Source organism: Erythrolamprus reginae, chromosome Z (genome assembly GCF_031021105.1).
Source record: "Erythrolamprus reginae isolate rEryReg1 chromosome Z, rEryReg1.hap1, whole genome shotgun sequence".
Taxonomy (NCBI): Eukaryota; Metazoa; Chordata; class Lepidosauria; order Squamata; family Dipsadidae; genus Erythrolamprus; species Erythrolamprus reginae.
The window spans coordinates 118548548-118611655 of record NC_091963.1 but is presented as its reverse complement, the minus strand read 5'-3'; the positions used below and the strand labels follow the sequence as shown (position 1 = coordinate 118611655).

The 63108-nt window shown below is 41.5% G+C and overlaps 1 protein-coding gene across 1 annotated transcript; it reads left to right on the top strand.

Moving 5' to 3' along the window:
- The first annotated feature begins 8496 nt into the window (after positions 1–8496).
- Positions 8497–56526, top strand: LOC139154851 (potassium voltage-gated channel subfamily A member 7-like). The gene is made up of 2 exons (XM_070729869.1): positions 8497–9072; positions 55636–56526. Exons 1-2 carry the CDS (start codon positions 8497–8499, stop codon positions 56524–56526), a joined length of 1467 nt encoding a protein of 488 aa, XP_070585970.1.
- Positions 56527–63108: the final 6582 nt, after the last annotated feature.

Genomic DNA, 63108 nt, shown 5'->3' with positions numbered 1-63108 from the left:
AAGGGCATGTTTGTGCATGGCGCCCAAGATTTTTCTTGCCGATTGCTGAGTTTTGAATTTTTTGGCTGAAGGAGAATGGGTATAGCACTACTGCATTGATTGCCGTTTGCTCTCTGGAGTATGGGATTAAGCCCAAGTTTCACTTCCTGTCACTATGCAGTTGAAAAAACCCTCTCCTTCAACCTCAAAATGGTCAAAATATTCTCGGGCGGCACTGACTCTGTCGTATTAGTGCGCTACAGTAAGCAATCTCGGGCACCCATTGCAGCAGCATTCATACCCTTAGCATTCAGGTAGCACTTGGAGGGAAACAGAATGAGGACATTCATCTCTAACCTTCACCACAATGCCAGTCGATGATCTACTGACCACTGGCACTGCTCGTTCTCTTCCGTTGGCTTCCCACTACACAGTAGTTATACCAACTTTCCCCCTGAACATTCCCTGTGAGAACTATGTGCCTTGTAACCTTACTTTCCGGATAACCATTGTATTTCGTTTTTTAATCACCTTCCTTATTTGTTAAGATTCTGGAAATCCTGTTCTTTCACATTAAGGGGGAAAACCTCAGATAAAAGCATTTCCTTGGAAGATTAGTGATGGTGTCAAGCAATAAATAAATAAATTACACAAAGCAGGATCATAAAGCCAAGTTAGTCCTCGAAAGGCCTCTGCGAGATTGCAAACATCCAAGCTTTCATTCCATAGACATAGACTAAAGGTGTATTGAGCCAATTTATTTTTAATTAATTCCATTTTTTTTCAATTGTTTTCAGTTTGAAACACAAGATACACACATACACCACTCTCACATAAACATCTATACATGTGTTATTATGTACAAACTGAAAACACTCTAAAGTAAAGCCTTATGTTCAAATGGAACAGCATTACCTAAAATACACTCACACAAAACACAGACACATAGGCTCACACAGAGTGCTGTTCTATTTGCATGAAAGTCATCTCACTATACGAGGGTCACCAGAAAGTAATACACCACATTTTTTTTTCTCAGCCTACAGTAATGGTACAAATGCGAAACTTTAAATATACATTATTTGAATTATCAGGAGTACGTGTGTAAATTTTGCGTTTCTTCAAACAAATAGCGTAGTTGCAGCAGTGTTTCAAAATGGCGTATGTAAGTGATATACGTTTGTTGTGGTTAGCTCTGGCCCAGCTCCTGCCCCAAGGATTGTGGATGTGGGGGAGACATCCATATGCTGCAGGCCTGTTTTGCCCCCGGTGGAATCTGCTGATGAAGGCTCCTCTGACCAAGAAGACATGAGTGACAGGGAGAAGGAGAGTGGGGCGGACAGCTCAGAAGGAGATCAATTATCTAGCTCCTCCTTGGATTCAGAACAAGAGTTAATGATATAGCCACGCATGCGGAGAGCGATGCATAGGCAACAACAACTGAGAGATTATTATCAAAGAAAATGAGGCCACCTGTGGTTGGGTGGGGCTGTGGTAATTAGTGAGGCTGCTATAAATAGCAGTCTGTGGGTTTGGCCATTGTGGAGGATTATCTGATTGTTGTGTTTCGTGACTGCTTTACTGACTTTGACCTTTTGTGTGTTGATTTTTCCCCGCTTTGAAACTAAACCAGAGCAAAGTGTGTTTCACTTTGTGAAAGAAGAAGGACTGTGAATTGCCTCACAGCTGCAAGCTAAGTATCACAGAACTGATAAGGGACTTGTACAAATTACCAGTTTGTTTGGAGATGAGTGCTCTTTGCTATACCAAAAGAGGGCTTAGTTTAAGTGAATTTTCATTATAAAGAACATTTTTTTTGAATTTTCAAACGTGTGTGTGTCTGAAATTTGTTCCTGTGAATTTTTGGGAGGATTCTACCAGAGAGCCCGACAGAACATACGTTACAAGCAGCGTGTCACATCACTAAACAGGGTTGGACAGTGTTACCCCATCCACCCTACAGCCCTGACCTAACTCCCTCAGACTTCCATTTGTTTGGGCCATTAAAGCAAGCCATTCACAAAAGACATTTTGAAGATGATGAACAGGTGATTCACACAGTGCAGAAATGGCTTCGTGACCAGACCAAGGAGTGATACCTACAGGGCATACACACCCTTGTGTCTCGCTGGAGGAAAACCATAGAACAGGACGGAGATTATGTGGAAAAATAGGGAGTGTAGAAGAAACATTCTTTCTTCTGTGAAAGTTTCATTGTGTTCAATAAATAATTGTTGAAGAAAAAAAAGTGGTGCATTACTTTCTGGGCAACCCTCATACATTTTCTGGCTACAGTAGGGGTCCCCAAACTTTTTACACAGGGGGCCAGTTCACTGTCCCTCTGACTGTTGGAGGGCCGGACTATAAAAAAAGCCTGCGGTTTTCTTAATGCCGCCCTGGGGGAGGAAGAGGAGGCGAAGTGGAGCAAGTCCCCAACTCCTTGCTGAGTTTTCTCTTTCTCTCTCTTCCTTCCTCTCCTTTTCTCTCTCTCTCTCTTTCTTTCTTTCTCACTCACTCTTTCTACCTCTCTCCCTCTCTTATCTCTCCCTTTCTTTCTTTCTTTCTCTCTCTCTCTCTCTCTTTCTTTCTCTGTCCCTCTCTCTCTCTCTTTCTTTCTCTCTTTCTCTCTCTCACTCCCTTTCTATCTCTCCCTCTTTCTTTCTCTTTCTCTCTCTCTCTTTCTTTCTCACTCTTTTTATCTCCCTCTTTCTTTCCTTCTCGCTCTCTTTCTCTCTGTCCCTCTCTCTCTTGCTTTTTCTCTCTCACACACTTTTTTCTCTTTTGTTTTTTCTCTCTTGCTTGCTTTCTCTCTCTTGCTATCTCTCTTTCTTTCTCTCTTGCTATCTCTCTTTCTCTCTGTCCCTCTCTTTCTTTCTTTGTCTCTCACTTTATCTCTCTTGTTTTCTTTCTCTCTCTCTCTCTTGTTCTCTCTCTCTTGCTATCTCTTTCTCTCTCCCCCCTCTCTTGCTCTCTTTCTTTTTCTCACTTTCTTTCTCCCTCTCTCTTTCTATCTCGCTGTCTGTTGCTCCCTCTCTCTTCTCTCTGGCCTGCAGTACAGCACTCTACCTGCTGTGCCACCCCGGCTCTGCTTACGGAATACTCTTCTCTGAATTTTTGCATATCGTTGCCAGTCTACTCTAAGTTGTTAGAAATTTGTTTTTGCTAATGTATCTTAAGAATCTGAGTAGAAAAATACACCAATGTCTGTTGCTTGTTTCATTTATTTCATAAACTCATCCAACAAATTATTATTCTTTTACCATATCCATCATTGGACATTGACGATCATGTTAGTAATCCTATTTTTGTCAATAGCCGCATGAAAAAGTACTGCTGAGTTTTGTCCAAACCTGTTCCTTATGTTTTTAAGCCATGATGTTCTTCTTCTGCCTGGATCTCGTTTGCCTTCAATCTTTCCCTGGAGGATTGAGTGAAGGATGCTGTATTTTTGAATCACACGTCCAAAATATTCTAACTTTCGCCTTTTACTGGCTTTGCTTTCCCAGGCGGCTAATCACCGCCTCATTTGTCGTTTTGTTAACCCAGCTTACATGTAAATCCACATTTCTAATGTTTCTAGTTTCTTCAACTGGTTTTCTGCCACAGACCAACTTTCTATTCCGTAAAGCAGGATAGAAAAGATGTAACATCTGATAAGCATGAATTTTAATCTTAGGCTTATGTTGTGACTGCAGAAGACATTTTGCAAAATGTCAAAATGAAGAATGCTGTTCAAGCTTTCTCTATCCTTGTCTTTACTTCACTGATCATATCCCAGCTTTCATGTAAATTGAAACCAAGGTACTGTATGTGATACTTTCAACCTTTTCTAGTGGTATTCCTTCCAAATACTTCTGTGCATGCGCAGGAAGCAAAATCTTGTGAGGGGACACACACACGAGATTTCAGTGATTCTTTGCTTCCGCATATGCGCAGAAGCAAAATACTGTACTACTGAAATTTCTTTTGCATGCATGTCCTCTCATGAGATTTCGCTTCTTGCGCATGTGCAGAAACAAAATCTTGCTGTGATGCATGCACCCACCCACCAGTTACCTGGAGCTGCGCGCACATTGCCAGTTTTACTACCGATGCGCAGTGTGGCCCATATGGGCTAGCCACCCAATACTGCTTCCGAATTAATAGGTTGTTTGCTGAAAACCATGATCTTGGTTTTTGAAGTTTTAAGCTTCAAGCAGTGATGGGCTACCAAACCTTTTACTACCACACTGTGGCCGTGGCTTATGCAATTTGTCTCAACATCTTTCAGTGCAAATTGGATGCTCTGGGGTGGAGCTCCATTTTCACTACCCTACTGCATTTCCCCCTGTTTGGGCAGTAGCCCACCCCTGATTATCTACTATATAAAGTGTATGTACACACATACACGCACAGCTCTTCTAAAATTATGCACATTCGACCTCATTTACTGCAATAGGAAAAACATACCCAGAGTCCAGAGGGGGGGGGGAAATCAAATTTTTGCTACCGATTCTGTGTACCTGACCGTACCCATAGGAGCCCATCACTATCTTCAAGCCACATTTTTCAGATATTTCTGAGATACGATTGATGAGGAGCTGAAGGTCTTCATGCTTACTGGCAAGCAGAACTGTATCAGCATATCTTAAATTGTTGATCTGAACACCGTTTACTTTGAGTTCAACATCAATGTTTTCCAGTGCTTCATTGAAAATTGATTCAGAGTAGATATTAAACAAGAGCAGAGGACAGAATACAGCCCTGTCTGACCCATCTTTGTATTTCTGCATCACCTGAGTATTTTTGGCCAAGTCTCATATTTGCTACCTGATTTTATTTAATTATTTATTAATTTATTTATTTATTTATTTATTTTTTACTTACATACTTACATTTTTATGCCATCCTCCCAAAGGATGGCATCCTACCACATTGTAAGCGTGGCTTATGCAGGGTGCCCCACATTTTCTTTCAACATCTTTCAGTGCAAATTGGATGTTCTAGGGTGGAGCTCCATTTTCACCACCCCACTGCATTCCCCCCCATCCGGGTAGTAGCCCACCCCTACCCAAAAGACTCCAATAGACAGATGAAACTCAAAAAAATAGAATATCATGCAAGAGTTCATTTATTTCAGTAATAAAACTTAAAAGGTGAAATGTAATATATGAGAAGACTCATTACATGCAAGGCAAGATAGTTCAAGCCATGACTTGTCATAATTGTGATGATTCTGGGGTACAGCTCATGAAAACCCCAAATCCACAATCTTATAAAATTCAAATATTACATGCAATCAATAAAACAAGGATCATATACTGTATAGAACAATATTGGACCTCTGAAAAACATAAGCATGCATATGTATTCAGTACTTAGTTTGGGCCTCTTTTGCAACAATTGCTATCTTAATGCAGCATGGAATGCAAGCTATCAGCCTGTAGCAGTTTTGAGGTGTTATGGAAGACCAGGATGTTTCATAGCAGCCTTCAGCTCTTCTGCATTGTTCAATCTCATGTCTCTTATCTTTATCTTGGCAATGCCCACTAGATTCTCTATGGCGTTCAGGTCAGGTGAGTTTGCTGGCCAATCAAGCACACAATCCCACAGTCATTGAACCAGGTTTTGGTGCTTTTGACCATGTGGGGCAGGTACAAAGTCCTGCAGGAAAATGAAGTCAGCATCCCTCTAAAGCTTGTTTGCGGAAGTTAGCATGAAATGCTCCAAAATCTCCCAGTAGATGGCTGCATTGACCCTGGAGTTAATAAAGCACAGTGGACCAACACCAACAGATGACATGGCTCCCCAAATCAATACAGATTGTGGAAATTTCTGCATCTCATTTGGAAACCAAGGAGTATGGAGGAAGAATGGAGAGGCACACACTGCAAGATGCTTGAAGTCCAGTGTGAAGTTTCCACAGATCGTCTGTGAAGTTTCCAGTTTCCACAGATCAATCTAGAGCTCTGTTATCAGCTGCAAAGTCTTTCAGGATACTTTGCTAGCTGCAGAAGAAATGGGCCAAGGTATGTGAGGCTGGGTTGCAACTATCTGAATGTAAGTAGTGGGGCAGCTCCACTTCCGTTTCATTTCTGAACTTCCGGTTGGCCTGTTGGGACATTTTTCAGCATCCACAGCCTGGGGAGAGCAAAAACAGCTGAAAAGAAGCCTAGAAATCAGCTGGCCAGCACACACATATATCCTAGAACCAGGAGTGGGCTACTGCCCGGACAGGGGGAATGCAGTGGGGTAGCAAAAATGGAACTCCATCCCAGAGCACCCAATTTGCACTGAAAGATGTTGAAAGAAAATGCAGGGCGTCCTGCATATGCCACGCCCACAGTGTGGTAGTAAAAATTTTGGTAACCCTTCACTGCCTAGGACTGACATAGTGCAACGCTTCGCGTGCTGTCAAATATGGCTCCGCGTGCCACCTGTGTCATCCGTACCCTAGGCTCACCATCACTGGTCTAGAACAAAGATAAAAGGCATGAGACTAGAAAAAGGAGTTAAATCTTTTTTAAAAATGCAAAATATTTTAAATGGAGAAAAAGATGTTCATGTAGATCAAATCAAGAAGATTGATCTGATTCATAATCTGGTTCCATAAAAACTCATTTCAGTTCAGAGCATAAGGCCTTGCTTTACATCTTTTGGAAGGTGGGAGATTTTCCTTTTAATGTTATAGAATATACTAGAATGAAGAATACTTGAAGTATATATCATGTAAAATTATATTGGATAACGTGAACAAATGTGAACAGACTCTGTGCATGTTTTTATAGTCAAACAAATTTGAGAGAAAAAGGGAGATGTTAGACGTTTGGGGCCAACTTTGCAATAAACTAAATAAAAATCCAAAGAGAGGGTGAAACCTGTACTGTATGCAATTATAAAGCTAGCAACAGGAAGACAATGATCAAAGGAACCAAATAGAACATCCTGAAAGAAAAGCAAGATAAATGTGTTTTTGATCAGATCTTAAAGCAGGTCAAAGAGGAAACCAGTTAAATATCTAAAAAACAATTCTGTGCGCAGTTGTTACATGTCCTGCTGGGGAAATCCTTTATCTAAAGCTTGTTCAAGAACAGCCCTCTATTTCAGGAAATTATTTCTTGAAGAGATACTGTACTCTGTCAAAATCCAATTTAAAACTAGAGAACCATAAAAAAGGAAAGTAAACACCTTGATATTACTCACATTCAAGTCAATACTCGAACAGCAGGCTGAACAATAGGTGACTATCAGTACTGTGAAAATATTTTTGCTTATTTTGTATTTATTTTTCCTACATTTTCTCTGATCTATGTAAACAGCATACTGTACTGTGCTACCTTAGTTATACAATCTGTGCATAAGGCATACTTAAGATTGGGGGGAGAGTGAGAATACAAGAGAGTCAAGTTTTTCTAAGATGTTTAGCATTTAAAGAAGGGAAACACAAAGAAACAAATGACAATAAAAACAGATAAGGAACAAACATAAGTTTAAATAATACATGGAATCTCATTAAGCAATACCACGGGCGGTAGGAACACTTTGTATGTTTGTGTTGTCTCTGATTTCTCAAGACTTGAAATCACAACTCAAAAAGGACTTGATGGTTTCTGGAAAGGATAGAGCCTAAATTTCTTTTAGTTTGTCATATTCTCAACTTCTAATTTATGATTCAGAGTACCATTTATATCCAGATTCAATCTTTGCTTACTCTTGTATATTACCTAGGAGACCCTAGCCTCCTTTGAAAGACTGGAATGTCCAGGCTCAAGCACTACTCTTTATAGGGGAGCACAAAATTTCTCACTGGCAGTCTTCTGTATTCTCCTGAAGGTGTCCTGCCCACCTTTTTCTCTGCCCTGGGCATTCTTCCTGCCCCTATGTCACTCTCAGTTATTTTTAGCTCTTCCCTCTTCTGATCAGAGTGCTGTTGGGATTGCTTTTAGGCATGGAGTTGGAGGCGGTGCTGGGATTTTGGCAAGGGGGCCAAGAGTCTGTAACGTCCTGGGGCAATCCGATATCCCTAGGTCTAGGGAAAGTGTTTACAGGCAGAAACCTTGACGCTGGCACTGGAAGACAGGGGTGTTCTCAGAAAGGGGACATAGAGAAGGACAGTTGGGGAGGGGGCAATCTAAGTCGTGGCTATAACCCCTTTGGAAATACCAAAGCAATTTTGAGAGTAGTGTCGAGATGATAGAATGATTATCTGGGGCTGAAGACAATCGGCTTTAGGAGAAAGGCAGGAAAAGAAAGGAGATGGCATGAACTAAAGAAAGGATATAGCAAGAGAAGGAGGAGGAGAAGAGAAGTAAATTAGAAACTATAGAGCTGTTATGTTTAAAGCAGGGAAAATTGAAGGCGAATTAGGAGAAAAGATGCCAGCTGAGATACGAATAGTGTGAATAGACTAATATTGGAAAGGATACAGGATAGAATATCTGAACTGGGAGTTCTCTGGAGAACGCCTCAGCATTTGGGTGAACTTCGAATCATGACCTCCTACATCATCTCAGGCTCTCTGTAGCTGCCAGCTCTACCATGGAGAAGCTATTGCCACTGACTGCAGGAGAAAGTGAGCCCATTGTCCAGTGTGGGGGACATTCCCACAAGGACTGTTGTGAGCGAGTGGTGATAAATGTTTCTGGCCTACGATTTGAGACCCAAGTAAAGACCTTGAGGCAGTTCCCCGATACTTTACTGGGTGATCCTCTGCGGCGTTTGCAATATTACGACCCATTGCGCAATGAATACTTCTTTGATCGCAACCGGCCTTCCTTTGACTCTATTCTGTATTATTACCAATCTGGAGGACGGCTTCGCAGGCCCATCAATGTCCCTCTTGATGTTTTTTTGGAGGAACTCAAATTCTATCAGCTGGGTGAAGAAGCTCTCTCTAAATTTCGTGATGATGAAGGATTCATCAAGGAAGAAGAGCAGCCCATGCCTGAGAGAGAATTCCTCAAACAAGTGTGGCTGCTGTTTGAACATCCAGAGAGCTCTCAAGCTGCCCGCATCATCGCAATCATTTCAGTTATGGTCATTCTTATCTCCATTGTGATTTTTTGCCTGGAGACTTTACCTGAGTTTCGGGATGAGACCGACATGTCTTTGCCTGTAAGTAATGAAGGCCATATTGATTATTTATTTCTATAACTGATTACATTATTTTCTCTGATCTCCTCTCCCTGAATGATGATTATTGATATTTCAGAATATACTTTTCTTCAAAAAACCCTTCCCAAATTGGTATGCAGATGTCCTAGACAAGAGCAGCTGTTTTGTCTAATGATAATGAGAGTTGCATTTTAAAAAAAATTATTGAAAGAGAGTTGTAATTCAATAAATGTAGAATTCAAACTTTTAGGGCAATTTCTCTAATGCTAAATTGAAATTGTTTTAGGAATTTCAGATATAATATGCTCTTATTGCTTCAGATAAATTTCTATTTCTATCATACAAACGGCAGTATTAACAGTATTTTGTCATTCAAAAGTTAGAGTTTATCATTCTGATACCCTTACTCTTTTGAGAACTTCATACTCTAAATCCGATATTTGCAAAAATCAGACATGAATTTTAAACCATCACTTCTCTAATTCTTTTTAAAAAATAAGTACCTTAACAATACAACCATTTCTTTACTATATTGGCCTTCATCTGAAAACTAAATGCCATCTTGATTCTAATTTCTTTAATATCAATTGCTGCGGAGGCGAAACAACAAAGCTGTGTTTAATGGGTCACTTTTATTAACCTTTAACTAATGTAGACCTGCAGAGGTGAAAATCTAAATGGGGTGGAATTCCCTGTAAATAATATTTCTAAGCAACTATGGGCGAAGCTCCTTGCTGGGCGATCTCGCCGTGTATCGCGATCACCCTGAAGAAGGTGGTTGATGCCATGTGATCATGCTCCACCGCAAATGGGGACTGGGGGGGGGGGTTGCCCACCAACCTACAATTCTCTAACTACAGTGGACCATACGTTTCATCGCAGGAGCGTCATAGTTGTGAACATAATCACCAATGAATGAGTTGAAATAGTAATGCTTCTGTTCTCCACAAGACAACATGTGTCTATTATTATATCATAGGCCATAAAGATTGTGGGGATCTCCAACTCTTATGGCTTTGAATAGTGTTACTCAAAAATCTATGTCCATTTTACCAACTACTGCTCCACATGGCTTTCAGAATCTCCTTATGTTCTACAGTATTATGTGATGGGGGTGGGAGTAAAGTTAGGCTGAAAATTGTTGAAGTAATAATAACAGTAACTCTTAACGAAACAATATTCCCTCAAAAATCAGCATTTTTCTTTCAATGCTAATTATTCTGTGTTTTGATTCTTTCCCCACCTGTGGCCATGTTGTAATGGTTAGCCTCTGTAGTTTTCAGCCCTCTCAAACATGTTCCCCAAACAAAAAGTTGAAATCCTTTGTCCTAAGGGCATGGGGTGAGGTATCATCAGTATGCAGATGATACCCAGCTTTACATCTCCACCCCTTGTCCAGTCGGCGAAGCAGTGGAAGTGATGTGCCGGTGCTTGGAGGCTGTTGGGGTCTGGATGGGTGTCAACAGACTCAAACTCAACCCGGATAAGACAGAGTGGCTGTGGGTTTTGCCTCCCAAGGACAATTCCATCTGTCCATCCATCACCCTGGGGGGGGGAGTCACTAACCCCCTCAGAGAGGGTCCGCAACTTGGGCGTCCTCCTCGATCCACAGCTCACATTAGAGAAACATCTTTCAGCTGTGGCAAGGGGGGCGTTTGCCCAGGTTCGTCTGGTGCACCAGTTGCGGCCCTATTTGGACCGGGAGTCACTGCTCACAGTCACTCATGCCCTCATCACCTCGAGGCTCGACTACTGTAACGCTCTCTACATGGGGCTACCTTTGAAAAGTGTTCGGAAACTTCAGATCGTGCAGAATGCAGCTGCGAGAGCTATCATGGGCTTTCCTAAATTTGCCCATGTCACACCAACACTCCGCAGTCTGCATTGGTTGCCGATCAGTTTCCGGTCACAATTCAAAGTGTTGGTTATGACCTATAAAGCCCTTCATGGCACCGGACCAGAATATCTCCGGGACCGCCTTCTGCCGCACGAATCCCAGCGACCAGTTAGGTCCCACAGAGTTGGCCTTCTCCGGGTCCCGTCAACTAAACAATGTCGTTTGGCGGGACCCAGGGGAAGAGCCTTCTCTGTGGCGGCCCCGACCCTTTGGAATCAACTCCCCCCAGATATCAGAGTTGCCCCCACCCTCCTAGCCTTTCGTAAGCTCCTTAAAACCCACCTCTGTCTTCAGGCATGGGGGAATTGACATGTTCCTTCCCCCTAGGCTTATAAAATTTGTGTATGGTATGCTAGTGTGTATGATTGGTTTTTAACTTGTGGTGTTCTTAAAATTAATTTAATATTGGATTTGTCTTTTATTGCTGTTGCTGTGAGCCGCCCCGAGTCTGCGGAGAGGGGCGGCATACAAATCTGATTAAACTAAACTAAACTAAACTAATGGACTGACTGATTGTGTTGTTAGTTGACTCAGCAAGAAATATAATCCTAAAAATCTGTATGCTATACTATGCTTGCAGAAACTTGGAATTCAAAAAGGAACCAAAAAAAAAGCAAGATAGACAGATTTGTTTGACATCGAGTATCAACTTCTAAACCAGTTTTTATTTATGTAATATTCTCCAGATGTGTTTAGATTGCAAATCCCAGATTTTAAAAGTTGGGGAAATAACGATTCAGCACCTCTAGATAGTCGATAATGGGAGAGATGAAATAGTAACATAAAAATTGATGCAGGTTCATTCTTTGCTACAGTGTCAACATATATAGCATCCTTTACATATTCTTTGCTCATCTATCTTTCAAATTCAGATTGAGTGCTCTCAGCTAAAAATATGTTTTGGTTTGTTTTGGTTTGGACCCATCATCTGCCTTCTGCAGCCAATGTCATTTCATTTCTCTCTATTATTTTGGAATGCTTCAGTCCCACTAAACACAATTGTACCATTGAATATTGTAGAAGATGGTAAAATTTAGGAAACTGTAGAATAGTCCTTCCAGCCAAAGAGCCCTTAAATGAGATTAGATGAAAAATGCGCATGTCATTTCCTGTGAACATGTTAGTGAACAGGGCAGGGATTTAATCCAATGACAACTGAAAAAAAAATCACAGTTGAGAGACGAGGCTTGAAGGATGTAACAGATAGGAGATATTGGAGCCAATGAGTAGTTGAGCTCTGATCTTGCCTACGTCTTTCTATCTGCCACAAAAAAATGTTCCCAGAGACTTTACATATCATGGAGTCTCCAATAGGTAAATTTATTAATCCAAAATAATCTGATTAATAAATAAATAAATAAATATCATCAATGTACAAAATAGTGCAGTTTAGCTGTATGTGTTTCTTTAAAATGTGTTGAGCTACAACTTCCATCATTTCCTATCCACACTAGGAATATTAGACTTTCAGGACAAGGTAAGATAGAAAAAATATTAAGGTAAAATACTGGGTTGTTGAGGTAGGCAGGGGTGAAATTTGACTGATTCAAGCGAACTGGTAGGGACAATTTGAATCGGTTTGCCAAACCAATAATAACCACTCCTGGTTGGCCCGGCCATGCCCAGTTGCTGCTCAACCTTCTGGCCACTCAATCCTTCCAGCTGCTCACTCAACCCTGATAACCACTCTCTCCACCCACTCCCGCCACCCTATATATAGTTTCCTATATATTTATTTATTTATTTGATTTTTATGCCGCCCTTCTCCTTGGACTCAGGGCGGCTTACAACATGTTAGCAATAGCACTTTTTAACAGAGTCAGCCTATTGCCCCCACAATCCGGGTCCTCATTTTACCCACCTCGGAAGGATGGAAGGCTGAGTCAACCTTGAGCCGGTGATGAGATTTGAACCGCTGACCTTCAGATCTACAAGTCAGCTACAGTGGCCTGCAGTACAGCACTCTACCTGCTGCGCCACCCCGGCTCCCTTTGTCATGTGGCCCAGCTAATCATCTTGCCAGTCGCTCCCCTGCTCAGCTCAGCTCACCAAAGATAAGCAATACATGCCACCCACTCATCTTTCACCTTGAGTCAGGGACCAGGGGCTAGGGATGTGCCATTTCCCTGGGCCCCAAAGCTGCTGCCTCCTTACTATCCACCTTGGCCGGGTTGGTGAATGTACAATTCCCTGGCTCCGGCCTTGCCCCAGAGCCACCGCTTGCTCATCCTCTGCCTACCTCACCTACCTTCATGCCTTGGTGAGTGGGGGGACATAGCGAGGATTGATTGCCTTTTGCGCCAAGAAGCCTCTAGCCACCGGCGATCATTTTTGGCTGCCTTCTGAGCAACTCCGTTGTGATGCAGCCCCGGCTGATGCCGTTCGGGTCAGGTCCAGCCACAAACTGCATTGGCAGGCAATAGATGCATGTACACAGCCGGTACAAATAGGGCAGTAATGGCAGCGATCATCATGGGACAGTCCTGTGACCGTCACCACCATCGCCATCCTGTTCATACCGATCACACAGGCACCATTGCCTGTCCGTGCAGCTTGTGGCCAAACCTTAGAGAACAGCAGCAGCCAGAGGGACTGCTTCACAGTGAAACTGTTCAGAAGACAGCTGAAAACGACCACCACTGGCCTGTCATTAAGGTACAGTACTTTGATTCAGGGGAAGGGGTGGGGGGTAACCGTAAAGAGACAGGCAGCCACAGAAGCTGCCTTCTAAGCAGTTGTGCTATGAAGGGTGGGAGAAAACTTCAGCTTCTCTCTGACGCTGCAACGTGGCTGCTTTTCTCCTCTTTCTTGGGCTCATACACACAGAGCAAACATGAAGGAGGTGCAAAGTAACCAGGTTGAATGGTAGAACACTTGGCCAAACTTTTCTGTTGGTTCTGTAGGTGTGGCTTGGTGGGGTGGGACCATGAGTGATGTCAAGTTGGCCACACCCATTTAGTTACATGATTCTCTCACTAAGCCACTCCCACAGAACTGGTAGGGAAAAGTTTTGAATTTCCCTCCTGCTTATAGGGAAGTACAGGCATAGGAATGAAATAAAATAAATATATAATTCTTCCTCTTTGTACAATATTTTCTCCAATGGTTAATTTACATTGTCCTTTAATTCCCAACCAGCTCTGAAGTTAAATTTCCCTCAAGTGGGAAGGAAAATTTTTCAGAGAAAAATTCAACATATGGAGAAAAAGTCTAAGCTTTCCTTTCACTGAATAATCTCTGGAAATATTCCAGCTTTGTTAGTGAAATTTGTAATTCTACCCTCTGGGTTATAAAAGGAGAGCACTCAAGAGGGTTGGTTTCTAGATACTTCACTTATTAAGCTGCTTCATTTCGGAGTCTCATACTTTTAGAAATAAGAAACTGGGACACTTAAGAGAGGAAAAGTAGTTCACCCAGGAAAAGTTGTAGCAAAAATTCAGTTGCAAAGTAGAATATTAAGCATTCCCTCCTTCTGTTGAACTCAGAATCAGTTTGTTATTGCATCTAGAGAGGGACTGGGGGATATAAGTTTCTTCTTAACTATGGAGCTCATTCGGTGATCTTTGACCACTCAATATCTCTTAGCTCAACTTCTCACATAATTGTTGTAAGGATAAAAGTTATTCCCCATCTTTGTATATAGGTTGCCTTGAACTTTTTGTGAAAGGCATATAACGAATAGCTTCTTTTTCTTTTTAAAGCAATATAAATTACAAGAAATTATACATGTTTTCAGCCGGATAGTTCCAAACGTAACAAAAGTAGTGTGGGAATATTTTGTTCTTAGAGAGGTACAGGTTGAAGCATTGTTATCTGCACTCTGATGCATTTTGTATGGTCAAGATAGATATGGTTTGGAGGACACTACAATCAAATGGGCCTACAACAGGCTAGCTATTTGCATTCAGAAATTTGGAATTCATAGCTTTGCATTAAGTTGAAGAGCTGTAATCAGTACAAATCTATGCTGTTGCTTCTCAATAAATTCCTGTCAAGTCACAATCAAAATTTCTATAGTTATTGGCCATTCTTCTTCTATTGCCTTCCAGTTGTTGCTGGTGATTTTTATGGTTATTTTCCTAATGCTGCCTCTGGCAGTAATGGTGAACCTTTTTTGGTTCATGTGCTAAAAGAGTGTATATGTGCGTGCTAGTGTGTCCGCACGGACATGTGCCCACACCCGTTCCCTCCCTCCACACATGCAAAGCACACAATCCACCCATGCAGGTGAACGGTGAAAAAAATGGCAAATGGGCATGCCGGAAGTTCAGAAAAACAAACATATGGTTTGCCTATTCTGCTGTTTTTTGCACTCTGGAACTCTCCGATATGGCTTCACATGCTACCCGTGGCACATATGCTATAGATTCACCATCCCTGGCCTATGGACATCTCCAAGGAAAAGCTTGGCCTCTTCTTTGGCTTATCTATGTGAATTGGAACTTTTGGGAGTTGTAATCTTCATCAGAAGAGAAGGCAATCAGAAATTTTAATCAGTGTACAGTGTAAACACATATCACCACTGTGTCTATCCTTTTGCACACAGTAATTGCTCCCTCCATTTGAAAGAAAAGAGAATTTCTATTCTTTTTAGGAACAAATGGAACAAATATATTTTCTTTCTTAATTCCCTGTTCGTTTCATTCACAGCAGGTTGTGCACTAGCCAATTTTGGCTGATCTTGAAAAGGTTAAGTGGAGTCATATCTGGTTATTACTTTAAAATCTATGGCTATAAATAATACTGGGAAATTGGGGAAAAATCCTTAAAATAACAATTCCATACTGCTATTAAAAAATGCATGAGATCTGTCCAGGAGTTGATAGCAACCGAGAGGGGCGGCATACAAATCCAATAAATAAATAAGTAAGTAAGTAAGTAAGTAAGTAAGTAAGTAAGTAAGTAAGTAAGTAAGTAAGTAAGTAAGTAAGTAAACAAACAAACAAACAAACAAACTTGAGCCAGATCTAGGACAGCTCGCCATAGCCAATTTGCCATGGGAATACTCACCATGGGGCAATTCAATGCTGTATTAATAGTTTCATTCAGTTATTTTTATTATTGGTGACCACTTTTCACCAAAATTATTGTAACTCTTGTATTTCTGGATTTTATTTTATTATGGTTGGTCCCAGTTCCACTAAAATTAATTTAACTTTTGCATTTGTTGAATTGCCCTACATTGAGTTATCTTGTGGCAAGTTGGCCCTACATTGAGTTATCTCGTGGCAAGTTGGCCCATTTTGACTTGAGCCTATATTTTTTCCATCCCTCACTATATCTTATGGAGTCGATAGACATCTTTTTTATTCCTTAAAACACATTTTACAACACTCCTTCATTTTGGAAAATGAAGCGGATGAATGCAACTTGTTTGTTTGTTAAATTTATTTGTCACCCGTGTCATCATGGAGCTACTCCGGGGGAGCTTAAAACACTAAGATGGAAAAAAAGTTATAAAATAACAATTATAATGCAATAAGAGAATAAAAATAAACTTGGAATGTAATAATATGGAATTTTAAAAATTAGCAAAGGCGGGACAGGAAGTTCAGGGGGCAGGGGAAGCGGCTGATTAGCAGCCGCTTCCTGTGATGTACTCCCCCACTCAGTCCCCTTCTGCCAGGTCTTTAGAGCAGTGTTTCCCAACCTTGGCAACTTGAAGATATCTGGACTTCAACTCCCAGAATTCCCCAGCCAGCGAATGCTGGCTGGGGAATTCTGGGAGTTGAAGTCCAAATATCTTCATGTTGCCAAGGTTGGGAAACACTGCTTTAGAGCCTTGCAGGAGGATAGGAGAGTGGGGAAAAACCTGAAGGATAGGAGGATGGGGAAGCAGGATATTCCAGAGGGCTGGTGCTATACCAGAAAAGACTCTTCCCCTGGATCCCATCAGTCAAAGAATTCTGATGAGATCCCAGCAAAGTTCCTTGACTGACGGGATGCTAAGCAGGACTCCTCTGCTGGCACAAGTGGGGTGAATCGGTTCATAAAGTGGCCTGGATCTATGCCATGAAGAGATTTAAAGGTCATAACCAATACCTTGAATTGCGCCCAGAAGCAAATCTGTAGTCAAAGTAGCTTGCAAAGCCATGATATATCACGGGTCATTCTATGGGCCCCAAAGACTGCTCAAGCTTCTGCACCTTGTACCAGTTGAAGCTTCCAAATGCATTTCAAGGATAGCTCCATGTAAAGTGCACTGTGATAATTTGGAAGACAGATGACTAGGGCTTGAGTGAGTGAGCACAGGGAGCCCTGATCTTTGAAATATTGCAGTTGGTACGATAACCTCTTAAGTTTTGAACTGGGTATTTCAACTCCATCTAGAACTAAAGATGTCAGAGACCTGGATCTTGAAGCTCCAGGAGTAGAAAGCGGAAAAATTACTGAGCCCTGGGGTATGATGTAAGGGAGTGGCCTGGGGCTGGAGCTCTCACCAATATTGATTGGGAACAGCTTTTGAGAAAGGAGCTAAACCAGAACAGAACTCTGCTGCTCAGTCTTAAGCTCCATTGCAGACCCCAAAGGATGGCATGACTGATGGTATCGAAGGCTGCTGAGAGGTCAAGAAGAGCCCAGTTAGCTGCACTATTGCATTTTCCTAGAACTTCCCTTTGTACCAGTGTATTTATTCCATGGGAGATTTACAAAGAAAAAAGGCGCAACCACTGTCTCAGCTGGGGTGAAGAAGGAGGAGGCACTCAGCTGTGGAAATATGGACCTGTGCCCATGATCTTCACTACCAATGCCACCCGTCCAAAATTCTGAAAACCACAAAGCTAAGCAATAGGAATACGAAGAAGAATAAGACCTGCGATTATTTTATTTCTTTCATTTTAACTTAGTTTGTCCTAATTTATTGTAAATATTTTTAAAGTTATAGTATTTTTCTTGGATAAGAAGGGTAAACGTTTGGAGAATAAAGTAGGACTCCTTCAATTTAAATGAAAGTGGATTCCACTTGCATGACGTCACACTAAAAAAATGAAATGTTCCACAATTGTAATCACTCTAGATTTAATTCATCGTTGTTGTTGTTGTTGTTTTTATTCTTCATATTGCACTATTCTATTAATCAGTTTCTCAAATGCAGAGTTATCCCCTTCCACTTCCTACTGCCCTGTGTAGGGTAATTTCTGTGTCTCCATATTTAGGAGTATATTTGATGATGATGCAAAAAAGCCATATCTCAAAAAATACAGCTCAACTCCATGAAGAGGAACGTGAACAATAAAATGAAGTTGAATATGAATTCAAATTTTCATTCCAAAGAATGTTGAACAAAATTTGTCTAGTAAGAAATAACAACCTGGCATCTGATGACTTGATTTGGGATTTACAGGACTCGAGATAGATGTGCTAGTGCATCTTTTTGAGGCTTGTGCCCTCTAAATATCATGAGAGTACTGACAAGGAATGATGAAAATTTTAACCTATGAGGAAAAGCTGGTGCAAGGAATTTCCTGGTCAGCACTATCCTGTTTATCCCCACATACTTCCTGAATAGCTTGTACTCAAACTTTGCAGATCTTTACTCATCCAAAATAGCTTATACAGATTCTGTCCAACAAGATTTCTTTGGCGTCGGCTTTCCTGCTGGCAACTGGTGCTAATTATCTGCTAGCTTGGCTGGAGCAAGCAGATGAACAGGATTAATATCTTCCATAACACACGGTTCACCAACTAGAGATCCCGATGGCAGTAGAAAAAGAAGGTAACTGATATAATGTTCCTAATTTAAGGCTAGAAGGATCTTTTGAAAACAACAGGGGAATCCCTGGGGCACATTACAATAGAGACCCTCCCATCCCTTTCCATCCTGTGCTCTCTGTCACGCATAACATTTCCCCTCTGTCTTCATCATTCCAGTCTCAGTGCAGCCATCCAGATATACAGTATGTGCCCATGAAGGTAGAGTTGTTCTGTTACTGCACTCCAACTCATTTTTGTGAAGCCAACTCATTTTTCTCCTATAAAGCATGATCTATTTATAAATTTCATTGTAAAACCTAGTTTTGAGGTTATAACTTCTTTCCCTTTAATCCAAAAATGATACCATATTACATCTATGCATTATTGTATAATAATCAGAAATAAATCTAATTTCAACAAGTGCCAATCTCATCTTAATTTGCCATTTAGGGAAAAAACCTACTCATTCACATAGTAAATCCCAAGGAAAACTGAGTTTGCAGTTGAATTGATATGTACAGAATTATATTTAAAGCAAATTTCCTTTACATCCTTCCTATTGGAAATTTTAACTCCAATAGAGTTAAAATAACAGAGTTAGAAGGGATCTTGGACGTTTTCTAGTCCAATCCCCTGCTCAAGCAAAAGACCCTATACCGGGGTGGGTTGCTCCCAGTTCTGCCCAGTGCTAAGAACCAGTAACAGTGGCAGCAAGAGGCTTTGCCCACCCGCCAGGGATGCTTCTATGCATATGCAGAAACCTCTGTACATGTGCAGTAGCACTGCATGCATATGAACCAGTAGTAAAGGGTTTTAGAACCCACTACTAGCCTGTACCATTTCAGACAAATGGCTATCCAGTCTCCTTTTAAAAGCTTTCAGTGATGAAGAACCCATAACCTCTGAAGGTGTGGCGTTCTACTGTTTCATTGTTCTAACTATCAGAAAGTTTATCCTTCTGGTGCTTTAGAAAATAGGTTAACACCCCTTCCTCTTCTTTGTGGCAGCTTCTTAAATATTGAAACACTAGTCACCCCAGTCCTTCTTTTAACTAGAGTACACATACCAATTCCTGCAAACATTCTTAATTTTTAACTCCAATAGAGTTAAAATAACAGAGTTAGAAGGGATCTTGGACATTTTAGCCTCTAGGCCTCTGATCATCTTTGTTGCTCTTCTCTGCACTTTTTCCAACATCTTTTCTATATTGTGGCAACCAAAATTGGATGCAGTATCCTAAGTGTGGTCTTACCAAGGTCTTATAAATCAGTACTGTCATGTTAACTTCATGTTATCTTGATTTTATCCCTCTGTTAATGCAGCCTAGAATTGCATTGACTTTTTTGTCAGCTGCAGCACACTGCTGGTTCACATTTAAGTGATTTATCCACTAGGACTCCAAGATTCCTCTTGCAGTTATCGCTATTAAGCCAAGTTTCACCTAATTTGTACTTGTACATTTGACTTTTTTGTCTATGTGTAAACCTTACTTTTCTCTAGAGTGAATTTCATTTTCTTAGATAGGGTCTGTTAATGTATGAGCAGAGTAGTCCTTATTTAACAAGGTTTGTGCATACACAGCAATGTTTAGATTGAGATTATTTGTGAATAATTATTCAGCCACACACAGATATACAGTACTAATTTGAATTAAAGTTTACTTTAGGAAATAGCATATTCAGATAGTCTAAAGTCATACACATAATAAGTCAGAATAACAATCCAGATATTACCAAGTACACAGTCTTCTTTACCAGTTGTCTTTGTCATAATCAGTAATCAAAGATATCAAGCCTAAACACATTCTAGCTATAATATATGACTACAATACAGAGAGATTGCAGAAACATTGCAGAGCATCCTAACAGTGAGTAAGCATTAGCAGTGAGTAGCCAGACAAAGCAAAAAAAAAAAAAGTGACTCAGAGAAATAAGCTATGAAATGTAGCTCCCACTTGTGGCAGTCTGCAACAATTCAGTTAAACAGACATAGCTCAGTTATAATATATATTGTTGGTTTATATATTACCAATCCAACTGCTTTGGACAGAGTCCTAACAGGGCCCAGTGTTCAAATCTGTCACGATACGTCTGGGTCTTGAACCTATCTTCTGGGATATCAGCTATTCCTAACAACTTGGTATTATTTGCAAATTTGATGAATTCCACTTCTATCTCTTTATCTAAACCATTTATGAAGATATCGTATTGAAGAGCACTGTTCTTAAAACAGAGCATTGGGGTACTCTACTGCTTCCTTCCCTCATGTAGATATAGTTCCATTAAGGGATGCACACTGAGTGTGGTTTGTCAGCCATCTACAAATCCATATGGTGCTGATGCTGTCTAGCCCCCATTTTTCTAGCTTAACAAGAAATACACTGGGGCCTATGTCATGTACTAACGTAAGGAGCAATGAGTTGCATAGCCACCGCTGATTAGCTAATCTAGTGGCAAGAGAAATAAACTAGAGGCCAGCAGGCTACAGGGAAGCCCTTTCCTGCAGCCTTCCAGCAGTTTGTATTGCTTTCAGCTTAGGAGAAATAAAAGCATTTCCACGAATACCTTTATGGCCTCGAATTCAAACTTGTGATGGACCATAAATCAGTATTGGGTCTATTCACAGGCAGCCAACAAATGTCACAATATATGTCACCCAGGTTGACCCGCTGGTCCATCTTGCTCTCTGGATGCAGCTACAAGTTGACCCACTGACCAGGAAAGAACATCAGACATGCAGACGCATTCAGACTCTGTCCAGCACCCAACCTCATAGAAGACCCTGCTCCTGTGGACGGAATCTTGCTGGTTGACATTGAATAGACCAGCCCCATCACATCTCAAGGCATCACAGAACACACAGCAAAAGACAAATTGTTGTCCAAAGTCATGAACTGGGTGTTCAGGGAATGGCCACCAGAGGAAGAACGGGATGAATTTAAATCCTTTAAAAATAAACAAACCAAACTATCTGTGCTGAAGGGGTGTTTGCTGTGGGGGGGAATGAATTGTCATGCCCCACATTATGCAGAAAAAAATAATGGGGGTTCTACACATACGACACCCAGGGACAGGGCGCATGAAACCACTAGCGAGGAGCTATATGTGGTGACCTAAACTGGACCAGGACATTACTGAGTGGGTGGCAACTTGCCTGCCATGGCAAGAAACCAGACCAGCTACACCGTGTAGAATGAGAGATACCCAAAGCCCCATGGTCAAGAATCCACATAGACTTTGCAGTACCTATGTTGGAGCAAACATTTCTAATTGTGGTAAATGCCTATTCCAAATGGCTGAAGATAGTCAACATGCCCTCCACAACAATGGAAGCCACCATGCAAGCCTGAGGAAGATGTTCACAACCCATGGCTTGCCAGATGTCCTTGTGTCAGACAACAGGCCACAATTGACAGCCAAGCACATGGAGTCATTCCTAACTGACCTGGGAATGAAGCATGTAGTTGTTTCACCATTCAGTCAGGCAAGCAATGCCAGGCAGAGAGAATTGTGAGAATGACAAAAGAGATTTTTACTAGAATGGGCCCAGGGAACTGGCAGGAACGGATTGACCAGTTCCTGTTGGCCCAACACATTACTCCATGCAGAGCCATCAACCAGAGCCCCACCAAAATGCACTAATGCTTGCAAATGTTTTAGTATCTATGGTAAAAAGTCATGGTGAGCATCACTTATATAGGATATAAAATATTATTCTGATTAGGAAAACAATGTATATAATGACGGAGATAAGAGAAGCAAGGAAATCTAGATAATTAGGCAAATTTATAATCAAAATGGAAAGGAACTAAAAATAAGGAGCAGAAAGGAAGGCAGGGATTTGCTAAGAAATATAAATCAGATTATAATGAGTCTGTTTCAGATTGAGTGGCATATAAATACAATAAATAAATAAATAAATTGCCCGAGAGACCTGCGTAGCAGAAAAATGAACAATGAAGATGGGTCAGAACAGAGAAGTTACTACATAGCTTTAAAAAATATAATTGGTAAGAAATGGACATTGCAATCCTGGAAACCTAAATTAGTACATCAGCAAAATACTGTACCGTAGATAAAGATATTTGGATTTCAATAAGACATTTTAAAAAGTAGACTGTTAGACTTGTGCAGGAAAGAACAAACGGCATTCAGGAACAGTTCAGCACTTTTATTTCTCCTAAACTGAAAGCAATACAAACTGCTGGCAGACTGCAGGGAAGTCACTTTTAACGGCTTCCTTGTAGTCTGCTGGCCACTGACAGTAGTTTATTTCTCCCACTGCTAGATTAGCCAATCAGCGGCAGCTATGCAAATCTGTGCTCTTTACATCACACCCTTCCTTTCTTAGTTTGTGGAAAATCCAATCAGGAATCAACGTAGGTTATGTAGTCACATAAATAAACAGGACACTGTATAGTCCCACTGGGCCTGCGCGATTCAGTTCTTCAGGAGTTTTCAACTGGAGTAGAGATGCCTGTTGTTGCTCCTCTATCTCTTTGTGGAAAAATCTAGAACTGGCAACTAGGTGTGGCGGCTGAAGCCTTGGCCTCTTCATTCTCCGGTCCTGGGTGACTTCGCTGGATTCCAGTGGCTGCAGGTAGGCACTTGTGCTCCATCTCCGGGCTTGAGTTTAGGTCTCTCTGGTTGCTTGTAGGAAGGGCCTGGTTCTTATCTTGGTCTTCTTGATGAATTGTATTGTATGGCCTTTGGGGTGGAGGCTTATATTGCTCTGGCTTTTTCACTGAGGTTTCTTGTGGCTGTGCAGTCTCCTGTTGGCGAAGCCAGGAGACTCCCAACCTACTCCGGAGCTGGTCTATGTGTCTTCTCCACATTCAGCTGTCATCCATTTTGACTTTGTAAGATTTGGGAACAGTAACTTCTATTAAGGTGGCCTTTACCCACTTGGGATCCCTGCAAAGTTCTGTGCAAAAACTAGTTCATCTAAAGTATTCTGGTTAGCCTGCTGGATTCTAAGGATATCTCCTGGTGATTAGTAGTGTATAGACTACAGATAATTTTAACAAAGTACACTTTCTATCCTAATAATACAATTTCTGGGGGGAAATTAAACTTTATTTAATCTATTTCCATTGATTGGGTTCTGACATAATTATGTCAGACCAATATTATTTATTAGATTTGTATGCCGCCCCTCTCCGCAGACTCGGCAATAAGTCACAATAGACTGAAAAAAACTGAGTTCAGAACTTAACATTAAACTGAGACTAAACCATAATGCAGTGCTTCTCAACCTGTGGGTCTGGACCCCTTTGGGGGTCGAACGACTGTTTCACAGGGGTCGCCTAAGACCATGAGAAAAGACAAATTTCCCATGGTGTTAGGAACTAAAGCTTCTATTCTGGCGCTTTGGAACATATTTTTACAATCCGACCAATCAAGCCTTTACGTTGCAGGTGTCCTTTTGACCTTCCTGCCAATCAGCTTAAAGCTCTGTTGGGAGAATTGGCACTAGACTTATGGTTGGGGTCACCACAACATGAGGAACTGTATTAAGGGGTCGCGGCATTAGAAAGGTTGAGAACCACTGCCATAATGTATTATGACACTGTACAATATATCTCAACCAAGTGATTTTGTTTCTTCATTGCTACTGGGTAGTTAGGCTCTTATGCTATGCCATTTATTAACATCCAGTAGAAATGATAATTATGTTAACTGTAATGTACTCTTGTACTAAAAAAAATTCTTTTTTAAATGCATCTGTTTATTGGCACCTGCTTCAATTTGCACGAACATTGCAATCTTTTCCTCTGCTCCTTATTAATGTTTGTATACAGCTTGAATAAACTCGAATGAACTAGTAATACTAATTACTAGACATGTAAGACTGTGTTGAAATAATCATAGAAATCCTCTTGTGAAACATTGCTGGTCTTCATATATTCATATAAAAATGATAACATTTGTATATATTATTCTACACTATGGTTTGCTTTGCCATATTTTGAATTAATCAGTTAATTTTCTTCTTTCATCACACAGTGGTCAAATTCATACTATACAGTATACCAGTGATAGCTAACCATTTTTTTCTCAGGTGCCGAAAGTGCGCATCTGTGTGCTATCAAGCACACGTGTGTGCTTACACCCATAGTTCAATGCCCCCATGTGTCCCACCCCCCTTCACATGTGCACATGACCCCCCCCTGCACTACCCCGTTACCTTTGTGCAACCACCACCCCCATTTTCCGACTTCCGGTAGGCCTGCTTTTCATTCTCTCCAGGCTCCAGAGACTTTCCTTGAGCCTCAGGAATCTGAAAACACCCTCCCCCGCCCCTCTGGAGGCCAAAAATGCCCTCCCTGAGCTTCCAACCGAGCCGAAAATCAGCTGGCCAGTGCTGGATCTGAGCTAGGGCAATGGCTCACGTGCCAGCCGATATGGCTCCATGTGCCACACGTGCCATAGGTTCGCCATCATGGCAATACACCATACTAAGAACAAAAATGAAGACATTTTTGTTTTTAGCTTGTTGAGTAAACTGGATCATTGTTATCTAGATCGTTGGAATATTTCAGTATTAAATATTAAATTAGTTATGAGATAAAGGTAATTCAGTTGAATTAGGAATAATATTTAGCACTTTAGTACAGATTATGCTATATTTTATTGATTGATTGATTGATTGATTGATTGATTTGATTTGATTTGATTTGTATGCCACCCCTCTCCGTAGACTCGGGGCGGCTCACAATACAATAAAAACAATTCTTGACAAATCTAATAATTTACAATTTAAAATTTAAAATAGTTTAAAAAAACCATTTTTAATCAGACATACCTACAAACATACTATACATAAATTATATAGGCCCGGGGGAGATATCTCAGTTCCCCCATGCCTGATGACAAAGGTGGAGTTTGCGAGTTTGCGAAAGGCAAGGAGAGTAGGGGCAGTTCTAATCTCTGGGGGGAGCTGGTTCCAGAGAGTCGGGGCCGCCACAGAGAAGGCTCTTCCACTGGGGCCCACCAACCGACATTGTTTAGTTGACGGGACCCGGAGAAGGCCCACTCTGTGGGACCTAATCGGTCACTGGGATTCGTATAATTCATATTAAGTTTACAATTTAAAAATTATTTGTGCAATGGAAGGCAAAAGCAGGGCTACCCGATTCTGTGAATTGGGCCTAAATTTGTCTTGAAGATCTACTAGTCTCAGTAGCATTCTCATGAAAGTACAAACACATTCTATAATATCTTACCCCACATTTTTGCAATATTTATATATACATTTGGAATTGTGCAGTATTAACACAATAAAGGAAATTGTGGATCAATATGGTTCATTGAGCCCCAGATCCCTTGCTGTGTTTTTACTGACATTACACAACATTTTATATAAGGCAGATACTTTTTTTTGTAAAAAATAGTTTTCATTAAATATAAAGATGTTAAATATAAAAAGATGTTAAAAATACAAATAAACATCAAACAAAACAAACAGTACATTTACAAATATACATATAAAACCTCCTAGGTACTTCCACAGTAAATTGTCTTAATGTTAAATTTTCATTTATATATAAATCTTATAAACTGTATTTCCTTTACAGCTTTTCTCTATAAATCTATTAGTAAGTATATCTATCAATTATATACAAACCTAGACAGTCCTATACTCATTTTTAACTAAATATCAATATATACATTTATACATCTTTTTTCTTTCTATTTTTCCTTTCCAACCAGTTATAAAATAAATTCCAAACTTCATAACATTCTGAGTACTCTTTTTGGTTTAATTCTATTGTCAACTTTTCTGATTCTACACTTTCCAAGATTTTAAAAAATAATTATATTGTTGGATTTTAGATCACCATGTTTCTAATTTTGTGCCAGCCATATTATTATTTATTAGATTCTCACTGCTATCAAATTATGTAGTACAGTATAATATACCAATATTTTTTTCTCTATTTCTTTTATCCAATATTTCTATTAAAAACATTTCAGGTTTCATATTAATTTTTTCCCCATTATTTCCTTGAGCCAGGTCCACCACATGTGATAAAATGATCCATTTTTGTGTTGGCATTTCCACATTTGGGTTCATGTTGTGACACATTTTGACCAATCTCGCTGGTGATAGGTGCCACCTGTAGTACATTTTATAGAGATTTTCTTTGTATGCAGCTGCATTGGTTAGTTTATAATTTTTACTCCAGATTTTTTCCCACTGATCCAAATTTATGTTATATCTAATTTTGTTAGCTCAACTAATCCTATTACCTTTAACAATTTCTTCTTCCATTTTATCATTTAGTAAATATTTGCTATTATTTTTCCCCCCAGGTCCAAATAGTATTCTTATCCAATTCTGATTTGTCTTTTGCTATTCAAATTTTCTTCTATCTTCTTCTAACCTAGATTTAATCTGATAATATGGCCACCAATCAATTTTGATTCCTTGTCGATTTAGAGTTTCAATGTCTTTTAAGTTTCCTTGTATGTCCAAAATTTCCGTGTATCTAACTATTTTGTGTTGTCTATTCTATTGGGATAGATTATTGCTTCCATACTTGAAAACCATGTCAGAATTTATTCATAGTATTTTATTTTAGCCCAAATTTTATATAGGGAGTCTCTGATTTTATGATTTTGGAAATAAGAGTGTTTTCTCATCCCATAGGAACCCATGCCATCCAACCTGTAGATCATGTCCCTTGAGTGTTAATATTCTGTTATTACTAAGTTATTATTATTATTATTATTAATAATAATAATAATAATAATAATAAGATTTGTATACTGCCCCTCTCCGTAGACTCGTAATCTGTATCCAATCCATAATCCATTGAAGAGCAGCTGCTTGATAATATAATTCTAGGTCAGAGAGTCCAAAAACCCCTTGTTTTCTGTTATCTTGCGAATATTTTGATTTAATTCTTGATTTTTTCCCCCCTGCCCAAATAAACTTTGATATCATTCTATTTAAATTTCCAAAGTATTTTTTTTTCTAATTTGATCAGTATGATTTGGAATAGGTATATTAATTTTGGCAATATAGACATCTTGATGGTAGCAATTCTCTCTATCAATGAAATTGGTAATTTGTTCCATTTTTCCAAATCTTTTTCTATTTATTTAGTTCTATATACAGTGATCCCTCGATTTTCGCGATCTCGATCTTCGCGAAACGCTATATCGTGATTTTTTCCCACCCGATGACGTCACTCCCTTCCTTTCTCATCTTTCTTTCTCTCTCTCTTTCTCTATCTTGCTTCTTCCTCTCTCACACTCTCTTCCTCCCTCTCTCATCTCTTTTTTCCTTCTCTCTCTTTCTCTATCTCTCCCCCTCTTGCTGGCGGGCGGCGGGCGGCGGGCGGGCGAGCGGGGGCATCAGCGAGGAGCCGGGGTTTCCCCTTTGCGTGGGCGGCTGGGAAACCCCGATTCGGCTCCTCGCTGCTGCTGCGCTACCGAGCAGATCAGCTGCTGGGCGGCCAAAGGAACCTTCCCTGGGTCTTCCCGGCCGCCCACGCAAAGGGGAAACCCCGGCTCCTCGCTGATGCCCGCCGCTCGCCCGCCCGCCAGCAAGAGGGGGAAGACCCAGGGAAGGTTCCTTCGGCCGCCCAGCAGCTGATCTGCTCGGTAGCGCAGCAGCAGCGAGGAGCCAAATCGGGGTTTCCCCTTTGCGTGGGCGGCGGGGAATGCAAACTCCACCATCTACGCATGCGCGGCCATAGAAAAAAGGGCGCGCATGCGCAGATGGTGTTTTTACTTCCGCAACCCTACATCGCGAATAATCGATTATCGCGAGGGGTCTTGGAACGGAACCCTCGCGATAATAGAGGGATCACTGTAATTATCCTTCTTAATCGTACATTTGGATGTCAGAATTATTCCTAAATATTTAATTTTTTTGACAATTTGGATTTCCAATTTCCCTTCTAATTCTAGGATTTGTTTACTTATTATGTTTGGGGTTATTATTTTAGTTTTACTTTTATTAACTTTTAAACCTGCTACTTTCCCAAATTTATTTATTTCTTCTAATAATCCTATTGCTAGAGGTTTTTCTATAATAAAGACCAAATTGTCTGCAAAAGCCTGAAGTAGCTTCCAATACTGACCCTTGTCATGCTTGACACCAGGTGGAATTCTCATAAAGATTTTATGCTGCAATGGCGCAGGTAGATATGCTGTTTCCACATCAACGTGGTACACACAACACTTGTGCTTCGCAGCCCATACTAACGCTGTTCTCAGAGTTGCCGCTCTCAAACTTGGAGCAAAAGCTTCATCATAGTCACCCTCCATCTGGGAAAAACCCTACGCTACTAATCTAGCTTTATATTTCAGAGCACCACTGGATCCGGTCTTGACTTTATAGACCCAACGAGATCCCACCAAATGCTCACCAGGAGGCAACTGAACTTCTTCACAAACTTCAAACTTCTTCATGGCAACTAACTCTTTTCTCATAGTGTCATGCCAATGCCTCTTCTCTTTATCTGGAAACATTTTAAGTTCTCCATAATGCGATGGTTCCGTAACTGCACAAGCTACATTAGCCTTGTACCTATCCGGCTCTTTCCTAGCTCTAGAACCATTCCTTGGAACAACAACATCGCTAGTACTTGGCATTGACTCTTCCTTCACCTCACTCTTAATATCCGCTACTGGAGCACTTTCACTTGTACCAGGAGTTTCCTCAGCCGATAACTCCTCCTCACCTGATCCCTTAGACTTGCTTCTTGCACTGCTAGGCAGTCTCTGGCAGATATCCTTCTTCTCCACAAATAAAGGAGACTGTACAATAACTTCTTTATTTGTCCCTTCAGGGTGTTCTAACCTATTCCATCCAGTCTGTTCTAGGAACATGGCGCTTGCACTGTAATCGCACACACCAGTGTTCTTATCCCAGAACTTAAAAGATCTGTGGTTATTATGATAACCAATGAAATACAACAACCTTGCTCTATGCTGACCTTTCCTACGAACTTGAGATGGAATATGCACCCATGCTGGTGCTCCAAACACATGAAGATAGCTCAAGTCAGCAGCCCCGAGTCTTCGGAGAGGGGCGGCATACAAATCTAATCAATTATTATTAATTATTATTATTCTTACCATACCACCTAGTGAATGGTATCTCTCCAGTAGCTGAGTGAACAACATTGTTTAAGACCACATTCGCACACAGTAACGCCTCATATCACACCTGTCCTGACACACCAGAACCCCTAATCATGGTTCTTATCATGGCCTGTAGCGTTTGGCTTCTCCTCTCAATAAATGCATTATGCTATGGCCTATAAGGTGCAGACAGCCTATGTTCTATACCACAATCCTCCAGCAAGTCAACAAACCTCTTGTTTGTAAATTCTGTTCCATTATCACATATCACACTGACAACCTTCTTATTCATTTTTCTTTCCACAAATTTCAGCCAGTTACTAAACAACCTAAAAGTATCTGCTTTTGTCTTCATTGCATACACAAAGCCAAACCTGGAATAATGATCCACAATGCTCAGAATAAACTGTGAGCCATCATAGCTAGTTGTTCTCAATGGATCTATTACATCAATAAACACTAGTTCCAAGATAGCTTTAGTTTTAAAACCTTCATAACGGTTTGCAGGGATAACCTTGCTTTTCTCTTCATGGCAAATGTTGCAATCTCCATATCTTGGCCATGGTTTAAGTTTTATACCCTCAACAAGCCCAATTGTCTTTTTCACCAATTGAAAGTTCAAATGCCCCATTTTTCTATGCATAAGATGAATACTATTATCATGAGGTTTTACATTGCTAAATGTGACATTTGTCTTTGCTTGTTTCTCTATATTAATTACATATAAACCATCTTTAAACTCAGTAACAATTTTACACCCCTCTTTTTCAATAATGCAATGATCATTTTAAAATAATACCGTATAACCTATCTTGGTTAATACATTAACAGACAGCAGATTATACTTTGCATGAGGAATACATTGATACCTCGTCTTACGAACCCCTTGTCATATGAACTTTTTGAGATATGAACCTGGGGTTTAAGATTTTTTTGCCTTTTCTTCCAAACTGTTTTCACCTTATGAACCTACCACCGCTGATGGGATGCCCCAGCTCCGGATTTCCATTGCCAGGTGAAGGCTCCTCTCATTGGGAAACCCCACCACCGGACCTTCTGTTGCCAGCAAAGCGCCCATTTTTGTGCTACTGGGATTCCTCTGAGGCTTCCCTTCATGGGAAACTCTACCTCCAGACTTCCGCGTTTTTGGGATGCTGCAGGGAAATCCCAGCATCACAAAAACAGGCGCTTTGCTGGCAACGGAAGTCCGAAGGTCGGGTTTCCCAGTGAGGGAAGCCTCAGCGAAATCGCAGCATCGCTGAGATAATTGGAGCTGAATCCCTACAGCTGGAAGCAATGCTATACCCATCCATAGTATTATATTGTAACCTGTCTTCTGAGAAAATTGAATAGAAGTAGCTATTCAAATAGTCAGCGACCTCCTTATTCCCATCAGTGTATGTATTATCCCCAGTACTAAGCTTTGTGATGCTGCAGTTTTTCTTCTTCCTATCATTACTATATTTGAAGAAGGTTTTATCCCCCTTCTTTACCATATCTACAAAAAGATATTGATAAAATTGAACAAGTCCAAAGACAGGCTACAAAAATGGTGGAAGGTTTTAAGCACAAAACTTATCAGGAAAGATGTAATGAACTCAATCTGTATAGTCTGAAGGACAGCGGGAAAGGGAGGACATGATAGAAACATTTAAATATGTTAAAGGGTTAAATAAGGTCAGAGATAAGTGTTTTTAATAGGAAAGTGAACACAAGAACAAGGGGGCACAATCTGAGGTTAGTTGGGGGAAAGATCAGAAGCAACGTGAGAAAATATTATTTTACTGAAAGAGTAGTAGATGTTTGGAACAACTTCAGCAAACATGGTTGGTAAATCCACAGTAACTGAATTGAAAGATGCCTGGGATAAACATATATCCATCCTAAAATAAAATACAGGAGATAGTATACGGGCAGACTAGATGGACAATGAGGTCTTTTTCTGCCGTCAATCTTTTATGTTTCTATGTTTCTATTCATGTTATTAATGACTCTAAGGCAGAAACTTTCTATAGATAGAGAGAAAAAAGCTAAACAACTAAAACATTTGCATGGAAAACCAAAAAGACTACTGGATCTTTTCTGTTTTTGTACATAAATATAAGAATCCTGTAAATGTAAAACAGAAAGGGGAAACAGATTCTTTCAATGACAATATAGATGAAATGCAGATTATATAAAGAAAAAGCAAAAAACGTTTATGTATTATATGAGTGAGTCACTCAATTAAGCTTAATGAGGCACATATTTACTCTGACCTATTTCAAGTTGTTCACTTTAAATAATCTTACATAGAGATGAATAATGCTCTTTGTGTACACTTACATGCTTTTAATAAAAAATGTTATATACTAAATATTCCATGAAATCATTCCATGGATTTCTCATATAGAGGAAGGCCAGGAGCCTCCTACAACAGAGACAATACAGGACTTCAAATATAATCATAATTCAGCAATTCTGTTTTATGTAATAGCTCAAAGATGGTGTTGAAAAAAACAACCACAGTATACTGATGGTATTGATAGAGTTCCATAGGGGCCAGAATCAAAGCCTTCTCCCTCCAAATGTAATAGAGTATAAGGTTTCCTTTTGGAGTCAAAGAATGAATTCTTTCCTGTGATAAGGTGCAAATAGGGAGCAGACTGTATAGAACTGCTTTTTTCTTCCTAAAATTGCAGACCTTAGGTCGTTTCCAAAATATTATTTTCAGTCTCTTTAAAGCACTTCTCCCCTCAGAAACTGAGAAGCATAGATAATCTGCAGACCGTCCTCTCATTTTGTTCTCTCCATCTAGAGAAAACCATGTATCTGCAGCGGGTTGCTTAGAACTTGGGAGCCAAGTTATTTTATGTAATGGACTGACCGCAGCCAGTGGGGTTAAACTGAGTTATGATTCTTGCTGCATCAAGTTAAATTTTCTCTGCTGTGAAATAAAGTTGCCTTAATTGGAAATTGTATAGAGTGCCAAAATTCTCGTCCAGCAGGCAGTTGCCTCTGACAGCTGAGTTTATGTGACAAAAGGTAGCAGATACTTACAGTGGGCATGTCTAATTTTCTGCTTGACTGCCAAACAATTTAACCAGAATATCTTGCCTTTCAAAGGAGTGGGCTTGTATTCTGATTCAGGCAGCAAAATGCCCACAGTAGCAAAACTCTAATTACTGCATTTAATCTAAAACATGCTTGTTGTTGAGCAAATATTAGTGTTCAACATAGAGTAATTATTTTAATTCAGTTAATTTTAGCATTGTTAAAAATTTATAACATTTTATTTGTTGTTTTACTCTTCAAAATGTTTTCTTTTTAATGGTTTAATATGTACTTTAAATATGTGATGATATGCATGCATATCATATGTAATAAGACAATCAAAAATAACTTCTCAGTTTTTTTTCATGGTTACTCTCTTGAAAACTTTTATTTCGATTTTAGAAACACCTTTCTGAAGGAGCACTTTCTAAGCCTTTCTAAACAGTAACCATTCAGGTTTGTTGATCATGGTTTATGGATTAGCACACCTGAAGCATGATAAGAGAAGAAAAGCTGGTGGTAGATCCATCATCAGATTTGCTGGTCTGAGTTTAGGCAAATAGTAAAGCCAGACGTCAATAAGAAGTCCACTATGGCTAGATTTGACTAAAAGCAGGAAATGAGCAATTTAATTTTATATTTTTAATTCCTTGTAGCACTTTTTAACAATTCTTGACTCACCGAAGACCTGCCAATTGTATGTAGTGATGTATCACACATATTGTGAAAAAGGCATTATTTCTTCTTTTGGGAGGAAGAGGGGTGGGAGGGAGGGTGGGAGAGAGAGAAAGGGAGTGATTGAGAGTGAGAATGAGAGAAAGAGAGGGAGGGAGGGAGGGAGAGAGGGGGAGAATAAGAGTGTGTGAGAGAGAAATGGAGGGAGGGAGAGTAAGTGAGAGAGAGAAAGAGAGAGAACCCAATGAGGTCACTTTCATTCATTCATTCATTCATTCATTCATTCATTCATTACTTCATTACTTCATTACTTCAGACTTATATGCCGCCCCCCTCCCTCTCCGAAGACTTGCTCATTCTCTGCAGTTTGCTTTTCTTTAGCTGCCCTTCCCCAATGATATTCCATTTTTGCATTTGCAAAATGAACTACTTTTAAATTTAACAGATTTTATTTTCCAAAGTTTTTTTTATTTAAAAGAACCAGTTTTTGGATTTTTATTACTGCTTAGAAACTTAATGCCGCATCAGGTTTTAACAGCACAAAGCTTGTAATACTGTAAAATTTAACGGACTTTTTAAATAATGTAGTATTTTGTTAAAATGTCACATCTACTTCCAACCATAAATTGTATTTGCCCAGGAATTTCTCTTCAGTTGATTTGATCCAATATGTCTCTAAGTTCTCACAGTTCCAAAACTCTATAACAAAAGTGTCAAACTCAATTTCATTTAGGGATGCATCAGGGTTGTGTTTGACCTCAGAGGGCCAGGTAGGCGTGGCCAAGGTGGCCGTGGCCATGATGGGTATTGTTACACTCTCAGACTGAAGGACATAGGCTTCAGTTAGGTCCTCCACTCTGGAGGGAAATTACTGAATGCTGATTGGCTAGACTGTCTGGCAGCTCCCTATAAAAGAACTGGCTGTCAGACGGAGATTTGCTGGATTGTAAATAATTGCTCAATATTGTTTTGAAGCCATTCTGTCTGTTTCTTCCATTCACCCTATCTAACTCTGGTGATGAAAGTATGATTGGAAGCAGATCAACTAGAAAAGAGTTGAGAACCTCATAATCCAGCCTGGGGCAGTAAGTCTTTGACAAACAGCCTTTCTAAAGTGCCAATTCAGCTGATGTGACAACACGCCCTGCTGAGCCACTTTAGCACTGGAGCACTGGGACACCTACATGACTCACTTCAGAGGGACAAATGACCTCCTTGTGTTATTGGACAATTGCAAACGAGCACTCTTCCTGAGCTACTGTGGTGCAGATATGTTCGAGATGGCCCAGGCACTCAAACCAACGCCAATCCAGACAATGCCTGGTCCGCCCTACAGACAATGCTCAAGACCCATTATGCCCTCAAACTCTCCAAATTCGTGCGGCAGCATGCCTTCAATCTTCTGAACCAGAAGGAGGGGGAGTCCATTAATGAATATGTTGCCACGCTTAGCGCGGCTGCCCATTGTAAGTTCCATGATCTAGTGATCGTTTATGTCTAAGCATCCATTTCCTCACCCATATTTAGCTACAAAAAAATTGTATCTTGTTTAATTATCCAAATTACAATGAATACAACTATGATCCTTTTTTTCTCAATCAAATAATTAAAATAAAATCCCTCAAACTTGTCAGATGCCCAGAAAAGCACATCATGTTTTGTTTTTTGTTTTGTTTTTTCCATGCCATGTTTGATTTTTGGCTTTGATTTTGAGAGAGACCAGATATTCAGTGTTTTCCCGCTTCTATTGCCTCCTAGGAGATTGATAGTTCTATCAAATAGGGATCTTGCTATGAAAGAGGATTGTTGGCCACCAAAAACAAATTATGGGAGAAATTATTGGGAACACCAAATTGATAAAGTTCTTGAAAATGAACAGATCAAGATCTTGTGGGACTTTGGAATCCCAACAGACAGACATCTGTTCCACAACATGCCTGACATCACTATTGTGGAAAAGAAAAGAGTGTGATTCATTGATATTTTAATACCAGGTGATGCACGAATTAGAAACATAGAAGATTGATGGCAGAAAAAGATCTCTTGGTACATCTAGTCTGCCCTTATACTATTTCCTTTTTTTTTCTCCTAAATGAATATTATTTTTTTACTGTTTAGGTCTCGTGTGTTGTTTTTAAAAAAAATATATAATTTATTTATAACTACAGAAAAAAAGGAAAAAAAGGGGGGGAAGAAAGGATGAATAGAAGGGAAAAAAGGGGGTAGAGAAAGGGAATACAAAATCAAGGAATTTGGAAAAATAATAACATTATACATCATAGTACGTAAGTTCCTTATATCATTATAATGTTTCTTAAACTATGTAAATAAACAGTATTCTTATTATTCCCGATTATTTCTTAAATTGTAGTAGTAAATCTTACATCTCGTTTCCAATGAAATATCAATTTCTGTATTTTATCTTAGGATGGATATATGTTTAAGGTGACCAGATTTCAAGTGTGGTAAAGTGGGACATCATTGATGGGTGTGTGTGTGTGCCTTGGACTTCAACTCCCATCATTTCTGGTCAGCAAATTTATTAAGCCGCGCTGGCGGAGGAGCGCTCCCTTCCTTGTTGTGTTGCAAAAACAGTGCCTGGGGAAATGGGAGTTCTCACATGCGCTCCTGGGCCCTTCCTCGCAGGGAACGAAGGAGAGTGCGTGCGTATGTGGGGGCACCACCCAAAAACGGCAGGAGGGAGGAGGTCTCTGTTCAATCTGTTAAACCCCACATCTTGCAAAAGCCCCAATCCACCTACCTTACTCAGAGGACCTTTGGAAGCCGGTTAAGAAATGGGGGTGGGGGTGGGACTGGGCTCCTCCCCTCCCCCCTCTTCTTTTTTCTTTCATTCCTGTTTCTCTCTCACTTACACTTTCTGATCACTCACCCTCTCAGCCATCGCCCCCTTCCCACCTGCTGCCCACTGTCTTGGCCCCGCAGAAGCCCCCCTCGAGACTGGCCAAGGGCCTCTCCAGGAAGCCAGAAAGGGAGGGGAGTGCAGTGGGCGAGGAAGCAGCAGAGCTGGTGGGCCCCTGCATCACCTTCCTCCCAGCCTGGTTACAGGGATGCTCCATCCAGCTAAGCGGGCAGCTCTGCTTCTCTTCCCTCCCAGCTCCGTTGGAGCTCAGAGGCTGCGGGAGCCCCACCAAGAGGGCTGTCTAGGAGATGGGAGCAGAGAGCGGGAGAGCCACACCAGCAATCTGTCTTCATAAGTCTTGGTTTCTAGTCCCCTAATCATTTTGCTTGCTCTTTTCTGCACCTTCTCCAGAGTTTCTATGTCTCTTTTGAAGTGTGGTGACCAGAACTGAATGCAGTACTCCAGATGTGGTCTGACCAGGGCATTATAGAGTGGTATTAATAATAATAAATAATTTATTAGATTTGTATGCCGCCCCTCTCCGAAGACTCTCTGGTCTTGGAGTGTATCCCTCTGTTGATACAGCTTAGGATTGTGTTGGCCTTTTTATCCACTGCTGTACATTGCTGGCTCATATTTAGTTGATTATCCACCAATATTTAGTTGATTATCCACCAACGTATTTAGTTGATTATCCACCAAGACTCCGAGATCCCTTTCACAGTCACTACTGCTAAATTGGGACTGTCCCGCCAAAAGCGGGACATGTTTCAATCATGTCCCCCCTTTCTTTTCTGTCCTCCAGACCATACAGATTGAGTTCATTAAGTCTTTCCTGATAAGTTTTATGCTTAAGACCTTCCACCATTTTTGTAGCCCATGTTTGGACCCATTCAATTTTATCAATATCATTTTGTAGGTGAGGTCTCCAGATATGAACACAGTATTCCAAATGTGGTCTCCCCAGCGCTCTATACACAGGATCACAATCTCCCTCTTCCTGCTTGTTATACTTCTAGCTATGCAGCCAAGTATTCTACTTGCTTTCCCTACTGCCTGACTGCACTGTTCACCCATTTTGAGACTGTCAGAAATCCCTACCCCTAAATCTTTCTCTTCTGAAGTTTTTGCTAACACAGAACTGCCAATACTCAGATTGAGGATTCCTTTTCCCCAAGTGCATTATTTTACATTTGGAAACATTAAACTGCAGTTTCCATTGCTTTGATCACTTATATAGTAAAGCTAAATCTTTTGCCATATTACAGACACCTCCAGGAATATCAACCCTACTGCACACTTTAGAGTCATTGGCAATTAGGCAAACAGGCAAATAGGCAAATTGAAAAAACAACAACTGGAAAAACCATTAAAATACTACAGTCTGCAAATTGAAGTTGAGCAATTGCGGAACAAGGAATCAATGATTGTGAAGTAGACCCAGAGGCAGGGTTCAAGCAATCGGTACTTTTATTCAGCTCAGAGAACAAGTGACAGCTCAGCAAGGCAAAGTGACAATTCAGCGAGTACCGACTGACTCTGCTTGGAGAAACCGCTCCTTTTATACATTTGCGGTTCCCGCCAAAGCTAGAGCCGGCCGCGTCTGAGCCAATCAGGAGCGACTTCCTGCTTCGGCTCAGACAGCGCTGGAAAGAGGAACAAACTATTTACAGGAATTACAAGGTAGCCATTTCAGGATACAACACCCCTCCCCTCATAGTTGGACACATCCATCACGAAAGCCATGTGACAAAGTCGTCCAATCGGTGGGGCCTCCGAGGAGCTCGCGCTGACCTGCGCAGTTCAATTTCTTCTTCGCCACCGACTGTGGAGGATGGCTCGCCGCTGTTCTCCCGGCGCGGTGGACTTGGTCTGGCGGGCCCAACGAAGGCTTCGGAGGACGAGGATGGCTCGGCGTCGCTGGATGGTTCCCCCTGGCCCGATAAGTCTCTTTGCATGTTTGTTAACTCGGGCAATGTGTTAAAGTCTGTTGAAGGGGGAGAGTCCATGTCAGCGGTTTGTGTCAATTGATTTTCTGTTCGCTTCCGAATGTGGTCTATGTGTCGTTTCCACAAACGACCATCCTCTAGTTTTACAATATAAGTCTTTGGTGCATTTTGCTTAACAACAATTCCTTTCATCCAGTTTACATTTCCATCAAAACTTTTTACATATACATTTTGTCCCAAATACATTTCTCTTTCAGGTTTTACACACATTTGGTTATTATTAACACAGAACCTTGGGTTTAACCTGTCTAGTGGTGACCTCAATTTCCTTCCCATCAATAACTCTGCAGGGCTTACATGTGTGTGCGAGTTAGGGGTGATGTGTTGGGTGAGTAAGAATTGGTCCAAGTTTTGTTGCACATCCCCAGGGCCTGACCTGCGCAATGCCTCCTTTGCCACCCGCACGTAACGTTCTGCCAATCCATTAGCCCAGGGCGAATAAGGCGAGATGAGGGCATGCCTGACCCCTAGGCCATCTAGGAACAATTCGAATTGCCTGGCTGTTAGCTGTGGCCCATTGTCAGACACTAAGATATCTGGGCAACCATGGGATGCAAACAGTCTACTCAATACCTTGATGGTGGCACTTGTGGTTATGTTGTTCATTGCTATTATTTCCACCCATTTGGAGAAGGCATCAACCACTATTAAAAAATACTGGGACCCCACTGGGCCAGCAAAGTCAATGTGGATTCTAGACCAAGGACCAGCAGGCTGTTCCCACTCAGCCGGAGTTGTTTTGGGGGGACTAGGCCGTGACTCTTGGCACGGTTCACACTTTGAAACCCAACTTTCAATATCAGCATCCAGCCCTGGCCGCCATAAATGCCCCCTTGCCAGGCTCTTCATCCTGACAATCCCAGGATGACCCACATGTAACATTTTGAGTACCTTTTCCCTTAGGCTTCTGGGGATGATCACTCTATCCCCCCACAGCAGACAACCCTTTACATAAGATAACTCAAGTCTTTTGTTTTTAAAATCACACAATTCAGGTTTCACAACATCATTTTGCCATCCCTTTAGAACACAGTTCACCACTTGTTTAAGGATTTGATCTTGCTGCGTGTGTGCAGCTACCTCTTTGGCCGTGGTTAGTGGGTTATCCTCGAGTTCTATCATTAACACATCTGTGGAAGGAACAGGGTCTTCCACTAAGTCTGTTATGGGGCACCTGCTGAGGCCGTCTGCGTGATTGATTTCCTTCCCCCCCTTGTGGGTGAGCTCATACTGGTACCCTGAGAGGAAAAGAGCCCATCTGATTAGTCTTGGAGACATAAAAGGTGGAGTGGGCTTGTTGGGGGCTAGCAGACCTAGTAGGGGCTTGTGGTCAGTGACTAGTTCAAAACTTCTTCCAAAAATATAATTGTGAAACTTCTTTACCCCTGCCACTAATGCTAGAGCCTCCTTGTCTAACTGGCTATAATTCCTCTCTGTGCTGGTCATGGTTCTTGAGAAAAATGCTATTGGGGCCTCTGTCTTATTAGGTAGAACGTGAGCTAGGACTTCTCCTATGCCGTACGGCGAAGCGTCGCACGTGAGCCTAATGGGTAGTGAAGCACTATATTGGACTACTACACTTTTAGAAGTTAATAAATTCTTTATTTGAGAAAAAGCTTCACGTTCAGTTTTCCCCCATGTCCAGCGGGCTTCCTTCTGGAGTAAACGATGGAGAGGCTCTGCTACTGTTGCCTTCTGCTTTAAAAAAACGGAATAAAAATTAAGGAGGCCTAAAAATGCCTGCAGCTCATTCTTATCTCGTGGTTCTGGGGCTTCTCTAATTGCTCTCAGCTTTTCTGTTGTGGGGTGGATGCCTTCTTTATCTATTTTATATCCTAGGAATTCTATACTGTTGGTTCCCCAGACACATTTATCAGGCTTGATTCTTAACCCTTTGTCCTGTAACCTCTTAAGTACTTCCCTTATTCTTTTGTTTACTTGTTCCTGGTTTTCCCCTGCAATTAAGATGTCATCAAAGTATGGAATGGCCCCATTTACCCCTGACAATAGGCGTTCCATAATGCTCTGGAATATTCCTGGGGCTATGCTTACCCCAAACTGTAACCTCGTGCATTTGAAAGCCCCCCTGTGCGTTACAATTGTTTGAGTGTTTGCTGTTTGTTCATCGACCGGAAGTTGCTGGTAAGCTTGCGCCAGGTCGATCTTTGCGAACCTTTTCCCCTCCCCCAGGGAGTGTAGAAGTTGTTGCACAACCGGGATGGGGTAGGGGTGGTGTTGGAGTGCCTTATTCAGGGTCGATTTGTAATCAGCGCAAACTCTTAAAGACCCATCTGGCTTCAGAGGTGTAACTATGGGAGTTTCCCATGGCCCCTGTTCCACAGGGACCAAAATACCTTGGCTAATGAGTTTATCCAGCTGTATGTCTAGTTTGGGGAGAAGCGGAAGGGGGACCCTGCGAGGTTTTAGTCTGATCGGTGGGACCTTGGGGTCAATAGAGAATGATATAGGGGGCCCCTTATACAATCTCAAGGTGGGGCTGAACACTTCAGGGAACTCTTTCACAAAGTTAGGCATATTATCACAGTTTACATTACACACACCCGAAATTTCGATCCCCAACGGTTCCATCCACGCTAAACCCAGAAGAGAGTGCTTGGCCCCCGTTACAATAAGCATGGGAAGGGTACATTTAACATTCTTGAATGCAATAGGTACATTTGCTGTTCCCAGGACCGAGATTACCCCCCCTTGAAAGTCTCTGATCACCAAAGAGGTTTGATTTAGGTCAGCCTTAGACACATTAGGCATATACAGTTTAAACTTCTCCCAAGGCATGATGGTATATCTAGAGCCCGTATCCAGCTCCATTGAGCAAGGCTGGTTATTTAGTAACAGTGAGATAACAATTTTAGCCCCCTTTTTGGTTGCCGTGTTATTCACGGAAAATTGAGAGTTACCTCTATAGTAGTCGCGGTTAGCGGTTGAGTAGTTCCTTTGACCCGAGTTGCGGAACGGTCTCCTTTCTCGCGATTGGGGGGTCTGGTTTTGTGGTCGCTGGTATTGCGGTGTGGCGAATGTTTCTTCTGGTGCTGTTGCTCTGCATGCGATGGCGATGTGGCCTCTACGGTTGCAGCGGCGGCATGTAGCGTCTCGGAAAGGGCATCGAAGGCGCTGGTGATTTCCCCGGCAGCCCGCGCAGGGGGCTGGGTGAGTAGCTCTATGGTGTCTCGGCTGGTCTTGTACCAGGAGGCAGTTGTCCCCGCTGTGAGCTGGTTGGCTGAGGTCGGCTGTTTCCACGGCGCGGGGAGACGCGGAGTCAATCTTGGCAATGAGTTCTCGCCTTCCGTGCTCTTTCAATTCTCTAGCTGCTGCGTCGGCTGCTTCTGCGGTTTGCGCTAGTTTAATCACGGTCTGTAGAGTCGGCTCTTCTTCGGTGAGGAGTTTATTTCTCACTGTGGCGCTTTTCATGCCGAAAACCAGGGCGTCGGTGAGGCGAGCTTCCGGGTCTTTAAACTTGCATTGAGCAAGTACCGTTCGAAGTCGCGTTGTAAACTGGTTGATTGACTCGGTTTCCTTCTGAGACATCATGGAAAATTGATGCCGAAAAACCATGGCTGGTTTGGTCGGTTTGAAATGGCTCGCTAGCTTTTCCTGTAGGACGTCCCACGCTACGGTTCTTGCTTGCTGCGGTTCGGTGAGAGTCTGGGCAAGTCCACGGATTTCTGGGCCGCAGTAATTAAGGAAAATAGCCCGTCTGCGATCGGCTTCGGCGTCCTGTATTCCCGCCGCCTCGAGGAAGATCTCGAAGGTGGCCATGTATTCGTCCCAGGTTGCTTTCTCGGGATCGAAGAGTTCCGGAGCCTGGCCGATCTGGACTTTGTTCATGTTGCACGCGATGTTTCTTCCGTCCGTTCGTCGCCAGTGAAGTAGACCCAGAGGCAGGGTTCAAGCAATCGGTACTTTTATTCAGCTCAGAGAACAAGTGACAGCTCAGCAAGGCAAAGTGACAATTCAGCGAGTACCGACTGACTCTGCTTGGAGAAACCGCTCCTTTTATACATTTGCGGTTCCCGCCAAAGCTAGAGCCGGCCGCGTCTGAGCCAATCAGGAGCGACTTCCTGCTTCGGCTCAGACAGCGCTGGAAAGAGGAACAAACTATTTACAGGAATTACAAGGTAGCCATTTCAGGATACAACAGATTGTACTAATAGTAATAGCAGCCCTTGGAGCAATACCCAAATAATTTCCTAGATACATGGAAATTTTGAACTTATCAGACCTTAATATTCTGATTTTGCAAAAAAAAACCCACCCACCTGACTCAGAACTTCCTATATACTCAAACCTTAGCCTGGGACAGTGAAAAAATGGGCAAATGGGCCAAGTTCAAAAAAGTGGACTTCCAGCTTGTCTGTTGTACTGTTTTTTGCCCTCTGGAAGCTTTAAGGGAGTTTCCCTGAAGCCCCGGAGTGTGAAAAATGGCCCAACGAGAAAAACTTTTGGAAAAACAGACTTCCAGTTGTACTGTTTTTTGCCCTCTGGAAGCTTCAGGGAAGTTTCCCTTCAGGGCTTCAGGTAAATTTCCCTGAATCCTCCAGAGGATGAATCAGCCTTCCCCATGGCTGAAAAAAAAGTGGGCCAGCGCACGCATGCCTGCCCGAGCTGACCTCCAATATGGCATATGTTTGCCATCACTGAACTAGAGTGTCAATTTTGGAAGCCATTTTTTTTCTTTTTTGCTTCCTGACTGCCACACATTTTATCCTGGGAAATTGGAAGGGGGATTTTGGTTGGAGTAGTAGAAACTCAGTCGTAACAGCATTCCTTATTCAAGGACATTTGCCTGCACCTGCTCAGGATTGACTGGATATTGTATCCAATTGAATGTGAAGATTTGATTGGACCATGTGATGAACTTGTGGGGCAGAGTTGTCAACTTTCAACTGGGTGGGAAAACCATGGAAACTTTCAGATTTGGGTTTCTCCAGATGTGCCAACATGACATCTCTAATAAAGTGAAGCTTTGAGGAACTTCCAGCCTTGGAGTTTTATTTCATTGGCAATGTTTTCTGGAACCCTGAAGATAACAAAATATAAAGACTTACAAATAAAAATAAAATGACTAGAGCAAAGGCAAGCAAGTACCAAGAGTAGTAATAGGCACCTTGGGAACAATCTCAAAATAACTAGAGCATCATTTGAACACTGTAGGCATTGACACATCTGCCATCAGACAATTGCAGTTTTACTTGGAACACTTTCTATCCTGCGACAATGTCTGTAACACTGTCGAACATCCAGTGCGGATGCCGCAAAGTCCCTGAGGGGAATAGGGTCTTCAGAGGGACTTAGGGCAACCCAGACGTGTGGGGTCACTCACGAAATCGAATCCTAGAAAGAAAACCTGGACACATTTCTCTCCGGGTGAAATGACACAGTATAGAGCTATGCATGCCCTTTTATTGGGGGGAATATGCAAATTGGGTAAGGTTATACGTATATGTCAAGTGGTATACAAACATCCAATAACATGACTCTAAGATATGACACAACTTCCGAGCCTTTCCTATCTACATATGGCACGTAACTAGCTTCTACTGAACAAATGTCTCTTATGGCCAATTTCCTGGGACCTTTGTTATGAATATGGTTATCTTCCGGTTTACCACAAAGCAAGGTCTTTTAAGGCTGTTTTTGTCCGGTGTGCCCCAGGAAATGTAAACATGCATCCTTTTATCACAGTTCTCATCCTGCTGGCACATTCTTGTTATTCGAGGAGAGCTGCCTTGAACTGCTTTATGGCCAGTCACTTCCAAGCAGATTTCACCAGAAATGCAGACTCACTTTGTGACCTACGTGCAATCCTGTTCCTGGCTAATGGAATAAAAGTGTATAAGACAGTTATGTTAGAAGTCCAGATGTTGAATCCTATCCTAACATGATATGGCAGCCACAATCCAGGTCTTCAGTAAAGACTTGATGGGTTCACCAAAATGCCAAGTCCAGTCTGACTATGAGATGATGAATCCTCCTCCTGCTCCTCCTCCTCTTGAAAGTCCAACCAGGAACATCTGCACTGATGGTGAGCGGCTTCAAAATGGCAGGCAGAACTAAGCCATTGAAGTTCATCATATGTGTGTGTGATCCATGTGATTTGTGTTAAACAGAGAAGGGGCTTTGATCTGTTCCTCCCTCCATTGGAAGCCATTGACTGTTAATGCACATGGTCCCTACCTCCAAGCTGCCCTTGTCCAGCACACGTTCAGCAGAAAAATGAGGTTTTCATGATGGTAGGAAATGCAGGAAGGGAGAAGGACAACTGAAAAACCGCCCACTGCTAACTTGATGCCACCCCTCATTACATTTCAGTGTCCGGCTTTTTTGCTGAGATGCAGTAATGCTAGGCTGTAGGTCAGCATTAGTTATTCCAATATCTTTTCCATCAAAGTGGGGGAAGAAGCACATTGGTGTACAGTAGTCCCTCGCTATACCGCGCTTCACCTACTGCGGCTTCACTTCATCGCGGGTTTCTGAGGAAGTCGACCAGCAGATTTAAACAGCCCGCCGAACTCGATCGGCAGGTTTAAAAAAAAATAAAAATCTAAAATTGTAAATACTGTATTTAAATACTGTATTTAAAATAAATACTGTGTGGGAAGGGTTTATAAACACTTAAAACAATGAAAACTTACCAAACAATTACAATATAAATACTTAAATAAGTACTATCAGTCGATAAATTCCCCATCGCGGATTTCACCTATCGCGGCCAGGTCTGGAACGTAACACCAGCGATAGGTGAGGGACTACTGTACTCGTGAGAATGAGTCCTCTGCATCATAATCCTAATCCTGCTCAGAGTGTGGCTAATTTTTCCAGCAAAAAAAATTGGCCGTTTTCAATGGTGACATTTTAAAATAACTGCTGAGTTCAACGTTTTGTTCACTATAAACTTTTTTGTTTGAAAATTGGCTAATCTGTTTGGAATTTAGTAAAAAGATTTTCTCTCTCTCTTCTTGAATTGTGGAAGTGTTCGATGTCTTGAATTATTCGTAAAAATAATAAAAGTGGAATGCAGGCAGAAATAATCGCCCACAAAAAGTAAAAATGTAAGCACAGAAACTCATAAATATGAGAGTTTTGAAGTCCTATGTAAAATTGTATGACATGGAAAGTAAAAATATAATGCATGCGGAATTTTCTTGTTCGGAATGCCAGGCAACTGCACTCTTTTCTAGCACATATCATTCCATTCCTGCATTTTGGACTTTACAATTTCCCCATTTTAACATGTGCCATTCCAATTGGCGCGTTTTTAACTCTTGGGGATTCTGACTATCACCAGCCCACAGAAGATTTTCTTAATTTCTGCAAGGTCTGGCATTTTCCTAAATGTGCTGATACCTCCCTCTAGTAGATAGATGATGCCAATTTGATTACATAAACATCTAAATAGAAAATAGGGTATAATATGATCTGAGCTATAGAGAGCGGACTGAAGGCAATTAATGTAGTTCCTTGGCTAGAGCTAAATAAATAAATAGAGCTTTTTTTGACAGGTCAGTGGATCTGCTGTGAACTCCCTGAAGGAGAGATGGAATATTAATGAAACAAAAAAGACTGTGTGGAAAATGCAAAGAAGTAAAAATACTTTTGTTTATAATGCTGAGCCTAAGAATATGAACATACAGAGGTGCTGAACAAATATTCTCAATATGTTCTAGAAACAGATATCAGCCAGACAGATCTAGTCCTGGGATTTTTCCAAGTAGATGTTGATCTTAGAAATTCCAGACAACTAACAGGTACTTCCCTCCTTTGCAGAACAAGCAGGCCCCACTACAGAAGTCAAAATTAGAGAGGCAAGAAATCAGAGCTGACCAGAGGACAGAGATGGGAGAAACATCTGACCTTGACATTCTGCTTTTCTCCAGCCTTTAGGCACACTTTAATTTGATTCCTTCTGCAAATAACTGGACCAATATAGTATCCCATATTAGAAACATAGAAACATAGAAATATAGAAGACTGACGGCAGAAAAAGACCTCATGGTCCATCTAGTCTGCCCTTATACTATTTCCTGTATTTTATCTTACAATGGATATATGTTTATCCCAGGCATGTTTAAATTCGGTTACTGTGGATTTACCAACCACGCCTTCTGGAAGTTTGTTCCAAGGATCTACTACTCTTTCAGTAAAATAATATTTTCTCATGTTGCCTTTGATCTTTCCCCCAACTAACTTCAGATTGTGTCCCCTTGTTCTTGTGTTCACTTTCCTATTAAAAGCACTTCCCTCCTGAACCCTATTTAACCCTTTAACATATTTAAATGTTTCGATCATGTCCCCCCTTTTCCTTCTGTCTTCCAGACTATACAGATTGAATTCATTATGTCTTTCCTGATACATTTTATGCTTAAGACCTTCCACCATTCTTGTAGCCTGTCTTTGGACCCGTTCAATTTTGTCAATATCTTGTTGTAGGTGAGGTCTCCAGAACTGAACACAGTACTCCAAATGTGGTCTCACCAGCGCTCTATATAAGGGGATCATAATCTCCCTCTTCCTGCTTGTTATACCTCTAGCTATGCAGCCTACCATATTCTCTACCATCCATTTCCAAATCTCTCCCCCACCCCGCTGTTGTTTTGAATTATGTTAGGAGTGTATCAGTTTTCATATTATTTTTCCTCCTATGTCACAAGTATATGTAACTTATGTGTATAGAGTGAAAAAAATATTTAATATTTGTATAGCATTTCACAGGATTCAGAATGTTGTATTTGCATGATTTAGTTGTAAATTTGATCATAATCTTACATGATTGCCCCCATCACTCATATAGCAGATGCTAAAGGGGTGTTGGTCTTACCCGATACATGCCTTCTGATAAAGTTGAGATAGCAACTTTGAGATAGGAATGGGTTAACTTGTCCCTTCAGCTGAGTGGATTGAGTCTGTCAGAGCTGAAATTCCTGCCTCTGTTGCTAGGGCTTCCAGCTTTCTATGAAAATGAAGTACAGACTCAATGTGCCACTCTCCAGTTCCACCCCAGAACAAAAAGGAGGAGACCAGACAATGCTAGGGAGGGACTGGATGCTATCTCAACCCTATGAGAAGGAGTGTATCAGATAAGACAATGCCCCTTCTCTATAGAGAGTTAAGATAGCATCCAGGAATGGCTGTCCAATAGATGGGCTTAAGTCTGCTCCTGGGACAAATAAATCCAGCTTTTAGTGCCGGATAAAGGGCAATGGGTTATCACCTGTCTAGGTCTCGTAAGCAACTGAAGGTCATAAGCCATAGAAATAGTGGCTCTCAGCCAGCGACTGACCATTGAGGACGTAATTCTGAGTCCCAAAGAGCCTGATAGATGAAGAGCGCCTCTCTTTTTTGCAGCTCAGCACTTGGTTTAACATAAATACGAAGGGCCCTCTGAATATCCAGCATATGTCACTGCTTCTCCAAGGGGCGGACTGGGTCAAGGCAGAACTTAGGCAAGATGAGCTCTTGTGCCTGGTGAAATTAGGAATTGGTTTTGGGAATTACAGTATATGTCAGATGGTTTGGCTGATGGACCTCAAGGGCTTGTATGGGCTACTAGTCAAAGAATTGGGGACCTTGGTGAGGTCCCAAGTGGGATACCTGTGACCACAGGAGGACACAGGTTGGCTGCCCTCTGATGAAGTGCTGGATGTGGGATGCTGGGCTAGGGACTCCAGCAAACACAGGTCAGAATGAGGACAGGGTCGCCATCTGCCTCCGGATGGTGTTGTGCAAAAGCCCTTTGTACAATCCATCCTAGAGGAAATCCAGGATCTGCCCAATGGTGAATTGAGGCCAGCATGAGTACACCATGCACAGTACGCCTTCCAGGTGGCCGCATATATTTGCTGGGTAGAAGGTTGCTGTGAGGCTTGAATGATTGCGATAGCCCTGGAGGAAATGTTGTCACACCTCTTATTATTCTTGGGGTGCAGGAGGCGGGCCGGGCTGCAAGACATGCCTCTTACTGGAGTCTGGCAGCTCTGTGGCGTCTCTCAGCCGGTCAGTTTAGTTCCAGTTCCAGCTCCAGCTGTCACCATAGAGCAGGAAGTGCACTCTCAGAGCGGCCAGTGTCCTAGCTGGGGCTTGGGAGAGAGAAAGAAAGAGAGACTTCGGCTGCTTCTGCTTTTGTCTGCATGTAAGGAAAGCAGCAGAACCCCTTCTTCCTCTGGATATGTGGCTTCCAAACCTCATCCAGTGAGGTGGCTGCTCTGATCATTAGAGACCTCCCCTTCCCCCCCATTGATCTCCACTCCAATTTCCCCATGGTCCCCCCACTTGAGTGCTGACTGACCAGAGTGCCCACCAACATTTCCAGAAAGCCCCTCCACCTTGGGAGTCACCAGAGAGGATGGTAATTGAGGCAGACTCTTCCTGGAGAGGGGAGCTTCCTAGGACCCTTCCCTGCACTCCCTTCCTCCCACAGGCCCTGCTTACTCTTCCCAGGTGCCCAGCAGCGAGACACTGGGCAACCCTGACAGACACAGCTTGGCCGGCTTGGCCATGACGAGTGCTCCCTGCCCACAGCTGCGCTTGCCCTGTAGGGGGCTGGCTGGGGCCTCTGTAGATGGCAGCAGTGAGAGTAACAGCAACCTAAAGTGCCTCAACCATCCCCGCAAACAGAAGCAGATGGCAATCAAACCAAAGCTGACAGCTAAACTTCTAGCTGGGCACAACACGTAAAAGTGCATGTAAGACACAGGAACCGGACAAGGGACATTTGGCTGCATGCTAGAAATCTATCTCCCCTTTCGCTCTCAAGAGGCTGTGGAAGTACGATGAGTCTTATGAAGACTCTTTCTGGTGGAGTTTAGAAAAGAGAAAGATTTCTTATGTCTCATTTCTCCGCTGTCCCACCCCTCCCCACCTGGAACTCCCTTTTGCTGGCCAAAATCGACAGGCCAAGTTCAGGGAGCTGAATGCACCACTGTAGCCCAGAAAGAGAAAACAACATGAGACATGGGCTCTCTTGCAGCACCTCCTCTCTCTCTTCTTCTCCTGAGTGGTAGCAGTTTATCTGGCTCACCAAATCTGGCCTGTCAATCTCTGGATGCACAGCTGCCATTCAGGAGAACGAGAGAGAGAAAAGGCCCTTAGTCACATTATTTTCTTGGGCAGTGGCAGTTTATTCAGTTTTTCTTTACATTGGAGTTTCCCTGCAAAGACTGGCCAAGAGAGAGTAGTGGCATAGAGAAGCCAGGCGCTGGTAAGATGCGCATCTCACAGCCTGCCTCTCCCCATTATCTGCTTCAGCTGCCACCCACAAATTGTGCCCGAGCATCTTACCAGCATCTGGCAGCTTCACCACTTCTTTTTCTTGGCCAGCTTTTGCAGGAAAATTCCTTGAAATGTAAAGAAAAACTTCTCATGGGTGCAAGAAGTTGTTAATTGCTCACATTTGCAAGAAGTTTTTCTTTACATTTCAAGGAGTTTCCCTGCAAAGACAGAGCGAGAGAGAGAAGTAGTGAGCTGCCAGACTCTGGTAAGATGTTCAGGCACAATTTGGAGGTGGCAGGTGGGGCAGAAGATGCCATACATAGTTGGGGAATGGGGCTTGTTTTTGGGGGGGCTTATTTCAATGCATTTCTTGAAAAGACATCAGGTGTTAAAGACAGCAAAGTGCCAGGTTCACAGCACACAAGTCTGGCAAACTGATATTGTACCGGCATTCTTCTGATGTCCAGGGGCCTTGGACCGTGGAAGATTGGGACATTACTCCCCACCTGAACAGGCTGGCTCTGTCGTGACTATTAGCCTGTGCCGCTCCCTTCGATATTGCAGGAGACCTCCACCAATGGAGAGAACAAAAGCCCTCCCTAGATAGCAAGACCTTGGCTGATGAATTGCTGCATACTGTCCTCTGGAATGCCAAAAGGAACCATTGGAGATCTCTGGAGTGTAGGCATGTTCAAGAAATGATATTATTACTGGAAATCATTTTGCCCAGGAGTATAGAGAGCAATGCTAGGTGAACCCTGCATTGAAGTTGGATAATGTCCAACAGTTCCCTAATACTGTCCTGCCTCTCCTTGGACAAATACACCCTGCACTCAAGGGAGTCCATGACCACTCCTAAATGAGAAATACAGGTTTGATGCTTTCTCTGTCAATAGAGAAACTGTGGTGTTCAACGATCTGAACTATTACCTGGAGATTGTCTCTTGCCTGTTGAATCAAGGTAGACTGGATTAAAATGTCATCCAGGCAACATTGGACATGCATGAGGACAGCCCTTAGGTGGGCCACAAGGACCACCAGGGCTTTACATGATGGGCAGATGAAAGATCAAACAGGAGGGCATGGTATTGGTAGTGGTTACCTGCAGGGTGGACTACTGCCCGGACAGGGGGGAATGCAGTGGGGTAGTGAAAATGGAGCTCCACCCCAGAGCACTCAATTTGCACTGAAAGATGTTGAAAGAAAATGCAGGGTGTCCTGCATATGCCATGCCCACAGTGTGGTAGTAAAAATTTTGGGAGTCCTTCACTGGGTACCTGCATAACAAACCTAAGGTACTGCCAGTGGAGGGGCAGAATCGGTACATGCAAGTATGCCTCTGTCAGGTCAATTGAAGAGAAGTCGCCCTCCCATATGCTGCAAATGATGGATGTCCAAGAGTGCATTTTGAACCATCTGTAAATTACATAATTTACAGGTTTCAGGACAAGAACAGCTCTCCACTTCCCAAGGCTTTGGGGACTACAAAGAGAATGGAGCAAAAGCCCTGCCTGTGTTGACTCTTAGGCACCCCCTTGGATAGCTCAAATTTCCAGCAGGTGCAAAGTGTCTGACTCCATAAAAGTCCTCTTCAAAGCATTGGTGGAAACTGGGCTGCAGAGAAAAAAACCTGGGGGGGGGGGGACATCCAATCCTGACCTCACCATCTCCCTGACCCAGTCATCTGAGGTAATCTCATCCCACCGGTCAGCGAAGGTCAGGTGATTGCCGATGGGGAACAATGATGCACAAACAATTGGGGCAATGAAAGGAACACCCACACCCACCCCAAAAGGGATGTCTGGACTGCCTCTGGAAGGCCTGTCAGGCTGTTGTCTCTACTTTTGTCCATATTGACCTGATGGCCTGGGAAATCCTGAGCCCGATTTGTATGGATAAAAGGAAGTCGCCAGAAATAAGGTGGAGCCGAAAACTGCCCTTCTAGGACAGGGAAGGAAGCACTTATAATTGTCCTTTGCCTCAACTAAAATTGGGTCTAAAGCCTCCCCAAACAGCCTTTGACCTGCAAAAGGAGCAGACACAAGGCGCCATTTGTGGTATGCATCTGCTTGCCATTGCTGGAGACAGAGCATTTTGCGGGCCACTATGGATGAAGCAACGGCTTTTGATGTGAGTCGCGCTGCATTAAACATGGTGTCAGAAAAAAACTGGCCCCCCACCAAAGGTTTATTAATATGTTGTTGAGCTCTGACATCTGATGTTGGAATTCTGGCCTGAAGCTGATGCAACCAGAGTAGCAAGGTATGGGTAAAGAATGAAGCAGATGTTGCTGCCTTGACAGCCAAAACTGCTGCTATATGTAATTTTTTGCAATGTCTGTTCCATCCTCCTGTCCTCAGGTCAGATGAGTTCCTCTGGTTCCCCTGGCATGCCTGATGATTGGTGCAATGCCAAGACAGGGTTGTCCACTGTCGGAGTCAGGCATGGCCCTGCAAGCTCCTGCCCCATGTTGTAAATTTTTTTGTTTGTTATTGACGGAATCGGACCTAATGCCAGCTACAACCATTGCTGCTGCACGGCGTCCACAAAGAGCTAAGGAGAAGACACAACGCCAGCCTGCAGAATAGTCTAGGTGAAAAGCAGATCCGAGGGACTTGGTTTCTCTGATTGGGACTCAGCTGGATGCTGCCCCAAATTTGCTGAATAAGCCCGGTGGAAAGAGGCCTGTAAAGGGTGTTTGTTCCAGCTGCAGTCCCTCATCCTCTGACAATTCCAGATCTTGATAACCTTTGTTATCAGAACCCTAGTACAAACTATGAGAGGAACACTCAAATGAGCAAATCTCATGCAAATCAGTTCAATCTTAAGGATCCAACTTGAGTCCTCAGTCTAATGCTGGTAATGATGGAGCATACCTTGGGCAATAGAGTTGCTAAATTGCTGTGGCGATGCCCTGTTTGATGGCATCAGCGATCATTATGCAAATATTAGCTGAGGCCACAGGTGCCCTCTCCATATCTAGCCTGAGGCTGGCTGTGGTTGGAATAAAGGTGGGATCATCAGTTCTGTCTGTTTGGGACAGTACCCCAGAGGTCTGTCTGATCCAGATTAGACAAATGGTCAACCACATCCATAATAGACAGAGAGACAAGTGGTCAATAACATTCATAATAGACCGAGCCCTTGAGGGGACTCTGGTAGTTTGGCGCAGTTCAGACTGACAGTTGGAGGAGCAGGAACCCCGCTGATCAGACTTAGCACAAATTTTGTTGTATCTCCGGCACTTGTCCTTCTCGGTCTTTGAGCCCTTATCTGACTATGACCTTTGGAGTCAGATGTGCCAGTCAAAGAAAACCTTTTATGCCCCTTGGAATTGGTCTTAGCAGAGGAGGACGTTTTATCGTCCATGATTGAGAAGGTGACGGGTCAGTAGCCAATGAGGACAGATCTTATAATAGAGCGGCATGATTATATTCCAGGCTGACCAGGTACGGCCAGTGCATGTGGAGTGCGGAGCTCCTGAAGGCCAGAACCCCATTTGGGCTGATGAGAGCACTAGACTCTCTTGAATTAAGGGGCTGCTGTACCTTGCCCTTGGTGTTCAAAACAGTGCTGGTGGAAAGACAACCGCTGTGCTGTTTTCAAAATAGTGGCAGAAGCTGGCCTTGCATAGTGCTACAAAATGGTGGCTATAATAACCACCTTGAAAGGAAAAGCCCAGAAAGTTAGTGCCTAGAGTACTGACTTATAGTGAGCTATGATCCTTCGTCACTCACTATCAAAATGGACTACTAGATTCCTGAACACTGAGGAGCACCAGACTCCCCTTTCTTGTATGGAGTGGAGCTCTAGACTCCTGTACACATAAGGAGCACTAGACTCATATCCCTTGCTGAGAGTAAAGCACTAGACTCCATAAACACAGAAGCATGAGACTTCCAATTCAGGCATTGGCGGCAGACTTGGGTGGAGTAACGGTGGCATGGAGCATACAGCTCCTGATTTTGGGCCAAATCAGCTCCGCCTGATAAGTGGAGTGAAAGATTCCTGTATTAGCAGACTGAAATGGGATTGGGTTGTTGAAGTCGATGGAAAAGACTAAGAGCCCGATGGAGAATCTGAGGAAAGCTAAGTCCAGCCATGAACGTGGCTGGTCCCAAGACTGGAGCTACAGTTCCAAGTCTATTCAGGCCAGTGACAACACACAATGGTAAAGTAGACTCAACAGGCTTAACTCACAGTTCAAGGAGGAAACACAGAAAAGAAGGAATTCCAGGTGAAATAGCCTTCAGGAATGTAGAACACTTTTGCACATCTGTCCATGATGAGGACTGAGTCGAAAACTGGGAGCCTCGCCTCAGTGGCGGGGATTTCAGTTCTGACAGATTCTGTTGAACCAGTTGAAGGGACAAGTTAACTCATTCCTGGATTTTATCTCGACCCACTATGGAGAAGAGACTGATTCATATTGGGCTACATCTAAAGTTAATGGCAGGACTGTGATTTATTAAATAGGGAATTTCTGCTTCACAGTTTAGACTTTATGCTAATAGACTAACCTTATTGTCTGCAACAATGGCCAAGAATCCATTCTGATAAATCAACGTTTTTTAATTTCTAATCTGTCCTCCATCCTTTCACCTTGTTGCCTGAACAGAAAAGAATACAATATGGCAAGCCTCACCTTGCGCTTCTTTCAGTGATGTAAATATTGTGCTATCCTGGTTTCATCTTTAGATATAGGAAGAATGTGGTGGGGTGATGGAAATAGGGGAATTTATTTGGGATAGCTTGGATAGGGGAGTAGAAAGAGTTTGAAGTGGTGGTGAATTGATAGTTGTTCTTGGTCCTCCCTCTTTAAATATTGAAGCATATTATATTCCGTTTATTTTCAAAATACAGCACTTTACACTGTTGTATTTGGGCACTTTCTTATTCGTTGTGCAGAATGGAGCTCAAACATTTCCCTTGATAGAACAATTGTATTGCTTTTTATTTTCTGCAGAAATCATAGCATATGGCTTGTCAAGTATCAAATAAAGTTTGGTACATGCTTGAAATATTTTATTGCAGCCCTCTTTCCTTGATAATAGCAAGATATTTAGGCATGCTGAAATACAGATAGTCCTCTATTTACAACAATTCAATTAGTTATCAAATGGGGCAAAATTGGCCACTTTCTTTATCACTGCAGTTGGTAGTGATAAAGAAAGCAGTCCCAGGCATTATGACACACTAAATTGGGGGGAAATTAGTGAGCATAGTAACATGGTTGGTGATTATTAACTTTTATTATCCTCATTAATTTTTTTTTCTAAACAAAAGGCAGGGCATGCTAGTGAGAATGAACTAAGAAAACTGCTACATGTGGTCCTCAACTTACAATAGTTGGTTTACTGATAGTTGAAATTTACAATCCCAGAAAGGTGACTTACAACCATTCTTCATAATTACAAAAATTGCAGCATCCCCATGGCCATGTGATCAAAATTCACATGCTTAGCAATTGATTCAAATATTTATGACCGCTGCAGTGCTCTGGGATCGTGTGATCAAGTTCTGAAAGCTTCTGACAAGCAGAATGAATGGAGAAGCCAGATTCACTTAATAACCATGTTATTAACTTAACAATTGCAATGATTCACTTAACAATTGTGGCAAGAAAAGATGTAAAATGGGTCAAAACAAATGTCTCACTTAGAAACATAAATTTTGGGCTCAATTGTGGATATAAATCAAGGACTGCCTGTACAGTGAAAACATAATTCAAGGGCAGTGTTTATTATGATAATGTGACACGTAAAGACTTCAATATATGGGCACATAACATATTAATATTTTCAGGAATAATATATGGTGGCCTAGCCATTTCGACTGTAGAGCCTTCTGAGTGTGAAATCTCTTGTAATGTTTTTCAGGATTTGAATTGCCAAAATTCTGGGAATTGAAGTCCACACATCCTAAGTTGCTAGTTTGAAAGAATTTGCTTTAATATGCTCACCAGTTTAGCCCATCTTTTCTAATTTAAATTAGTGTTTTGTACTATTTCATTTTTCACCTCCTTCACATTAATCAAATTGTTCTGTTTTCGTTTCTTCCTTTCCGCAGCTTGTCCATCATCATTCGAATAGCAGCGTGCCGCATACAGTGCCAACAAAGTCTCATTCTGAAGATCCTTTCTTCATTGTGGAAACCATTTGCATCTGTTGGTTCTCCTTTGAACTCCTGGTGCGATTCATAGCCTGCCCAAGTAAGCCAGCTTTCTTCAAGGATATCATGAACATGATTGATTTTATAGCCATCATCCCTTACTTTGTTGCCCTTGGTACAGAGTTTGCACGCCAGCGTGGGGTAAGCCAACCTGCCATGTCATTGGCTATCCTCAGAGTCATCCGGTTGGTGAGAGTCTTTAGAATCTTCAAACTCTCCAGACACTCCAAAGGATTGCAAATCCTAGGTCAGACGCTTAAAGCCAGCATGAGGGAACTGGGCTTGCTCATCTTCTTCCTCTTCATTGGAGTCATCTTGTTCTCCAGTGCTGTCTATTTTGCAGAAGCTGATCATGAACAGTCAAATTTCTCCAGCATCCCTTCTGCCTTCTGGTGGGCTGTGGTTACCATGACAACTGTGGGATATGGTGACATGTACCCTGAAACTATGGGAGGCAAAATTGTGGGGTCTCTTTGTGCAATTGCTGGAGTACTCACTATCTCGCTTCCAGTACCTGTCATTGTCTCCAACTTCAGCTACTTTTATCACCGAGAAACTGATTGTGAGGATCAAGGTCAATACACCCACATTACAACATGCCCATATACCCCACCACCATCCCCAGAGCTTGCTGCCATCCAAAGGAAAGCTCATGCCCATGAGAAAGCTCTACATAGAGAGAAGCATGGGGACAAAGAACTTATTGTACCCAATTCAGAATTTCTAGATGGTATGGTGCCTACAGGCAATTCAGAAGTGCCCAACAAACGTCTTGTGACCCAAGTGTGATCATCTCATCTGCCCAAGCAATTCTTGTCTGCTACATGCCTTTCTTTACTTCATCTCAGCATATTTAACCTGAAAGTTCTGCATAATACGGCCATGAGCCAGAAGTCTGATTTGTTATTGTGCTTAAAAACTAATAATGGGTTCAGAGATTAATTTAGAAGAGAGGGTTTGGAATGGGACAAATTACAATTGGCTGCCAAAGGATCAGACTATATATAGTAAGAAAAATGAATTAAATCTCAAAGAGGCAGTTCAACAGACACATATTTTGTCATATTGTTATTTTCTAACTTGGAGTTGCAATCAGTCATCAAAAAAGGGTCTTTCTGCTTCTTTTATTTCCCTTTACTCTGTTACCTATCTTCCTTATGTGACTCAAAAGGGCACGAAGATGCCTTCCTGAAACCACAGTACTGTGTTCTTGGGTTACATCTGCTGGATCGTTCAATGGAACATACTCAGGACAAGCAGACCCCAAATAGCAAGTGTGGGGATAAATAAGGGAGTGCTATCAGGCAGTCATTTTTGATTCAGGATATTACAGGCAACATTGTCATCATACTATGAAGGAACTGTAAATACATCTCTAGGAGAAGGCCTGTTGCTGCTGTGCTACTACTGCTGCTACTAGTACTACTTTTACTGCTGCTGCTGCTGCTACGGGTCTTTCATCAACCTACTTTCCTAACATAGGACTTCTTTACTTTAATTCTACAACAGATAATTTGCCTTCATGTTTCTGGGAATTTACTTCGAAAATTGCTCTTGTTTTTTAAGCAGTAGCAAAACTGTAATTGTATGTGTTTTAGAAATTACTTTATTTATTTCTGAAATTTAATCCCATCCTCTTCTCAGCACATTCTTCTATTTCTATGTTCAGTCCCCTACAAAGAAAAAGGATAATTTAATATAACATTGAAACCAAGATCAACTCTGTTTACTATACCTCAAACCAACCAAACTTTAAAAAAAGAAAACCAGGGTAAAGGAGTTTAGATTGAGCAACAGATATTGTGTATATCTTTGAGACAGCATTGACTCATGTCAACTACTAGGATTAGTCTGCCCAGGTTTTTTTGGCAAGATTTTTGGAAGTGATTTTCTATTACCTTCTTCCTGGGATTAGAGAGAACAACTAGTCCAAAGTCACCTAATTGGCTTTCAGGTAGAAATTTCCTGGTTTCTAGTCTGGTGCTTTAATCACAAACTGACTATTCTTAGAATACAATTAAAGAGCAGCAACTGATTATTATTTAATCCCTTATTCAGCACTAGTGTTTCTTTTGCTTGTGGGGTGAAAAAAATGTGAGTTGTTTCTGGACAACTCAATAGTCTTTCCTTACAAATAAGGACAATCAATTTTGCTCTTCCATTGCCTTTTATACTTATGGGACAAAACCCTTCCTGTATCAATTTATCAAGTTCCTTTAGGGAGAACACAGACTTTTCCCACCAAAACCTTAATTTTTAATTTAAGTTATTAGCAATAGCATTTAGACTTCTATACAGCTTCACAGTGCTTTATAGTCCACTCTAAGCGGTTTACAGAGTCAGCATATTGCCCCCAACAATCTGGCTTCCCATTTTATCCACCTCAGAAGATGGAAGGCTGAGTCAACCTTGAGCCTGGTGAGGTTTGATCTGTCAAACTGCTGGCAGCTGGTGATCAGAAGTAGCCTGCAATACTGTACTCTAAGCATTATGCCACCGTGGCTCTTCTGCTAGCTGTTCTTAAGCATTTTTTGTTGTTTTTACTTCATATCATATGTTTTAAAATACCAGCTTTTTCCTACTTGATCTCTTCCATGTTCATTAGATTACAGCTCCATTCTTTTTGGATGGAATTTTTAAACCTGTAGACCAATAGTTATAGAGGGCACTAGACTGGGAATGAGTGGGTTAAACTTTAAAGGTAAATCCTTGTGTTAGTTATTCCATGAAATATTCATGGGGAATGGAAGTGATGGTGGTTCTGAGTCTTAATAAATACCCATCAGCTGGGGGGAAAGTGAAACTGAAAGAGAGGAAGACCTCTCTAACCCCCATTTCACAGACACTTTTATTTGTCTTAATAAAATCTCTATTACACTAGTCTTAAGAAGAGAGAAAGGGAAGAGTTTACATTTTTGGTCAAACAATAGCACTTCCTATTGATTATGTTTTGTCTTAAAATAGGGCAAAAAAGAACTATGTAATTTTTTTTTAAAAAAAGCTTCTTAAGCTCAATTAATCTTAAAGGACAGAGTGTGAATAAATGAATCTAAACAATAGTGTGAGTTGTGTGAGTGAGTACAGAGGCTACAAATCTCAACAGAAATGCAATTCAATAGAAATGGCTGGTAAGTGGATAATATGCTAAGTTTAAAAAATATTATAGCTGCAGTTAAATTATCTCCCTACTCATTTCTTAGATTAAGAATGTAACGACAAAGTAATGTTATGCAGAATATGTTATTAACAAGAGTGGGCAGGGTAGCAGGGTTCCCCAAACTTGGCAACTTTAAGACTTGTGGACTCCAACTCCCAGAATTCTGGGAGTTGAAGTCCACAAGTCTTAAAGTTGCCAAGTTTGAAGACCTCTAGGGTAGGGTGAAGAAGTGCAAAGGAAGACAGGATTCCTACATCTTCCTCTTGGAAGGGGGAAGTTCAGCAAATGGAGTGGGTCAGCCAGACTGAACATAACAAGAGCCTGCTGAACCAGATCAACATCTATCTACCCCAAGTATCTGTTTTCCAGTCATGGTGCTGTCTGAATAAGCTGGACTTTGGCTCCCATAAAACTTCAGAAATTTGGGAGTTGATATCCAGTGTTTTTTTTAAAAAAAACTGATTGAGCAAAGTTCGACTTGGCAGTGAACAACTCTTTAATAGAGTTGTAACATATGGTTGATATAACTGAGCTTTTTTAAAAAAATCCTGCTTTCTATTAGTACATGAAAGAAATGGGCAGAGCATAAACACTACAGAGTTATAATTTTAATCTCAATGACAAGATATGTTTAAAACAAGGTTTGTAAATAGTGTTGTTGCTGAAAAATAAGACAAATAAAACACAATATGGCTAAATGTAGTAAGAGAACCTTGCTTATAAATTTGTCTTTTCTTAAAATAGGATTTTTTATTATATCTTGTAGAAGAAATTCTACAGATTACTTAAGCATCATCAAAAGAAATTAACATTATTTGTCCTAAATTTCCTGCAAGTTTCCTTCTCTGAATAGCCTCATATTTTACCATTGTGTATGCAAGTGGGAGAAAAACATATATCTGCTTTCTGGGCATTATGCAAAGATGTGCTTATTAACAGTGAAAGTGAGTGTAAGAAGAAAAGGATTACTCTGGTGAGAATTGCCACCTTGTCACTCATAAATACTGTGTGAAGGAATCTTAAAGTTACATGATAATGTAGATCATGTAACTCTTTAGAAGTATAGTTCCTATGCCAGGAACATAGGTGACAATTATCCCTCTTAACAGCTAGAGTCTTGTCTGGGCCAACTGTAATTTAAACATTTTGAGTAGCATGTAATTTCTCTGCATAATTTCAGTAACTGGTATAACTTATGACCAAAACAGTTGCACTATAGTTGCTAAGCACAGTCACGGTGGCTATATTTATAAATGGTACCATGCACAAATGTATTTGCATTTATTACTCAACCATATAGGATATAGGATTAGAGTAAAAGCTTAGAAAATATTTGGAAGAAATTAACATATGTAAGCATTCCAAAGCTGGGATCCAGATGGAAGCTGCTACAGCTTTTGTTGGATAATGAGGTAAATTATAAACACCTGTTGGATGTGGGTTGAGAAATCTGTTGCCCCTCTGATGTTGCTAAAGGGCAACTTCCAGCATTCCCCATGTTGAGCCTTGCAAAAATTCATTAGGGATGCTCCACATTAGCTCTAGCCTGATAAACTTTATATTCATCAGTATAATATGGGAGTGTTCCCCCTCACCATTTTTTCTGGCACAGCACCATCAATGTTGAAGTCTCCACATTTTTTCCAGCAAATAATAATTAGGCATTGATGGAAAAAGGATATTGGGCTAGTTTTTGCTAGTCTTCTCTTCCATAATGCTTTGAATCAAATGTTAACAGCAAAATAAATGCTTCATTGTTTATAGTTTCTTGGGTATTCTTTACACACACACACTCACACACACACAGCCTGCAGTGCTGGGAAACCTGCTTGAAAGCCTGCAGTGCTGCATCCATCAGCATGTGGAAGAACAAGTGGCTTGAACCAAATTTCAAAAACCTGTGCTGTCCTCTTTTCCTCCTTGGACATTTTAAGATGGGTTGACTTCAACTATCAGAATATTCTAGCCAGCAATGCTATTCTGGGAATTGCAGTCCACACATCTTAAATTGGCTAAAGTTGGGAAATGCTGGCCTAGGCATTTCTGCAAACAAGCTGGCAGGAATAACCAATACTCCAGAAGATAGGTTCAAGATACAGAAAGATATCGGCAGACTTGAACACCGGACCCTATCTAACAAAATAAAATTCAATGGTGAGAAACATAAGTTTCTATATTTAGTCTAGGAAAATAAAATGCACAGATATAGAATAATGGCCCAATACATACAAGGGGTCCTGGAGTTCTAGTGGACAATCACTTGTATATGAGTCAGTAGTGTGCTGCAGCTGCCAAAAAAGCCATTGCAGCCCTAGGCTGTGTTAAAAGATGGATAGAATCAAAATCATGTGAAGTGTTAGTACCACTTTATAATGCCTTGGTAAGACCACACTTGGGAAACTGCATCTGGATTTGGTTGCCATGATATAAAAAAGATGTTGCAATTCTAGAAAGAGTGCAGAGAAAAACAACAAAGATGATTAGGGGACTGGAGGCTAAAACATGAAGAACAGTAGCAGGAATTCGGCATTTCTAGTTTAGTGAAAAGAAGGAATAGGGATACCATGATAGTGTTTCAATATCTTAAGGGGCTGCCACAAAGACGGGGAGGTCAACCTACTCTCCAAAGCGACTAGAATACACAAGAATTAATGGATGAAAACTAATAAAGAACAGAACCAGTCTAGAACTAAGGAGAAATTTCCTGACAATCAGAACAATTAATCAGTGGAACAGCTTGCCTCCAAAAGTTGTGAATGCTCCAACACTGGAGAGTTGAGAAGAGATTGGAAACCATTTGTCTGAAGCAGTGTAGGGTTTCCTGCCTAAGCAGGGGGTTGGACTAGAAGACCTCCAAGGTCCTTTTCAACTCTGTTATTCTGTTACAGGTGGGGAAAAGGGGCACAGGGGATGTGTGTTTTTCAACTCTGCAACCACCAACAATTAAACAAGCAACTAAATGAAAGAAACCGGGGGTGGGGTGGGGGTGGGGGTTTCTTCAGAAGGAATGGATAATGTAAAAAATGGCAAAATATATTTTACATGGTGGCCATTATGGATGCATACTAGTAATAGTGTAGAGCATAGTTTACAGGTAGTTCTGGATTAACAACTCTTTGTTTAGCAACTTTTTAAATTAAAATTAAAAAAGTTACCTATGACCAATATACATACCTGCAACCTCATAGTATTTCACAAACACAGAGTCAAAAAACAGGTGCTTAGCAATTGGCATGTATTTATAACAGTTGCAGCATCCTAGGTTATGTGATCACCATCTTCTCAGCCAGCTTTCAACAAGGAAAATCAACAAGGGACACTGACTTTGTTTAATGACTGTATGATTCACTTAACAACTGCAGTTATTCACTTAAAAACTGTCAAAAAGATTATAAAATTGGGAATAACTCACTTAACGGTGTCCTTAATGATGGAAATTCTGGTTCTAATTGTGGTCATAGAAACATAGAAACATAGAAGACTGACGGCAGAAAAAGACCTCATGGTCCATCTAGTCTGCCCTTTTACTATTTCCTGTATTTTATCTTACAATGGATATATGTTTATCCCAGGCATGTTTAAATTCAGTTACTGTGGATTTCCCAACCACGTCTGCTGGAAGTTTGTTCCAAGGATCTACTACTCTTTCAGTAAAATAATATTTTTCATAAAATAAGTTGAGTACTATCTATATAGTTTTAATAAAGTAATGGGGTCACAATGCCTTAGCAATTACAGATGCTCAGCTTGTCACCTGGAAAGCTGACAGCAAATGCTTGAGACCTGAGCTCCCATTCCTTGGCCCAACTCTGGCCCACCTAAGCAGTTCAAAAGTATGCAGGTAGATAAATAGGTATCAGTTGTGTAGGCGGTAACAGCATTCCATGGACCTTGGTGTATAATCATGATGATCACACAACATGGAAATTGTCTTCAGAAAACACTGGATCTCTCAGCTAAGAGAGATGAGCACTGCCCCTGAGATTCAGAACCAACTAAATAGAGAAATCTTTACCTTTAATAGGTAAAAGCAATAGATTATAATATATTGAATAGTAATAGTACAGTAATTTTAATAATAGTTAGCAATAGCAACATAGTGATAGGACACATGATAGGAAGCATTCAATGTATTACTTTTTTAATGTTTATTTTTTAATAAAGAAACCACCTGTGTAGGATCTAGGGCTTATATGTGTCTTGAGTCTGGGTCA

Bases quoted from the DNA above. Each gene is read 5' to 3' on its own strand.
- LOC139154851 (XM_070729869.1), top strand. From the start codon at position 8,497: ATGGAGAAGCTATTGCCACTGACTGCAGGAGAAAGTGAGCCCATTGTC. The intron at 9,073-55,635 runs GTAAGTAATGAA...TCCTTTCCGCAG, and splicing joins AGACCGACATGTCTTTGCCT to CTTGTCCATCATCATTCGAA.